Below are 70,852 nucleotides of genomic sequence, written 5' to 3'. Positions count from 1 at the left end.
AACAGGCAAACTAGTCAATGGGAAAAACAAGAACAGCAAAAACACCAGAAAAGTCAGTGCCTGGCTGGGGATGGGATCGGGTGGGATGATAACGGGGAACTGGGAAGAGACATGAGCAAACTATCTGGGGTGATGAAAATGTTCTAGATCTTACTAGTGATGCAAGTTACATGGGTGATACGTTTGTCAAAACTCCTCAGCCTAAAACACTAAGACCTGTGTGTTTTGCTGTATGTGAATGGTATCTCCATTAAAAAAATGTTAGGCAAATAAATCACAAGTTTCCAATTTCAAGGAGGCAGTGTGAAGATGTTTCTGTTCCCTTCCTCTCTGAAGAAACCACTAGGAGAATGAGAAACAGCAAAATAAACTTCAGCTCTGTGAAACTAGATAACGTCTGTAACCCACAAAAATGATGATACATGGGGATAGCAGATGGAGAAATGACAAATAGCTTACTAGAGAAGATAGAGGCCAAACCTGAACCCAAACTGGGTAGGGGTGAAGGGATGGGGTTGTTGATTGACAAGATGCAAGTTCATATGCCTGCAGAATCCCAGAATGGCTCAGGTATTAGAGGAATCAGGAGGGAGGAGAATCAGGATTGTTTGAGAACCTGGCAAGAAGGGTACACTACACCCTCCCACTGCTTCCCTAATACACCATCATTATGAACCCACAACCCCTTCTCCTTTAACTTTTCTACAAACCTATATGCCCTTCTCAAGGCTTAGGGTCTGGGAAATCTAAAGCCAGGAAGCTCTGTGGGCTATTCTGTTTTCCCACTCGGTATAACACTTCCCTGACAAAAGAAGGTACAGTCAGTTATTTGCTTGAACAGAGGAAGGGAAAGAGGAAATTTTAGGCAGTGAAAAAAAAACACCCTGAGATTAACGTTGTCAAATATCTTCTAGCTACTTACACATGCAGTACATAATAGGTCTTCTAGGATTATACCTTATGCAGTATTTCTACCATAAACGAATCTGTGAGGTAGTGTAGACACCATTATTTCCCATCCTACTGATAAGGAAAACCTAGGCACAGAAGGATTACATGGCCTGTCCAAGGTCACACAACCTGTTATTATCTACTCAGAACAAGAGCCCTCGGGCATTTTCTTCAGGTTCAGTGTTCCTTCACTATTTAATGATGACTGCTACTGCTCTTCAAAACTATGAGTAGACAGACAAAAAGAATATGCTGTGATTCCCTTTATATGGGCAGAAATGAATCAGTTGCCGGTAGACCCTATAATGATCATTCCCACTTTTTAAACCTCTATAAAACATCAAAAAATATGCTAGACATACAAAATAAGACAGACTCTGCATTCATAGGGATATGTTTAAAAAGGAGGATGTCAAAAAGAGAACTTTTACTGAGCATCTGTTATAGACTGCTTGTTTTTGTCCCCTCCCCCAAATTCATATATTGAACTCTACCCCCCACTGGGATGGTATTAGGAGGTGGGGACTTTGGGAGAGGATTAGGTAAAGATGAAGTCATGAGGTTGGAGCTCCCAGGATGGGATTAGCATCCTTATGAGAAGAGGAAGAAACCAGAAGTATTCACTAGGCCATGTGAGGACACAGTGAGAAGGCGGCCATCTACAAGCCAGGACGTCAGCTCTCACCAGACTAGATCTGCCCATGCCTTGACCTTGGACTTCCCAGCCTCCAGAATTGTGAGAAATAAATTGTTGTTTAAGCGACCTGGTCTATAATATTTTTGTGAATAGCAGCCTAAACTGAGAAACATCTAACATATTACCTTTTGGGGTTTTCACTAAACCCTATAGGATATCTATTACCATCTTACCCATCTTAGATAAGAAATTCTCAAGCCAGAAGAGTTAAGAGTTGGGATTTCAGGGAGTCGATAACTCACACTCCTTTTCCCCACTCATTTCCTGAGTTCTGAACTCTGTCTGACTCGGGAGTCAGGTATACAATGATGAAAATGTCAACTTTATTACTGATAAAAGCTGGTTTGGAAGGCTTGGCCGAGAGGGCTGCCAAATGGGTCTGCTAATAGGCTTTCCTGAACTGAGCTGAACTCTGAAATTATAAGCTTCCCCCGAGGCCCCACTAAACTTAGCATAGAGTGGGGGTTGCAGGCTTCCTGAGGACCGGCCACGTTGGGCATGCCCAGTTCCTTTTTCCAGACTCAGACCAGTGAGTTGCTACTTCCATGAGTAGCACTGAGTAAAGTTGGGGAACAAGCTGAGGACACAAATTATAACTTTAGGGCAGTCTCTTCACATGGAAACAAGGAATCAGAAAAAAGTATACCCGAAAAAGTCAAGTGGGATTCAGACACAGGTCTGCAGGCCGAGCCATTTACTATGTCAGTGTAAATGGTTGTGTGCAAAAATAATTTCTGCGTACTAGGTCCTAAATTAAATGGACAAATTTCTGTGTATCTGTTCTGCACAGGCCTTGAGCCCATGATGAGGCAGGCTGGGACAAATGTCATGGTCCTTGTCCTCAGGGAGTTCAAGAACTGATCAGCCATCCTAAATTACAGCTTTGGCCTCAACTTGTTTTTCAATGTGGCTTCCACTGATCTATTTTGTGCCTCATATTACCACACACAGGACTGCTACATGTGGTCCCAATAAACATGGCCCAAACCCTTGCCTTTATTGTGCTATTCCTTTCGCTCGGAATCCAATTCAATTAAGTGGATAGTTTTTGAGCATCTGCTCTGTTAGGATTCCAGGAGATGGAACTACAAAGAGGAATACTATCTGGCTACTGGATATTGCAGAGATTGGTCTTAAAATGTCTAAATTCTATCCATCTTTCCAGGTCTACTTCCTCTTAAGTAGAGGTTTCCCAACCTCTGATCTTTGGCTCTTTGGAGTATTTGAAGTGTAGCTTTGAGTGGTGCTTCTAACTGCTGATCAGCAATTCCTTAGCCACACCCACCAAGAGGAACACAATGGAAACATCCCGTAATTCTGGGACTCAACTCCACAGCAGAGTCCTCGAAAAGCCGATTTTTCATTCCTTTGCCCCCAAATTTTGCTGCCTAGCATACAACGGGCAGAAGAGGACATAGTTAAGAGGTGGAAGTTACCACTCGTTGGCCTGCACCTGAATCTTGCTTTGTCACTCCCTCTCTAGTTCACCTTTGCCTTTAGTAACAGCTGACACCCCTTTTTTACCTCCTGTTGCTGTGGTTATTGGTTCTCAGTCCTCCCACCTCAGCCTCTGTACATCAAGCTTGAATGAGTCTCAGCCAGATAGCCTCGACTTCTCCCACAGCCCAGAGTCTCTGTCCACTCTTTCATCCCATTCCACAGTCCAGATCCCTCCCAGGAAGCAGAGCTGCTCTGGCCTGGGCTCAGAGCCAGATTACATCTCAATGCAACCCTAGGGACTCCTTTGGGTTTTTCCAGGTTTATACTTACCAGATGTCTCACCAGACCAGGAAATATGGTCATATCTTTTTTTCTGGTGCCTGTACAGGAGCAAGGATTGGGGGGACCTCAATAGCTAAAGACATTTTGGTCTGCAACATAGATTCAACTCTAACCAGCATTAATAAAAGGGGCATTTGGCCAAGGTACTTGGGCTCCCCATGGAATCTACAAAGGGATATAGCCTGTTTGGCATCAGAAACAGTGAGCAGGACCTCAGGAACCCAGAAGCCCTGTCTCTCTTCCTGCCTTGGTGTTTGTCTGTGTGTCTGCTGCACCCTTTTCTCTGTTTGAAGACTGTTTTCCTGTTTCCCAGTTCCCAGTTCCCATGGCAAAAAATGACCAATAGCTTTCATGTTTACATGTGAGTCCTAACACAAAGAAATCAAGAGGGAAAGCATTCTGTCTCTCAGTTTTGTGTCCAAAATTCCCAGGTTAAGAGGCTGACTGGCCCAGCTTGATTTGGATGTGTTTCCTTGGGCCAAGGAAGCTGCTACTGTGTGGAGATGGGAGGGGAAGGAGAAATTCCTAGAGAAAGGGAGACTGATGCTACCATCCAGAAAGTGTCTCCCACACCCTCCCATGGAGCGCATAGTGACAATCACTGTCTTTAGGAAACTACCCCCCTCACCCCCCACCCCCACTTTCTGCATCCGGCTACTAGTCATTATTACTGGTAGTATGCCTGCTTATAGGTGTTTCTTTACCCCCAATCCTTACCCTCTCCTTAAGCTCCTAGAGGACAGGGACAGGCTTAGAGCTCTTTGTAATCCACACCCCCTCCCTAACACACACACACACAAACACACACACACACACACACACTGCCTATCCAGTGTTTGCACTCAGGAGATTCACCTGGTGGCTGCTGAGAGAATAGTTATATATCAGTCATTGTTCTGAGCCCTTTCCGCAATAACTCATTGAGCCCTTGAAATAATCCTATGAGGTAGAAACACTTGAGATGGAGGAGGGTAAGTAACTTGTCCAAAATGACACAACCGGTAAGTTGTGAGGCCAGGATTCAAACCCACGCCGTGTGAGGCTCAGGTTTGGAGTCCTAACTTGCAGACCCTGCCGGGGTGTTTGGTACGCTTCTACCTTGTTCTCAGGTATTTACAAGCGAGCCACACCTGTATATGCACCTGTGTGCAGTGTCCCTGGATAAGACGAAAGTAGAAGTCAGGAATTTCTTGGCCATCCTTCCGTAAGTGGAACTGACTACTCTCTCTTTCGTGTCCACACCTTACCTGCGTGTAAGTAGCATCTGTAGTTCTTTTCTCTACTGACCCATTTATGAGTCAGAGCTGTTTATCTGTTTTACATACATCACCAGTGGGGTTGATTTTTAATATTTACTTAATATATTTTTATTTTTAAATAAAAGTATTCCTGGGTAATTAGTTTTAAGTTGTATTTGTAGGGGAAAAAACATAATAAAGATGAACTATTCTTATTCGTCTCCCTTCGGCCCCATCTCCTTTTCCAAAGAGAAAACCAATTTCAACTTTAAGTTATTCATCTGGTATTTCCCCTAGATTTCCAACTCACAGAGTGTGCTGCTTACTTATCAATTTTAGATGTTGGTTCCAGACTTCCTATTATGGTAATGAAGATTTTAAACTCATGTACATTCCCTCCTTCTCTTCTTCTAGCCCTCCCCTGTTTCTGGTTAACAGTGCTTTTGTTATCATAATTGTGTATAAATATTGTTTACTATTAAACCAATTAAAAAAATTTTTTAATGTTTTATTTATTTCTGAAAGAGAGAGAGACAGCGTGAGCAGGGGAGGGTCAGAGAGAGAGGGAGACACAGAATCTGAAACCGGCTCCAGGCTCTGAGCTAGCCGTCAGCACAGAGCCCGACGAAGGGCTCAAACCGATGAACCGTGAGATCATGACCCGATCCCAAGTCGGACCCTTAACTGACTGAGCCACCCAGGTGCCCCTATTAATGTGTTTTAATTACACATCAATTCTTGCACATTTTTAAAAATTTTCCTGGGGTTAATAATAGCCTTTAATTTTCATTCATTTAGTTTTATATCAACACTTGACTAAATTCTCCACACACTCTCATAGCTCTGTTGAGCACTGCTCAATAGCATTTCCACATTTTTGAGCCTGTCAGATACCCCCTCAACCCCTCCCAAATGGCTCTCTTGGAGTCCCCTGACCCTCCTCTAGAGATGGGTTGCTCGCTCTGTCGTCTAGCTGTTATAACCCTTTTCTTTGCCAACTTTCTGAAAATTCCTTTCACCGCTCTCGTCTCTTAATTCTTGTCTCCCACCCCATCTTCTGTTTTTATTTTCTTGTTTTTATTTTATTTTATTTTATTTTATTTTAAATTTTTATTTATTTCTAGGAGAGAGAGAGAGAGAGACAGCCTGAGCAGGGGAGGGTCAGAGAGAGAGGGAGACACAGACTCCGAAACAGGCTCCAGGCTCTGAGCTGGCAGTCAGCACAGAGCCCGACGCGGGGCTCGAACCCACGAACCGCGAGATCATGACCTAAGCGAAAGTCGGACGCTTAGCCGACTAAGCCACCCAGGCGCCCCTCTTGTTTTTATTTTAACAGAGCATATTTTCCAGGCACTAGTAGCTTTCTAAGGAAGAGTATGTGGGAGATAACATTTTTTTGAGACTTTTCTGACTGAAAATCTCATTCTCTGCATACTCTTGATTTGGGTGGGATAGCATTCCAGGTGTAACCTTATTTTCACTTAGAATTTTGGAGTCATTACCATTGTCTTCCATTTTCAATGTTGTTATTGAGGAGGCTGATATCATTCTAATTCCTGCTCATCATTTTTGGTCTGTTTCGGGGTCCCCCTCACTCTATTGTCTCAACTTCTATAATCTCCTTTATGTTCCAGGGTTCTGAATTTACATTGAGGTGGGGCTTGATGTGGGGCTTTTTACATTCAATATGAGCACTTGGGTAGGTCATGTCAATTTGGAGATTTATGCTTCACTTTGGGGAAAATTTGTTTGTATTTCTTTCCCATTGTTTTCTCTGTTTGCCTTTTTCCCCTAGAATTCTTATTAGTTAGAAATAAGACTCCTGGGCTTTATCCTCTAGATCTTTTTTTTTCCTACCATATTTCTAATTTCCAAAAGCTTGGACTTTTTCTCTGATTATTTCTTATGAAACAAAACTCTTTTCTTATTTCATAAATGCAATATTTTCTCCTATTCTAAGGATATTAATGATGGGTTTTGTTTTAGTTTGTCTAGTTTTTATTCTGTTCCCTCAATCTTTTCTATTGTTTTAGTCTCTTTCATGTTTGAGATTTTGTTCTAAGGTCTGGCGATCCTCGGTTGTTCACTTGTACTTAAGAGCAAAGTACTAAGAGCGTCATTGGAAGCTTTGTGTGCATGAGCGGGGCTTTTAGAAAACCTGTTTTGTTTTGTTTTGTTTTGTTTTGTTTTCCCATGGGTAGCCCCAAATGTCAGCATCTGTAAGTCCTTTCTGAAGCAGTTTGGTCTTACCACTCAAAAGAGATTCCCATAGGGCTGGGTCAGGAAGGAGTAAATAGCTTTGGTTATCAAAGCAGAGGGGGCCTATGATCAGTTTGCTAGGGTTACCTCCAGGGAGCAGCAAGATGCTAGAAAGGAAGGCCTGGGAGAGCAAGGGGTCCATAAGGCAATACTGTAAAAGATTCCTGTTCAGCAGGAGAAATAACACAGCAGCAGGGAGCTGCTGGACTTGATCACAGATAGGGATTGTAGCTTTCTGAGCAGAAACCTGAGTGAACAGAGGATCAAAGACCAGAGGGCCACTCATTCCCACTACTTGATGCCTTGGTGCTATAGGAAAGCCTCATAACCCTGGTACCATTTTGCAGAAAATACTTTGGGTAGATCTGATCTTTGTTTTTTTGTTTTTTGTTGTTTTTTTTTGTTTCTCTAGCAGTTTGTGGGATGGGTGCTTAAACTGAAAAAATTAGGTTAGGCTACAGGAATAAAGAAAACAGTTTATGGACTGGGATTCATAGCTGGTATGCGTATATTTACATATCAAACAATGCCGGGATACCAAGTGATAATGACATAAAATAAATTCCTGGGCCCCAAGTGCAAGAGTTCAGGATAGGCTTCTATTGGCTCCCTGGCTGCCCCCAGCTTCTACATTGCTAAGCCTCCCTACATCCACCATTGGAGGAGGATGCAGAATGTGTCTTCCTGCTTGCACATCATCAGGGGATCACCAACGCTCCAACAGGAAAGACAAAGGAATGCAGCTGTAACTACTGACATTTCTGCAGAGAATTCTTGTCCTTTAGCTTGGGAATCACACATGTGTGTGCACACAGGTAAACATGTATGCACACATGGATTAGGCTCCTAGCCAAAGTAATCAGGGGGAATGAAGCTCATTTCTAGCCTGATTCCTGCCCAGGATCTCCAGACAGAGTCCTGGTGCCCCTAGAGGTATGATCACAGTCCCAGGTGTCTGGGACAGCTAGGGGTCTGCTCTGTGTTATAGTCTGACAGTTCTGGAAACTCAGGATGGAGAAGAGAGATGGTGTCAAGGCATGGAGGCATAGGGGAGGATGGCAACAGGGACCAGAGTTGCTCCTGAGCACCAGTGAGGAGTAACCTTCCCTCCTCTCCTCCATCTCCCCGAGAGCCCTTGTGCGAAGGCAATGTGTCACCATATTTTCAACAATTCTGCTAAGTTGTGTCTCAGAGAAGTGAAAGACAAGTCTCCAGAGGTTTACATGTTTGATTCACACCTAACACAGCAGCTGTCTGCTGCCAGGGGAAATACTGGTGTGCACGTTTCCAGCAGCAGCCAGAGACTAAGTCTTCTACCTTACAGCCATTTTGCTTGTCTTGTTGTTCAGGCCTTGGGGAAAAGTGTGAATGATGCAATGCCAAACCTCCTTGCTAGGAATGAGGCAGGCACCAGCACTTTGGGAAAACAGAAACCTGGCCAGGAGTAGGCGGCACTTAGCAAGCAGTGCAGTAACCTCTTCATCATCCCTGTAGGTGAGATGCTGCTCTCTTAATAGATGCATACTGATTGCATTCTAATAATACTTTGTGCTTATCTCAAAGGACATTAACCAGAGAGCCTCATTAAAATCTCATGACAGCCTCATGAAATATACAAAAGATCTATGTTCTGCATGTCAAAGAGAGAAACTGAGTCCTGAATGACTGGCCTGTGATTAACCCATAACATAAAGGCCCAGAAATCTGTATTCATTCTCATTACCTCTCTCTTTCTTTCTTCATTCTCTTTGAGCAAATTACCCATTTTATAGTACTGGTTTATTACTAGACCACTAGGTATATACATGGGATATGATGCATTAAAACCAAGAAAAAAACCCATCCAATTCATAATATGAATGTCTTAGGGGATGATTTTCCTTTTCAAGGAGCAATTTTTTCACTTTAAGATGATTCCCCTGGGAAATGCATTAATGGTAAGCTTCCCTGGTACACTTAAATGTTGGCTTATGGATCTTTTCACAGAAAAGTAGGGAAGGCAGAGGGGGATGATTTTTTTTTTTTAAGTAGCCACCACTGAATGTGGGGCTCAAACTCATGACCCTGAGATCAAGACCTGAGCTGAGATCAAGAGTTGGATGCTTAACCAACAGAGCCACTGGAGCACCCTGAGCGGGGATGACCTATTAGGCTGAAGTACCTGGTTGTCAATGAGCAGTGAAGAGCAGTTGGAGATTACCAATGATTTCTGAAGTGATAGTTTAAGCCAATAAGTATACAGAACTGATTCACAAAAATGAACTCACATGTAGTTGTAGGGGCCATATGCATCTTATGAAAGTGAGCCTTGCCTATAGCAGTATAAACCGAGAAGTGTAGAACCCCAGAGGGGCTTTATGGAGGCTTGGTAAGGGAGGGCTCAGTGGAGTGGAAGGGTCCTCCTTGACAAAGAAGGCACCAGAGACTCCTGCCAAATTGCCTTACAGAGCTTGGCCACCTGAAAGGCTGGGACAGCTGCAGTCCTGGGGTATCAGGAAGACCATAGGTGATTGGCAGGTAAAGGGCTGCAGAACCTTTGGTCCTAAATCCAGATGGAGTTTACTGTTCCCAACCCCCATGCATGATGTCCTGGTTTCAGAAACAGGGGATCACATCAGTGCCGGAAATTTGCCTGAATTTTAATCCCCTTGGGAGGTAGCCTGTGCTCCTGAGAGCATAACAGACCTGTATTCACATATGGGCTCAGCAACTTCCTCAATGAGATTTTTAACCTCTCCAAGTCTTAGACTCTGCATCTGAAAATGGAGAGGGTAATTAACTACCTTGCAAAGAGGTAGTAAGCCTTAGAGATGATGTCTGTGAAGGATTTGCATTTAATAGGCACTCAAAATTAGTAGCTATTATTTTTATTGGAAGGGAGGCTGAAATCCCATTGCCAGTGGGTAGTGGGGTGCAGGGGTGGGGTGGTGGGGAAGAGAAAGGCTGCATCAGCCAAACTGGGTTGGGAGTGGATTTCAATAAAGAGTGGGTAGATAGGGGTACCTGGGTGGCTCAATTCGTTGAGCAGCCAACTTCTGCTTGGGTCATGATCTCGGGGTTGGTGAGTTTGAGCCCCACATGGGCTTGCTGCTGTCAGTGGGGAGCCTGCTTTGGATGGATCCCCCTCTCTCCCTCTGCCCCTCCCCTGCTCGTGCACTCTCTCTCTCTCAAAAATAAATAAAATATTAAGAACAAAAAAGAGCGGATGGATAGTCAACATCCCCTCTTGCCCTGCCCCCAACATTGCCTTAAGCGCAGGCCTGTATATACAGGCAGCACAGAGTGGGGCCAGTAACAGGAGCTGCCAATGGCTGCCCAGCACAGCTTGGGGCTTTTGTAGCCGAAGCAGCAGGACACCAGTTAAGTGCACCCATCTGGGACTTTGAGTCAGGAGCTGGTGGTGCAAAGAAATGGGGTGGTGGAGAATCCACTTTGGGGTTAGTGGTGGTAGCAGCATCCGGTTTCCAGGGCAGCAGAGCTAGCAGCGGTCTCTGGGGAGTTCCAGCCGTGGTTGTGGAGAGGGCTGAGGTGTCTAGCCTTCAGCCCTGGTACCTGTTGAGTCTTCATCAGAGTGGTTTTGTGGAGGGATTTTTTGGCTGCTGAGCCTTCCTTTGTTCTTATCTTTGTTCTGAGACTGCCTGAAAATTCTGTGGGTTACCCCAAGCTCCCTTCCAAAAATTATTCTCTCTTTAAGTCAGAGAAAGTTCATTTCTGTCCTTAGCAACAGGAGCTTGACTAGTGCACCTTCCCAAACCACCTTACTTACGCTAGTTCCTCCCACCACCACCTTGACTTTCGGTTTTCTTTGCTGTGTTAATCACTGTTGGCAATTATTTTAACCAATTTGATATTCATTCATTATCTGTTTTCCTTTCCTGAAAGTAAGCTGCCTGATGGACCTCCTCCCCATCCTCACCAGGGCCCCTCCATCGCCAGGTTCCCAGCAGATGCTTGGTGTAGTGTAGTGGTTATACCCACAGACACTGGGGCCAGACTGCTTGGGTCTGAATCACGGTGCTGCCCTTGTGAGATTTTGGATCTCTGTGTGTCTCAGCTTCCCCATCAGTAAAGCAGGGGGAATGACGGTTCCTGTAGACAGTGAGAATTAAATTAGTGCATATATGGGATGAGCGGCCTGGCACCGACTGTTTATGAATGAATGAACGCAGGAGAATTTCAAATGAGAATAACAGTTGCTTTTCAGGATTATGATCTTTGTCTCATCACCTCCACCTTCACACTCTGAAAGGACCCCTTCCCTAGGATCAGGCTGAAAGTTTGGCCGGATTAGAATTTTGGGTCTGTGGGGTCACTCAATGAAGGGTCCAGTCTTGGAGGTGACTCTCCACTTCAGAGCACTTTATGGTGCCCGTGTTTTGTTACATAAGCATCCCCAACTGAAGCGCTCACAGCCTGGGAAGCCGAGCTTTTCTGAAACTAGTGAGTCATCGAGCCTCCCCCAGAGGCCTCTCCTTGTCTTTCCCCAGCTTGCTGGGGCCAGTGCGGCTGCCATTACTTCCAGGAAGAGCTGGTCCTTGGGGGAGCCCCAGGCCTTGGAGGATATAGGAGCATCAGGGAAGGCGTCTCATCCCGACGGAGCTGGGGCTGGGCAGCCAAGCACAACACTGCATTCCTGGGTGACTGCTTTTCTCTGGAATCAATGTCTTACTTTTTCCACAGCCTCGGTCTTCCGGCTCAGAGGGGTGGAAGCCACATGACCCAATCGTTTGTGTGTGTGTATGTAGTGCGAGTTGACTGATGGTGCAACCAAGGCCTGGGGCAGAGATTCCAGACATTTGCTGCTCTATTTTAAGATCCCTGGTTCTGTCTGTTTCCCAGCAATTGTCACTTGGTCAGAGGAAAGGGAAAGCGGGGTGGGGAAAATGAGACCTAAGCCACAGCCACTCATTACTTCCAGCTGGGTGGAAATTCCCATTCTTCACGGAAGCAAAGCACTTCCCCCCGCCCCAAAACCCAATGACTCAGAATTCTTCACCGGTCATGGTCAGGACAAGGTCTTGCTCATTTTAATCACAAAAATCAGGATGGTACCGCATTCTTTGTACATCTCTTAGACTTCTCAGAGCTCATTCACACAGTTTCCTCCCATTTGATGGGTAAGACAGACATTTTTACTCTCTGTTTTCAAGTGAGAAAACTGAGACACAGAGAGGTTGGTGGTTGTCCATGGTCACACAGCTAGTCATAGAACCAGTCAGAGAGGCTAGATCTCTTGAGTTTTAAATGATGTTCTATCATCCAGTAAATAGCCATTTTAGTATCTTCCTCCCAAGGTGCCTTTCCTATGCTAATGAGCATCCATGTGATGGAGAATGAAGCATCAGGGAGCTGGAGTCTGGTAACTTCCTATTCTGTGGCTTATTACTCCCTCCAGTTCAGCTTTAGAGGAGGGGACATAAATAAGAAGTAAACAGTTATTGAGTGCCTACTGTGTGCAGCTACTGTGGTTTTGCAGGTTCACAGTTTATGGAAGAAAAAGTTGCCAAATACAAAATTGCAGTAAAATTGCAGCAAAGTGCTATATTGCTGCAAATGCAGAGTGTTATGGGAATATAGAGAAAGAGGTCATTCATTTTGTCAGAGGCAATGAGGAAACTATCAGAGATGAGGACATTTTTTCCCTCCACATTTTAACTGTGAAATTTTCAAGCATATGGAAGAATTGAAAGATGATGACAACCACCACCTAGACTCAACCATGGTTTGCCAGATTATCTTACCCTCTCAAGGAACAGCTATAGCTGAACCATTTGACGCAAAGTGAGAGGTATCATGACATCCATTCTGAAACGTTTCAGCATGCATCTTCTAAGAATAAGGATGTTTGAAGAGGTGGATTTGGAGCTGGGTCTTCGGTGGATTTTGAGCTGGGTCTTTCCAGAGAAGTAGAAGTTTATCAGACAAAATAGGAATGTCATTCCAGGCTGCAATGACAATGCAAGGAAAAGCAAATGGGTGAGCAACGTGGAGTATTTGGCAGAAAGGTTGTGGAGGGCGACCAGAGCCAAAGGGGTAGGGGAGCAGGTAGAGGAGGACTTTGGAGCAACTGATTGTAACCAGACTGTGGAGGAACTGGAATGTCCTGATATGGAGTTTCTGCATGACGCTGGGGAAAGTGGGAGAAACTGAAGGCTCTGGAAGAGAGAGATGACATGCTCTGATTTATCTTTTTTTAAAAAAATGTTTATTTATTTTTGAGAGAGAGAGAGAGAGTAGAGCAGAGAGAGAGGGAGACACAGAATCTGAAGCAGGCTCCAGGCTCTCAGCTGTCAGCACAGGAGCACAGAGGCTGATGTGGGGCTTGAACTCACAAACCATGAGATCATGACCTGAGCTGAAGTCTGATGCTTAACCTGACTGAGCCACCCAGGTGCCCCACTCTGATTTGTCTTTATCTGGCACCAGAGTGGGTGGGATGATAGGGTAGGGAAGACCGGCTAGCTTGTGAGACGGTGGGGACAAAGGTTGTAGAGATGGAGGGAGAAAATTCCAGAGGTCAGATCAGAGTAGATAGGATTTGGAGGCTGACTGGAGTTAGGAAGGATGGAAGAAAGGGATCACCGGTGGTGAGTTAGATTTCTTTCAGAGGCAACTGAATAGATGCTTTACTGCCATTAAATAATGTCACTAGTCAAATGCGGCAGTGTGTACATAATACTGAATTCATTTTGGACAAGTTAAATATGAAGGCACCTAACGTGCCGGTGGAAATAGGGTCTTGAACTCTAGCAGGGGACAGGGAGATAGGTTCAAGAGTCATTAGCATACAGATGTGGCAGAAGCAGTAACAGCTTATTCTGGAAGAGGCTATCATACTGGAAGATACTGGGTCAAGGCCACAGCCCTGGGCAGCACCCATATCAGATGAACAGAAGGAAAACTAGAGAAGCAGCCAGAGTGCAGCCAGCCCACCTGGCAGGTTCACAGTGAAAATTAAATGAGCTCATATGCATGAAATTCCAAACTCCAGGAGAAGACTTGGTAGTTGCTGGATAAGTGAAATACCATTTCTAGAGTGGAGGGATGTTCTCGATGAATGGCACAGCCCTGGGGTCAAAAGCTGCTGGGGGGGTCCCAGGGCTGGCCTGCTATAAACTGTGTCTTTGAAACAGAAAGTTCTTTTCCTGTGTTCCCTCTGCCCCTTCCCAAGAAGTGAAGTCCAGACTGAACTATCAGAGAAGAAAAACTCTCGTGTTTCACATCTTCTTGGAGTTGGAGAAACGAGAATTTTGAAATCCAGGTCAGGAAAGCGCTTTCTGCAGCTCTGGATGAGGTGGGGGCAGTGTGTGGAGTGAGTGGCTAACAGCGCAGGCGCAGGAGTCAGATGACCAGGTACCAGGCTTTGCCTTCTGTCCCTTCCTCTCTTAACCTCTCTCTGCCTCAGTTTCCCCATCTGTAGAACAACAGTAAGAGCACCTCCTCCAGAGGTTAGTGTAAGAATTAAATGAGATGAAGACTAGAAGCACCGTAAGTATAGTGAACAGAAAATGCTCACTAAATGTTAGTCATTATCATGGTTATTACTGCAGCCCCGGGTAGGGGTGGGGGTTTGGGAAGCCTGGGGATTTGGATCCAGCAGGTTCCTCTGGGGCCACACTTGGAGCAGCACAGCCAGCGGGCTGGTGGAAAGGGAGGGGCTCAGCCGGGCTCAGTCACACAGCTCGCCGCGTGTCTCCCTGTGCTCAGATGTGTGGGGCCCATTAGGGAGGGCTCATTTCTTTCTCTGCAAAAAATAATGCACCCCCCCCTCCCCCCCGCCGTGCTCTTCCCTCTGTCCACCTGGGCCTGTTTCTAGGACAGCTGCTATGTCAGGGGCTGACAGCCTGGGAGCTTGTGAAAGGACCACCTGTTCCTATCGCTCTGCCTTCCCCTTCCCTCCCGCCTCAGCGCCGCCAGCCCCAGCCTCCAACCGCTCACGTATCAAGCCACGTTTCTCCCTCTGCTCCATGTTGCGGGCACATTGTGAGAGGCACGTTTCCTTACAGCTTGTCCGGCCCTCACGGCTAGTGTTGCTGCTTCTCGAGCCTCCCCTGCTTCCCATAAATCTGCTTTCCCCCTGTGCCCCTGCATCGGCCCTCCCCGCCCTCACCCTCACTCTCCCTATTGACGTGGGGGTTCATGGAAGGTGACTCAAAGGAGGGGGAGAGGGCTGCATGGAGGGCAGGTCCCTAACCCCCAGGCGATGGCAGAGGCCCACCTGCAGCTCCGACCTAACAGCCCTGCATGTGCATGTGATGCTCACGTGCTGGGGTCGCTGTTCCGGCAATCCTGACGTCTCATCGGTGGCCTACGTCAGCACCTAGAAATCCCTGACTAGGCCAGTGTGGAGACATGGCCTGAAGCAGCAGCCAGGGGCCTGTGGGAGGGCTGCTCAGAAGCCAGAGGACAGGCATTGAGTAGCCCTGGGTTGGGACCTGCCACACAGAACTGGGTTCCAGTCCTGGCACCTCCATTTACTGGGTATGTCACCTTGGCTGGCCTGTTTACCCGTGGCCGTCCAGGTCTCTAGAAGGCACTGAGCTCAGTGCTAGATCATGGCGGGGCCTACAGGGGGCAGTTTCCCTTCCTCCTAGACAGGGTTTAGAGCAGGGCCAGGTGTTGGCCAAGCAGCTGAAGTCTGTCCTTACTCCCAAACACGGGGCTTGGTCTGGCCCACAGCTTCTTCGCAGCACGTGCCTCTCTGAAATACTTAGAGGAGAGGGAGGAGAGGGGACAAGGTGTGCTGGGGGCTTCCTCACTCAAGACCTTCAGAGCAGCACGGCGAGGTGGTACAGATTCCGTGTGTTTGGTGCCCTGTTTCCACCTTGAGCTGTGCTCTGGAGCCACTCGGCTCTGCCAGACCCTTCCCTGACTTAGTGCCAGTTTGCTGCATTGGGGGACGCCACAAGCCACAGTGGGAAGCACGTTTGGGAGATGCATGGTCATGTTTCACTGTGTAATCCAGCCTGTCTGTGACCCACTTCCGGATGGCTGTCTGGTTGTGAAGTTCAGCCAAGAATGTCTGCGATCCCAAAGATGAAGCTGGAATGACAATCACTGTGAAGTCATTCACCTCATCTAGAGTGGGATGTGCTTCCGTCACTCCTCACTGATGATTTAATGAGTTCCCATGCTGGGCCAGACACTGTGCTGGACGCCAAGGTTCAGGAGGCCAGGCCTCTCCGAGGCCATTTTAGCTCTGCCTATGTGAGCACCCGCTTCTCAAAGGCAACTTCTCAACATCGCGTGTCTCTGGGATCAGGGTTAGGCTGGTGTGCTGAGTCTTCCCGAGGGTGGTGGTCTGGGGCTTAATTGGCTACAGTGGAGGTTTCCCTGCCCTACACACTCACACACATACACACACACACACACACACACACTCATACAAATACACACAGTTTGGGAATAAAACAATGCTTCCTCGTCACCTATTCTGTATTCCTGTCCTCACTTAGAGCAACAATTAGGCTGTTTCCAGTCTTCCCAGAGAGCAGTGTGCCTTCTCCTTGCCCAGGTCAAGCGCTGATGGTTGCCCTGGTTGAGGAATATGGCAGAGAGAGCGAGTTGGCCAGAATCTCCCTNAGATTCCCTCCCCCCACCCCCACACCCCCATCCCTGTCCTGGAGCACAATCCAGCATGTAGCACCTGTCCGACTTTCCAGTTCTGGAATCCAAAAGTGCTCCTCCTCGGCCTGGGAAGAAGCAGGGAGTTGGAATTGTAAACCTCATCTTTCAGTCGTATGCGAATCCCAGACCTCCCATTTCCCCCTCTCATCTTTCATCCTAAGTGGTTCCTCAGAGCCTTGGAAAATTATTAAAGGAGGAAAATCCGCATTTTGAGGAACTCGTTTCTATGTCTCAGGGAGTGGAAGTGAAATGCTCCCAGAAATATGACATTGTGGCAAAAGTGAACAAAGGGATGAGGAGGGGGGTGAGAAAGAGGAAGACATTTAGAAACGCAGGGTTCTTGAGTAATTTCTCCTATTTTGGAATTGGCCGTCTTAGGTGAGATGGGGGTCATTTACAGCCATTAATTTAGTTGGTACTTTAGCGAACGCATCAATATGGTGGCAGGAGCACTTGTAGGTGAGAGTGGAGGTGACAAGGGGCAAGTATGGGGACAGGCTGAGGACAGGCACGCTGTGGGGAGGACGCTGGACACCAGCAGTCAGCGAGAACTCAGGAGTCTGAGGCAGGTGGATGGCTGGTGAGGGTGTGGAGTGGGGCAGACAAACACAGCCAGGAAGAGAAGCCCGTGCGTGTGGGTCAGACCTCAAAACACCGAGCGAGAAGCCTGTGAAGGGCCACAGCCAACCTTTCGGAAAAAAGCATAAACACCGGAAGTGACATCAGCAGCCATGGTTCCCAGGAGGCTGAGGACAAGCAAAGGTCCCCAGGGTCCCACACATCCCAAAGACTTCCGGAGCTGAAGATCTGCCTCCCTCGGAAGCTGCCCTGGGGCTCCTTCGAAATGGAGAACCAAGTCCTGCAGGAGCAAAAAGGGATGGAGAAACACAGCTGGAAAGGGTGGCGGCGCAGAGCAGCTGAACTCTGAGTTTTCCTGCAAAGAAAAGTCAAAGCCCAGATATTAATGGAAGGACTTCAGCAGAAAAGGCTCTGCAGCCGTTCTTGGGAGCTGCACACACTCAAGGGATGGAGGAAGCAGAAAATGCTACAGCCAGTGATGACATATACTAAAGACAAAGATACAGAGCAGGAAATGTGCATGATGAGAGAAGGATGGAGTGACCGAAGAAGAGATGTAAGGAAAGGAAATGAGAAGAGGAAATGATGAAAGAAAGAGGAGTTGTAGCATCCTGCCATGATTTCCCAAGCTCAGCCTTTATTTTCTCATAGTGAACAAACGCTGCCTTCTAGAGAGTGCCATACCTCCAGCCAGCATAGAGTACACTTAGGAGCACAGGTTCCGAACTTGGACTGCCCGAGATCAAAACCCAGCTCCACCACTAAGTAGCTGTGGCCCATGGCCAGTTACTTAACCAGTCTCTGCCACAGTGTCCTCAAATGTAAAATGAGAACAAGAAAGTATCCATCTTGTGGGGGCACTTCTGAGAACTGAAAGACAATTCAGAAGAAAACACACAGAACGGAGCCTGGCACATAGTAAGTATTCAATAAACGCTAGCTGTTAGGATTTGTGTTGAAACAGAAGCCATTCATCTACCCCACATTTACTTAGATACATACACTGGACAGGGCGTGGTGCTAGGGGCTGAAGGTAAAAGGGTGACCAAGGCAATGGTCCTTACCCTCCAGAAGCTCATGAACAAACAGACCGGAAATCAAAATTAGGTCTCCAAATTCAGTTATAAAGTCAAGAAGAGTTAACACTGGTCCTATGGCTCTAGGACTAACAATAGTGGTTGTCTCTGATTGGGGGTGGTGGGTAGGTACGTTGGCTGGAAAGAACATGAAGGAAATTTCTTTTAAAGTGATTAGTACAGACAGGAGAGAGACCTTTAGGTCAAGAGAATCGCATGCTCAGGGCTTTGTACGTACAAGGCAGCACAGAGACATGGGAACCTGCCAATTGCTGAGTTTGGGTGTGAGGTGAAGGATGTGAGATCAGGGGGTCAGAGCCTTAAATGCCATACGGAGGAGTCTAGACATCGTCTTATAAGTCATGGGTACCACCGGAGAGTTTCAGCCTCCTTTTCAAGTGGCTGAGGCTGCCCTGCCTTGGAAGCCTGGGGTCCACTAGCCTGGTGGGGAGGAGAAAATCAGGTCTCCCAAACCCCCATAGCCTCAGAGCCCGTCCCAGACAAGAGGGGGAGAAAACAGGAGGAGAAGTGGGAGAAGAGCAAAACAGCCATCAACGTGAGCTGTACCCAGTGCTCTGAAGGGTAACCAGGAAAAACAGTCATTTCCTGCATCCAGGCTGAACTCCTTCAACTCCCCCTGCCCACTAGGGAGGGCGCCCATAGTTGTCCTCATGACCTCACAGGAAGATGGCCCCAGTGGCTGTCTATTTCATGTGTTCAGGAAGGAATCTCTCTCTCCTCACCAAGGTGCCTCACGGTATGTGCTGCTCCTGCTATTTTTATGCCTCTATCAAACCGTGATATGCAGTTGTGCGTCCTGAGAGTCTCTGCTGTATATGAGGGATTCCTAAATCTTCCCACACTCCCAAACTACAACTGGCTTGTACAACTCTCCCCCTTGGAGCACACTCCTTCCTGCATAGCTAGCATGTCTGGCTGTACTCCACTGCGCTCAAACCCCACTCACTCTTTTCTAAAATATCGCAGATGCTCCCTGATCCCTCCCTTTCCTGGACTTCTGCTGCAACTCCTGCCAATAACTTTCTTTCACCTCTTTTTCCCTGCTGTGTTAGCTCTGTTTCCTCAGCGAGGAGAAGACAGAAGGTCATTAAACTCAGCAAGAGTCTAAAAGCTGTGATTTCGCCCACCAGCCAGGGAACATAATAAATTCTTAATAAATATTTATTGGTAGAGCGATGGCAGGTTTGGGACCATCCAGACCCTGGTGAGGATCACCTGTGCCAAATCAGAAGCTGAGAAAGTGTTTCCATTTCCTGTGACCATTTTCAGCAAACAAAGGTCCTGTGTAGACTTCAGCTCGGTGGAAAGGACGGTGCTGGGTGGGGGTGCAGAGGGGCAGAGGAGGGTGGAGGGCAGTGTGGCTGGGATGTTGTGGGATGTTTAATCCTGATTCCAAATGACCCAGGCTTCAGAGCTGTGTCCCCACACCCTCCATTAAAGACAGCACAGCTGTGCTGCGAGCGCTGGGCAAAAACGAGGTCAGGTTCATGCCAAAGCCAGTGCGGTTCACAGGTGGGCTCAACTTGCTGCATTTACAGCAACTGTGGAGTCGTTACTGAAATTGCAGACGTGAACCAGCGTACCTGCTGGGAAGAGAATTTGGGATACATTGTGAACTTCAAAAAGTTTCTGCCTGGAAACCGAAGAGGTAACCATGGCAACCGGGAGGCAGGTTGAACTCAGAGAGGCCTCTTCATCTTGAGCCCTGAGCTCTGTGCTTGGATTTGCCAGGCTGCGAGCACTGCTTTGTCTCTCTGGCCTCTTTTGCCGGCTTTGTCAAATGCGAGAAAGCACTAGCTCAGGACTCTGGAGAGCGGGCCGGCTTTCAGCTGTTTTCAGTTCCAAGGCCCTTAAGTAAGGGCACCTCAGGCACTGGTGGTTTTGTTGTCTGCAGAATAGAAACCAAGAGGCCCTTCTGGCCTATTCACAGGGATGCAGACAGAACAGGAAGGTTTAGGGAGGTTCTGTGCACAATCACTATTATTGTCCTTATGTGGCTATGTCTGGGCTGATTCCAACATGGTGGAATTCAATCCGTCCCTAAACTTGTTTTTGTCGCTTGGAGAGCAGCTGTCCCGGACACCACCCACATCCCCACCTGGCAGCAGCATAGTACAATCCCGGGCTGGAGGCTGAGCGGCACCGCATGCGGCCTCGGGCCTCACCTCAGCTGACCACCTGCTCCAGCAGAATGTGCTGCTGGTGGGGCGGGCGGGCCACTTCCTTGTGTGGACGGACGATTGCGCTGCGCTGCACAGACGTTTAAGAGGCATCCTTCGATTGCCCGGGAGCACACCACTGCCGCCCTCCAAACCCCTGCCCCAACCAACCCAGCCCTGCACTTGCGAGAAAGGAAGACCCAGAGATGGGGGTGAAGGTGGACTGCTGGCATCTGAGATGCTGCTGCCAGCATGTGAGCTGCTCTGACTTGACTCTGTCCACCGACCCCCTGGGAGGCTGGGGAACGATTTGACTACTCTTCAGAGCGCACTCTGTTTGGACTAACCAGGTCATCTTCTGCAGGCCCTGGCTTAACAGGAGAATCTGCTGTGACAAATGGCCCCACGTGTTGCTCTGATTTGGGCCTCCTTTGCTCAAGCAATGCCTCAACTATCTCCAGGCCTTTCCGTCTCCTCCCTTTCTGTGGTTTTAACCATTTCTTCCCTGACCAGCTTTTCTGGGCTGTGTCACCCAGCTCTCTCGGGTGAGGACATCTTCTCCTCTTGTCTCTCTCTTCTGACCCTTTACTCCCAGGGTTTGCTAAAGAACAGCAACTCCTAGGTGCCTCTCATGAAATAAAAACCTAAATTCCGAGAGGCACAAAACACGTACTGCTTTTCTTTATTGTCTGGCAATTCCTGTATTCCTAGTAAGTAAACCTGAGAGCTAACGTTTATTGAGTGCCGAGTATGTGTTCAGTGCTGATCTAAGCACCTTGGTGGGGGCTCTTGTTTGGAACCTAGACCCTCATTCCCTAGCCTGTTGTCTGCTGCAGGCTCACAAGCACAGTCTCTCTGAGAGTTGCCCTTGATAGAGGGGGTTGCCTTGAGATTAAGAATATTCTTGGAGCCACCACATCCATTGAATGATCCATGTAAGGTACAAAGGCCTGCCCCCTTGCTTTAATGGGGGCATCCCCTGGGCCAGTGGTGGTCTCTATTACAGCAGCATGGCATTTAACTCTTCCCTCTGCTCAACTCTGCTTCCCTCACTTCCTCTCTGATCTGAGAACTTTCCCCAGCAAGGCACTGCCTCAGGGGAACTGCGTTTTCTGTCTCCTGGGAACTCTAAGAACTCCTGTAATCCTCACAGCTTTTTGAAATAGGTGTGTCCTATTTTCATCTTAGGGATAAGGACACTGAGCCATGGAAAGGTTAAGAATCTTGCCCAAGGTCTCCTATCAGTAAGTGGTGGGGCCATGATTTGAAACCTGGAAATCCAGCTCTGGATTCCACACTCTAAACCCCACATGCAGCCTCTTCAGTAGCAATTCCAAGGGGACTGAGGGGCAACCAGGGTGGGGTGGGGTTGGGTGTCGGGGGTGAGGGTGGCCCTAAGGCCTTCACGGGAAGATGAGGAGAGAGGGAGGGCACTTACTACCTTCATCTCAGAGATAAGGACACTAACTAGCTACTGCTTAAACCCAGGATCATTCATCAGTTTACAGAGGTGTTGGGATTCTAATTTGGGGTGGAAGGGCGATGGAAAAAGCATGGGAAATTCATATTTGAATTCTGACATAACATTGTGTAAGGCTGAGCAAATTATTTAACCTGACTCAGGAAAAACGCCTGGCATACAGATGCTCAATAAAGAGCCCCTCACTCCCCCCCACCCCGGGCCATCTGTCTGCTAATTCCAACCCTCTGATCTTGTGTTAGGTGTCTTTAACTTTCTGACTCAGTTTCTTCATCTCTGAAATGGAGGTGATGGGATGGCTCTTCGCGTAGGAGCACAGAAAACGGTAGTTATCACTATAACCCCGACGCTGTCTCGCCCGGCTGGCGCCCCTTGCTCCCGTCCTTCGGGACCGCGCAGGCTCAGGCTCAGGCTGTGATTGGCACTGTGTGTGCCTCCCCAACGTGCCACCCCCCACGCAAATCCGCCCGCCACCGCTGAGTTGGTTTTCTGCTTTGACTAGAGGCCGATGGGTTTTTTTCCTACTAAACTGAGTGGGCGCTTCTCGGCCCGTGTAACTTCCCTGCCGCTTCTCCCTACGCGTGTCCGCGTCCGCCCGGGGGTGGGGGCCGCCGCGTGCGCCCAGCCGCGCACAGCTGTGTGTGCAAGTTGCAGGCGCCCCGCCCCGTCGAGCTCCCGGGGGGGCCCGCCTCCGCCCTCCCCGCGCTGCCATTGGTCGGCGGCGCGCAGCTCGGGCCCACTCTCTCCGAGGAAATAAAAGCCGCTGTAGCTGCGCCTCCTTGCTTGCCACCGGGTAAAGCCTCAGCTTGCTTAACGGTGCGGTCGCGCCCCTTGCCCCTCTGCCTCCTCGCGCTCGCGGCGACCGCTGGAGCCCGTCACCATCCTCCCCGCGACGTGCTGCCCTGAGCCCACAGCTATGTGCCGGACCCTGGCCGCCTTCCCCACCACCTGCCTGGAGAGGTAAGAGGAGCTTGTCCCGTGCAGCTTGGCAGTCGCCTGGAGGCGTTAAGTCCAAGTCCCACCAATCCTTGAGGAGTAGGGTGGCAAGCTTGAGGACCGAGCTGGCGGGAGAATGGGACTCGAGTGACTTCAGTGGAGAGGCGCTCCACGTTCTCAGATGCTTGTCTTAGAGAAGGGACGGGCCAAGGGAAGGAAGGAGGAAAACCAAGGGGAAGTCGAGGGACCACTACTTACTGTCACAGCCCAGCCTCTGACAAATGGCAGTCCTCAGGTGACCTGCGGAAGACCGGCTGCGCCAAGGGCGCGTTGGCATCAGCAGGCAGAACTGCCTTTCTAGTTTCTTAAGCACTTGGTTTGCATTCTCCGGCCCAGATCCAGGAACCTGAGTCCCCTGGCCCTGAGAAGTCAAGGAGGTGTTTTTTCTGGGTCTGCCAGTGAGGCGTGTGCCCACTTCCCAGGGAGCTGCTCAGCCACCTCTAGTCCTTGCTGGAGCTGGTGGCTGTGAAGGTGACAGCGGGAATCAGTTTCCACACAGTTCCAGAAATATTCTTGACAAGGCTAGAGGGTGCTGAGCTGCATTCTGCTAATCAACAGACACAAAGATAGGTCAGTGTGACTGAAGTGGGAAAAAGGCCATGTATGCTGTGCTCTAAACCGGGAAAGTGTAAGTCCTACTGAGGAACAGCTGAAACATTACTTTCATGGTTTCTGGGTTGGTGCCATTAAGGAGAGAAGCAAAGTTTAGGCCCTGGGAACAGCCGGAGGTCCCCAGGAGCTCTTGAGGCTGGAATGTGGGTGGCACCAGCCCGCGCTCTTTCTGGGACACCATAAACCTCTTCGCCCTGGCTGAGCAAATGGAGAATTCTCCCATGTTCCTTGCTTTTGTCTTCCAGAGCCAAAGAGTTCAAGACACGGCTGGGCATCTTTCTTCACAAATCAGAGCTGGGCTCTGATACCGGCAGTGTTGGCAAGTTCGAGTGGAGCAGCAAACACAGCAAAGAGGGGTGAGTCCCGCTGGCCGGCCCAGGGCCGAAGGGGGAAGGATCCAGATGGAGGAAAGGAGGCACAAGGAGGAAAACACAAGAAGTTGGGACATGCGAGGGTGGACGTTGGTGACTCCTTCCTAGAGATGTTCGTGAAGGTTCCTGCTGGTCTGCTACGGGTGACTGGCTCGGTGGCGCCTGGGTTCTCAGCCTACGAACAGAGATGTGTACCCTGCATCGGAATATCTAGCTACCAGACTCCTCCACCTGGGGGTGTCATTGCCTGTGCAACCAGGGCTAGGACAAGGTCTGAGAACACCTGAGGCCTTTTAGTCAATGACTTTACTCCCATTCATGTGCACTTTGCCTATAAACCCTTTCATATTGGAAATCAACGCTGCCAGGTGCTGCCCTAAGCTCTGGGGTTCTGGGTAGACCTTAATCTCTATTCCTGAGGCCCTTATTTCCATGAGGGGAAATGTAGAAAACAAAGCTGAGGATCAAAGGAATAGAAACAATTTTGGACAGTGGAGAGACCGACTTCGAGTTATCTGCCGCGGGCTAGAATGTCCCTGATTGTGGTTTCTCATTATTGAATGAATTGTCCCCTAGAAAAATACCTGTAGCCTCAACCAAGAGTTGGAGGAGACAGCTCCAATAATCACTTTGTGTGGATTATTCCACTTCCATCAGAGTTCTGGCTAGGATTTATGCTATGCATTAATTTGTTGATTTTTTAAAAAATTAAAATCTTGTATTTTGTTTTTTTAGCAGAAACTTCTCAGAAGATGTGCTGGGGTGGAAAGAGTCATTTGATTTGCTCCTGAGCAGTAAAAGTGAGTAGGACCCTGTTGTATCTGTCTGGGGATAGCACATGTGTACCCATGTGCTTTGGAGCCAGCCTGAGGGATGCTGAAAGCGTGGGCAAAATAATAGTTGTAGTAATAATAATAATGATCCCCTAGCGTGCCAGCCTCTATTCAGAATACAAAGGCAGGTCCTTGTTCAAGAAAATTACATCCTAAAAATAGAGCCATTAACTACAATTGCTGTCTTTCTTCTTTTATTCCCGGCTGTCCCGCTGTCTGACCTGTCTCTCCCTCTCTCCCTTCAACCCCAGATGGAGTGGCTGCCTTCCATGCTTTTCTGAAGACGGAGTTCAGCGAGGAGAACCTGGAGTTCTGGCTGGCCTGTGAGGAGTTCAAGAAGCTCCGGTCGGCTACCAAGCTGGCCTCCCGGGCTCACAAGATCTTTGATGAATTCATCCGCAGCGAAGCCCCGAAAGAGGTCAGAGCCTCCACATGTCCCGTGGGTCCTCACGCCCTGCCTGCTCCTTCCCCACTGAGATCTGGGGTTGGGGAGTGTCCAGCAGGGCAAGTGTTGAGTGTAGACAGTGATCGTGTCTGGCACAGGTGTGAGTGGGCCTCTGTGGCTGGAGACTAGGAAAACCAGGCTCTGTGCCGCTCGCGGGTGCTGTTCCCCTCGGACTCGCTGGGCTTAGGGAGGTTGGCAGGTGTTTTGGCTTCTGTCCATACCCGCTTTTATAAACTAAGCCCTTTTTAGAAGGCTAAAATATTCCGGTGGGGAGACAGGTCACCCTAGGGACCTGGTGTGACCTGCTTCGGTCCCCTGGCTGACGGTGCCTCAGGCTGGCTGGTTTTGTGGTTGCTGAATTTCTCCCCCCCTCCCTCAGGTCTCCACTGCCTGGCACCAGCGTTTGGTAAACTGCACGGGGCCACCTTGTGGAGAGAAAATAGTAATGCCTTGCTTTTGTACCCTATCGTGTATTGTATTTTCTGAGCACTTTAATTTTTACATTATTCCATAAAGATTTATTGCACACCAGTGACCTGCAAGGCACTGTTAGAGTCATTAGGGACATAGCCGAGACAGAAGTCTCTACCCTAATGGGAGAAAATGACAATAACTGTTGAAATAAATAAATATATGTCAGGTGATGGTGTGTTTTGATACAAACAAAGCAGGATTTGAAAGGGAGCACAGGAGTACCGGACAGGTGGACGGGTGAGGGTTTTTTGTTTTTTACAAAGGGAAGTGAGAGGTGGGCTGTTCCATAGTGACACGTGAACAGATAAAAGAAGGGAGGGAAGAACATTCTAACATAGGAAATGGCAAGTGCAAAAGCCAGAGAACACGTGTCCTAGTTAGTACGAAAAAGGCAGTGAGCCCGCATGGAGCACGGAGAGTGAGGGAGGGAGAGGAGGCGATGAGGTCAGACAGGCGGCACGTGGCCAGATGTGGGTCTAGGTGGCCGTGTGGGCCCAGCACGCACGTTGGCTTTTCCTCTGAGTGACCAGGGAGGGCCACGCTGCCGCTGCTGGATGGCCTTGAGTTTTAAAAGGCTCCCTGTAGCTGCTGGCTGGAGAATAGACCACAGGGGTGAGGGGGGAGGGGGGAGAGACCAGTTAGGCTCTGACACTCACCTAGGAGAGAGGTGATGGCGAATTGAACTGAGACTGTACAGAGGCAGAGGTGAAATGGGATTGGATTTGCATGCATGCATGCATGCCTGCATTCATTCATTCATCCATCCATTCATTCATTCGAGTGAGTTTGTGAGAGGGCAGAGAAAGGGAGAGAGAATCCCAAGCAAGCTCCCTACTCCTGACCATGAGATCAGGAGACCCCAGGTTCCTGGTTCAGAGTCGGGTCCTCCTTCCACCACTGCACCTGCCCATCAGGCCCTCCTTGGCCCCGTGGGCCCCTCACCTTGCCCAAGCCCCACTCACCCACGTGCTTGCCCTCTTTCCCACAGGTGAACATAGACCACGAGACCAGGGAGCTGACCAGGACGAACGTGCAGGCCGCCACGGCCACGTGCTTTGATGTGGCCCAGGGGAAGACCCGCACCCTGATGGAGAAGGACTCGTATCCGCGCTTCCTGAAGTCCCCTGCTTACCGGGACCTGGCTGCCCAGGCCTCGGCCGCCTTGGCCTCTCCATCCAGCTGCGGCCCGGCAGAGCCCTCGCACACCTGAGCCTCCGGCCGGCCGTGAGGAAGCCAGCCAGGAAGAGAGGTGGAGTCGCCCATCCCTGAGGCAGGTTCTGCAAAGCAGGCCAGAGAGGACAGGGAAGGACTCTGGCCGCCTGTTTTGGAAGCAGCACCCTCTCCTCCAGCTACTGTGGGACTGAATTCCGTGCATGAGCGGTTCCCCCACCCCCTCTTCCAGTACCAGCAGATAAGGGCTCAAGAGGAGGGTTGTGTGGGGCTCTCTGGGGAAAAGAAAGGTGGTGTAGGAATGATCGTCGGCTCTTGTTCTCCATGGAACAAGAAATATTCCAGGGTGGGTTGGGAACGACGTGAAAACGAGAGAGGGGAAGACCACCAGCTCCCCTCTCCTGCCTGCTGAATGGCCAGCCGCGATTGCATCCTGTTTTCCTAGTTCCCAGGCCATCGGGGGCACAGAAGGGGGCCAGGGGTGTGGTGTCTTCCCATTCTGTCCCCCTCACCTGCCTCTGGGCTGCCCAAAGGTCACTTAGCTTGCACTTCTTAACATTCCTGTGTCCAGCCTCCCAGTCTTACTGAGGCCGGAGAACCAGTTTGATGCTTGCCCCAGACGAGAGATTTATACCTCAGAAACTGGCTTTTTGAGCCCCTTTGCAAGTCAGTGGAGAGCCTGGAAAAGGGACCATCTTGCTCCTGTGAAATTAATCTTGGTGCTCTTGGTGACCTTTGTGGGTGGTCCCTGACCCTGTGCCTGCGGCAAGGTCTGCCTGTGAGCTGGGCTCTGCCCTCTCGTGGCTCTGTGCTGCCCTTGACCATGGGGCCCATGAGGAGGAAGGTGTGGGGCCCCTCAGTGAGGGGCTGGCCCAGCTCTTAGGCCCAGCTGGGTGGAGCTAGGGGGTAAAGGGTCATGAGAACTCTCTTGGCAGTTCCCAAAAGTTCCATTGAAATCAAGCCAGGGTTTTTTGTTTTGTTTTGTTTTGTTTTTTTTGGTGGGTGGGAGAATAGGGAAACAGAGCTGCCCGGAATGGAAGGGGAGCCTTGCATTTCTTTCCTGTGGATGTGAGGTGCCCTTACCGAAGTGTGGGGGGAAGTCAGCCCAGGGACCACGATGGCCCTCAGAAGACCTTAGACCCTGGCACTGCAGCTGGGGGGAGAGGCTGCTTGGAAGAGGCTGACTGGGGGAAATCAGAACCTGCTTGTCACCTCAGGGCAACACCCAACACCTGTTTTGTGGTGAGACTTCTGCACGAGCCCAGGCCAGGGAGGCGAGTGAACCAGGCAGCCCCCTCATTTCCCAGGAAAAGCAACACTGTTCTCTCTGCGCTCTGAGCTCCTCCAGGAGAAAATTATTTAAGTATAATGTATTTTGTGACAGTTGTCATAGCATATTATTTTTATTATTGTTGTGTTGTTGCTGTTATTTATTATTATTGTAATTTCAGTTTGCCTCTGCTGGGGAATCTCAGCAGGAGCTGGCAGCCTGACCATCTCCCTCTCCACCAGACTCTACCTCTACGTGCTGGGAACCTCTTAGCGCCTGTCAGGGACTCCTCGCCGTTTAAATATTTATTTATTGTTGACAATGGAGCTGGTTTCCTAGATAGGAATGGTGTAATCAACCCTTGTTTCCCTGTTTTAAGCATGTTATATTCTTGTAAAATAAACATAAAACCCAGAAATGAGATTCTGTCTTCAGGGGCTGTGTGGTCAGGAAGAGGTGAGGAGAAGCGCTGTGGAAAGCCTTGTGGAGACGCTGGCTTCCGAAACTCCCTTGGGGCATGTGGGAGAGTTTTGTGTCCCAGGCGGAGGCACAAAGGAAAGACCCTGTCTTTGTCTGGAGACTGGCAGAATTGACGAGAAGGGGCGAGGTGCTAAGGGTGGCCACCAAGATTGGTACCTGGTGTCGAGGTGTTGTGTTGATTGGATCTGGGCAGCCTGCTGCCATTTCTGAGCTGGTGGCCTTTGCCTGGCTGACGCAACGCCAACCATTCCCAACACTGCCTCTAACAGACCCACGCAAGGGGCACGTCTCCTGGGTCAAATAGCCACATGTTTTCACTGATGTGGTAGCTTTTGGGGCATCTTCACTTTTGCCCATTCTTAATTTGCACTAGAATTTCATATACAAAGAGTTCATATTTTTAAAATAATTTCATAGAATTATGAGATGAGCTACGGGAAGCCGCTCTGTGTGTGAGGTTGCTCCATTCTAGGGGCTGAGGGAGGAAGGAGGCTGAGCTGGGCTTGCAAGGATCTGGGGGGTAGTTTTGCAGGGATCATATCTGCTCTTCCTTTGCCAACAGCCTGTTCTCTTGGTTTACCATACTCATCCTCTCCCCTACCCCGTTACCACTATTTAAAAATTTCTTCTCTGTTGAATTATGTTTGTGCTATGCGGTTTATTGACTTGGATGTGGATGATCCCTAGTTGAAAATGTGGGGCAGGGTGAGCTCAGGGGTCCTCTGGTGCTGTCGGCCTAAGCACTTTTCTTGAATTATCTGTTTGTACACAGATCTGGACCTGCTGTTGGCTTTTATCATTAGTCTGAGTAGGTGACCAGACTCCAGCTGTGTCAGGTAGAAAACCCCATAGATTCACATTCTAAATCCAGACCTAAGGGGAAATTCTGTAGGCAATGCCAGGAGAGTTTCAGAATTTAGGGCCAGAGAAGAGTAGGCCCGATGCTGGGGCAGACCCTGATCTCATTTGGGCTTTACACCAGGTGTGTGAGGGAGGTATATTAGCCTGTAATACCAATGAGGAAACTTAGGCTCGTGGGGCAAGGAACATGCCCAGGGCAGCTGGCTCCAGAGCGCAGCAGAGATGAGATGGGAGCCCAGTTACACCATTGAGGGATGTCCAGTGTGTGAGAGACAGGAGGAGGGACGTGATGGATGTCCAGAAAGATGGGAACCCATGGAGGCGGGAAGCTATGCACATTGTCCTTTCTTTCTTTCTACCTTTTCACCTTTTCACATATCTAAGTGCGGCCTGGGTGCCTGGCAGAAAACCAGAAGCAGTAACTGTTCTTTCTAGGTTCATTTATTTCATAGCGGGTGGGAATTCTGAATGTGGTTAGACAAGGGCACATGGTTTTGAAGCCATATGGGTGGCCGGTAGGAAAAGGCAGGTGTAGTCAGTGGGTGAGAGAGAAATTAATGGAGCTGAGACAGCCAATGGCTGCAGCGTGTGCTGGCAGGCCCCACAGTCCAGGGGGACCCTCCTCACGGCTTGTCCCCACCCCCCTAAACCTCCCTCTCCCATAAAAAATGTTCTTGGCTTCCGTGGTGTGGCTGAAGGTGGTAGGTACACAATAGAGATATGAGCAGCTCTTTGCTGGGGCGCCTGGGTGATTCAGTTAGTTGGGCGTGTGACTCTCGGTTTGGCTCAGGTCATGATCTCATGGTTCCTGAGTTTAAGCCCTGCATTGGTTTCCATGCTGACAGTGAGGAGCTTGCTTGAGATTCTGTCCCCTTCTCTCTCTTCCCTCGTGCATGCTGTCTCTCTCAAAATAAATAAACTAAAAACAAAACCAAAAAAACCCACAGCTCTTTGCTAACCCAAGTGTCGGGCTCAAAACAGTCCCACGCTGTAATGGTTCTCTGAGAGTTTAAGTGGTTTCTTGAAGGACACATTGCTAAGCAAGTGTCTCCAGTATCTTTAGCCCCTTCCCCAGAGCACTCTAGGCTTTGGCTGAGCAGGCAAAGCATCTCCTAAGTAGGAAACGCTGGCCTCTCAGGCCACTCTTGCTACTCTCCACCCTCCCTTGAAAACAAATCTGTCACAGTTCCCAGATTCGCTGTTACTGTCTCGGGTTTCCTTGCTTCCCCATCGTGGACCATCTCCCTGCTGTGTCGCCTCGTCGTCTCATCATTGCTTTCCACCACCTTTTTAATCAGCTAGGGAGGCATCTTTCAAAGACCAACTCAAGGATCTTTCTGGGAAGCCTTCCCTGAACCTTTGGGACTGATTATGGGGGCCTCTCTTTCAATGTACCACTGCTGCTGATAACCAGATTAGAGCACGTAGATCCCTGCTTTCTGCTTCTCTTTACCTGAGGGCAAGCTCCTGGGATTAGGTGGTTCTTTTTTTCCCCAAGGCCTTGTATATAAGCATTCAGGAAATGGCTCTTGAGTTAATGATTAATTTTAAATCCAACAGGAGAAAAGTTTAGATTACACTTTCCAACTTCCTTCCAGATCTGTCCCTGGGCGTCCCACAGGCTCTTCGTATATAACACATTCAAAACCAAGGTCATCATCGTCCTCTGATATGCACTGCCTTCTGTTTCTCTAACCCTGATATACACAGGGGTTGGCCACCCATTTTTCAGGGTTCTCCATCCCTTCCCTATGTCATCTCATTCAGTCTTGGAAATGGGTTGAGACCAACTTCTCCTTCCCAGGCTCATGGAGACTTCCTTAGAGGAGCCTTTTGTCCAGTCTGAGCTACAAAGACAACTTTCTACCTGGTTTCCCTCCCTGGCCTCTTGCATTCATACCCCACACTGCCAATCTTCATCCATAATGCGCAGATATGAGCATGTCATGGCTGCATTACCATGGCTCACCTTTAACTACAAGAGAAAGTCCATGACACCTGAGGCTCATTCTGACCTGTCCCCTGCCCAGATGGCCTTTACACACATGCTGTTCTCTGTTCCGGGAATGCCCTCTTCCTTTTTTTCTTTTTTTAAATGGGGGTTTTGGGGTAAGGAGAGAAATGCCTTCCTCTAAATCCAACAAAAACATCACCTCCTCAGTGAAGCCTTCCCAGGTGACTACTGCACAGAATTAATCTCTCCTACTTCCGTGATTCTAGGCCACACTCTTTTTACTTTGTTGTACACACTGCATGGTGCACTTCATGCTGTTTTCCTTCCCCTAAATTGGTCTCTTCCAGGTCAAAAGCCATATTCTTTACCTTGATAAAATGGGACAGAACAGAGTGCAGCAAAGTGGTTCACAGCTCTGGCTGTGGAGTCAAAATATTTGGGTTGAAATCCTGGCTCATTTGCTTTATGACCTTGGGAAGTTATTAGGGTAGTTCCCTCATCAGTAAAATGAAGATAATAAAAGCACACCTCTCTTAGGGAACATTGAATGAAATAAACATTTGGCACTTATTTTCCCACGCATATTAGTTACTATTATGATTACCTGATTCCTGGTACTTAGCACAGTGCCTTGTACACAGTAGGCGTCAGCCAGTTATTATTTACTGACTTTTTGAACAGAATGGAAGACCCCGGATTCTAAGCCTACTTTCTTCCAAGAATAGTCCAGCTGTTCCAGTACTGTATATCATCTGATGTGCAGAGCATTACAGAATTTCGTGAGGAAATCAAGGGCTTGGTAGCGAGTGCCACTTCCAAATTGCTGTTGCTTTCACATATGGAAGGACCCTAGGCCCAACCTTCACCCTCTGCTGCCTCCCTGTGGTCATATCAGGCAATGCAAGCTTTTTCCTTGGTCTTGCTTGACTTCTGCCATATTTTGTTTGGCTCTTTCCTTTGGAATGATATCCAAGAGGTACAATTTATAGTTTTGTTAATTAATGCTTTTTAATAAGCATGTGAAATTTTAATATGAACGAGAATTATTAGCATAACTGTTAAGACAACCTGGTGGGTACAGGGTCTAGAACAAGATTCCTTTAGCCAACTTTAGTCAGTAGGGCTAAATTAACATTAAAAACCGAAGCTCTTAGGTGGAGAGAGAGAGGTGTTCAGGGCATATTAAGGGCTGATCTCAAGGTAATTTCCTTTCACTGAAACTTTTAAATTGGTCCAGCTATTCAAATTGCTTTAGGGAAGAAATGAAATTTGAAATTTAAATAACAGAGGAAAGATCCCGAGGGTAAAGGGATGTAATGCAGTTAGCTGCTAGGTAATGGAGTTTGAGTCTCCATCATTAAGAAAAGCTCTCTCTTGACTTACAGTGTTGGTGATTTCCAAGTTTTGGTCACCAACCTAGACAAGGATTTGCTTTAAACTTTGAGAAAAGCAGTAATGTGTGGGTTACTCTTTTATTTGTAAGGGGCCCCCACTTAAGAGAGAGTTCTGTGCTGAAAACTGCAAGTGCCTTAACTTATCCCATCTTGCCAGTTCCAAGTGGTAGTTTCACAGACAATGTAGGGTCCTGCGTTAGAGAGCAGGCTCTGAATTCAGTCCCACGCCTGCTCCCTATCAGTGGAGTAAACTTCAGCCTATTACTGGATTTCTCAGAGCCTCACTTTTTCCTATAACCTGTGAATAACAACAGTACTGGCTTCATGGGGCTTTTGTGATGACAGAATGAGAAAATTTATGACAAATACTCATCACAGTGCCCCACAGGTAGTAAATGCTCAACAAATCGTAGCTACTTATAGGCCACAGGCACTATTCTAAGTGCTTCACATATATTCGTTTCTGTAATCCTCACAAGCTTCCTTTCAGGTCACTACTGTTATTATCACCATATTACAGATGTACAAACCAAGGCCAGAAGGTTTACGGAAACTGCCCAAATTCAAAGAGTTAGCCAGTTATATATTAGTTAGCTAAATTAGTTAGCTGTTGCTGCATAACAAACCATTCCAAAACTCTGTGACTTAAAACAAGAAGCATGTATTATTGCTCATGAGTCGGTGGGTCAGCTGGGCACTTTTGCTTATCTGGACCAGGCTCGCTAACATCAGCTAGGCTTGTTCTTGCATCTGTGATCCAGATCTTGGTGGTGTGGCAAGAGTTGGCTGGTATAGAATGGCCTTAGTCATATATTTAAGGATTGGCTGGTTGTTTCCTTGCACGATGGTGGTGTCTGGGCCGTGTGTCTTTCTTACCACCCAGCAGGCTAGTCCAGGCTTCGTCATATAGTGACAGGATCCGGAGGGAGCGAAAACATACTTAGGTTTGGAACTGGTGCACTGTTATTTTTGGCACATTCTACTGGGCCAACCAAGTCACTGGGCCAGCCCAGATTCAAAGAGGGGAGTAATGAGAGCACTTAATGAGAATTCAAGTATGAAGTTAAACTGTAAAGGGCATGGGTAAAGGGAGGATTGAAAAAAAAACGTGGCTCTTTTTTGCAATCATTCTATTGTAGTGGTAGAGTCTGGCTTTGAAGCTAGGCAGTCTGGTTTCAGAGTCCTTGCTCTGAAGCATTTTGGTGACTTTATGCCTTAACATCTGGTAGCAAGACTCTTGCCATTTCCTCCTCCTAAGCACAGAATACCCTGATAAGTCTCTATTCAATTGCAAGTGCTAGGGAGTTTCTAGTTGTGCTAGCTGTTTCTTGCTACTCCTTTGTTCATTCCTTCGGAACTCTGCTTTATTATCACTTGGGCCATGAGCATTCCTGTTTTTGTTTGTTTTGTTTGCAAATTTTAATTCCTGATTTTAGCCACACCTCTACTTTCTCGTCTTTTTATTTTGTTCTTAACAGGTACACAGCATAGGTGAGGTGCATGATTACTACAGTCAAAGGAAAGTAGGGAAACCTCGATTTCATTAGCAAAATTATAAGGAAGCTGTGAGAACATCAGTCATGTATTTGATGCAACCTGACCCCATTGTCTTCTTCCCAAGATCCAAGAAGAAGAGCTTCTGGTAAGTAACATGCGGTTTATTGACACTTTAGGGAGAATCCTTACAGCCTTAGGGCTCTGTCTGGTCAAAAGAAGGAAAGGGGGAGGACCCTGTGTCCCAATCCTACATGTTGTGTGTGGAAAGGGATGAAGGGGGACATCCTGATATGTAGCCTTGGCCTATGTTTCTCTGCATGTCACCAACCTAGTGGCTGGGGTCTCTGTGAGCAGACTGAAGCCTTCTCCTACCAGGACCACTGTCACACTCTGCATGTCTCTTAGGCCACCCCCTCTTTGATTCTCCTGGTTCAGGATGGTCAGGAGTTTGTCTCCCCAGCAAGACCAGACATTCCTTGCGGACAGGAATATTTCCCACTGCAGCATTCAGGACACAGTGCGCATCTCAGTGCCAGGAGAGTGGCAAGAACCGAACTTCTGGAGCAGAAAGAAATCTTAAAAACCATGTTCCATGAGGGAACTGAGACTTGACGTGGTTAAACCATCCACCCGCCTGAGGTCACTCCCCTAAGTGACCACAGCACTGGCTGCAGGACCGAGTCTCCAGATGGCCAGCCTGGTGCCCTTCGGAGGAGGCCTTCATGCCCCAGGCAGTGAGTGAGCTGAGGGTGCCCACATGGGTGCAGGAGCTTGGGCTTTGGGTTTATCTAGCTTCTTCGAGCCTCAGGCTCATCATCAACAGGTTTGTTAGGGGTTAACTAAGGTCATGTCACTTGTGAAGCAATGGGCAGGGCACCTGGCACACAGTCAGTGCTCAATGAATATCCATTTACCACTCATTTCCCTCAAAAAGGTAGAGATTTAGAATAACATGGTAAAGATGGGGCTGGAAGCAGTGGCCTGAAAGCCTAAAAGGCTGAAAGATGAACAGCTCTGTTTTGGAGTCCCATCAGTTAGAGCTGAGGCCCCACTGTCCTCTAGAGGGCTGTCTGCTCAGGCCCCGACAGTTTATTCTCTGGCTCCTTTCTTGCTGACTCTCTCAGCCCCGCCCTGTGGCTCAGTGACGTCCTGCAAGAAGTGATTTCCTGCAGCCTTTCAGAGTTATCTGCTCTTATCTGCTCTCAAAGGAAAGTTAGAAGGTAAGACCTCACAAAGACGAGAGCTGGGAAAGCTTGAGAAGCTGTTCCCTTTGAGGGATTCCTTGGGCTCCGGGATCTAGAGGTGGAAGGGGGTGTGAAACTCCGGGAGTGTGGACATTGAGCTCAGAGCCTGCTGGCAGGGGACACTTTGGTCCCGAGTCCTCCAGGGGGCTCCAAGGTTTGGCCACAGTTCACACTTACTTATGCGAGCCCTCTCTCTTTGTCCGGCACCTCTGGTGAATCAGAGAAAATGAAACTGAAAGCAGGCTGTTGTCTATGACGGCACGCTTGCTGCGGTGCCTCTTTACTCTGATATTTTATTTGGGGTTTCCTTGACTGCCTTCCCTCCTCTGCTCCTTTATTTCTACCATTTCACACCTGTTGTAACAGGAACCCTGTGCATGCACATTTGTCTCAAAGTTTTCATGGCCAGGGGGTTGTGCTTTCAGAGCACGATCGATTAGATCTCTTGAGGGAGGGGGCTTTGAGACCATCAGGGTGGCCAGATTGCTGAAAAGTGGTTGCTATGTGGGTTATGCTATGAAGCAGGTACAGTTTTACAAATATGCAAGTAACAGTTTGGTGCTGATGCCTGAATTGCAGTCCTGTGGCTCACACCTGGTAGAAGGCAGTCAGACTAAATCAACACCATCAGGTCTCCTGTTTATGTGCTGTGTGTGTGTGTGTGTGTGTGTGTGCGCGCGCACATAGGTGGGGAGACCAGTCACATTATTTTTTTTTCATAACGGGACATTATTCTCTCATTTATTGAATACCTAATATTTGCCATACTCAACATGCATGACTGTATTTACTGTTTCCCCCTTTGGAGGAAACAGGAAATTGAGAATAATCTAATGTTACACCATTAGGAAGTAACAGTCTGAAGTTATACAACCAGCAGTTCAAACTTCAATTTTGTGAGGCTGGAGCCTCAACTTTTTCCACTTTTCTATATTACTTTGAAACACAAAGAAGACACGCCCAGAGCCAGCGAACATGCTGAGAGGGATCAGCCTTCCCGTGGTGTAGGAGATGCAAATTGACACAACACAGATTTTTTCCCCCTATAAATGAGATTTCTTTTTTTTTTTAAAGAGTCCATCTATTTCTAGTAAGAGTATATTTATAAGACATTCCAATGTCTCAATGGGAAGACATTTATTAACATAGCTTGAGAGTCATTAAAACAATCAAATCCTTTTGTTGTGGGACAGAGAATTGGTTCCAAACTCAGGTTGCACTTCTAGCTGCTCAAAAATCAATAGTAGAGACAAGTGCTGGTGGGAAAGGAAAGGTTGCTTTATTCAGGAAGCTGATAACCCGGGAAGATGGCAGTCTTCTCAAACGTCTCAAAGACCATCTTCCCCATCCAGGGAAAGCCAGGGAAGGCATGGGGAAAGGGAGGAGGGTGGCTGCATGCAAGAGAAGCAGGTGCCCAAGCAGTTAGTCATTCATCAGTATGACCCTGAACAGACGTGGCATCATCAGCAGCAGTTTCTTACTTTCTTTTTTTAAAATTTTTTAATGTTTTATTTATTTTTGAGGGGGGGGGAGGGTCAGAGAGAGAGGGAGACACAGAATCCGAAGACAGTCTCCAGGCTCTGAGCTGTCAGCACAGAGCCCGATGTGGAGCTCAAACTCACAGACCGTGGGATCCTGACCTGAGCCGAAGTCGGTTGCTTACTGACTGAGCCACCCAGGTGCCCTGCAGCTGTTTCTTAATGTAGTTAGGCCTTATCTTCCAGGAAAGTTTGGTCTTTCACTCTTCAAGGCCAGTGGTCTACACATCTCAAGGAGAATAGATTAGTTCTGCTACAGACTGAGGGACTTAGGTCAGCAAACAGTAAGTGCATAGGCTTGAAGCAAATTGACACTTAAGACCTGTCAGTGTGCTGTTACTCTTTGGCCAGGCATTCGGTTCTTGGAAATCTATCATAAGAAATATATTATAAGATTTCTCATAAGAAAACAAGCTTTAGGGGCACCTGGGTGGCTTAGTCAGTTAAGTGTCCAACTTCGGCTCAGGTCATGATCTCGCAGTTTGTGGGTTCGAGCCCTGCATCGGGTTCTGTGCTGACAGCTTAGAGCCTGGAGCTGGTTCAGAGTCGGTGTCTCCCTCTCTCTCTGCCCCTAATTCACTTGCACCCCCCCCTTGCAAAGAAACATTAAAAAAAGAAGGAAAACAAGGATTAAAAAGCTCAATTAGCTGCACCATTATTTAGAATTGCTAAAAATTTCTAATTTTAAAAGTCTTATTTAAAAATTGTTTTTAAAAACTGCTCAGTAGTGGTGCCTGGGTGGCTCAGTCAGTTGAGCATCTGGCTTCAGCTCAGGTCGTGATCTCATGGTTGGTGAGTTTGAGCCCTGCATTGAGTTCACTGTTGTCAGCGCAGAGTCCACTTGCAATCCTCTGTCCCCTTCTCTCTCTGCTCCTCCCCTGCTTGTACTCTCTCTCAAAAATAAATAATCATTTAAAAATAAATAAATACTACTAAGCAATAGGGAAATGAAGCAACTGTTTGGTGGCATATTGCATAACCATTAAGGTTTTTTTAGGTTTATTTATTTGTTTGAGAGAGAGAGAGAGGGAGAGAGAGAGAACCCTAAGCAGGCTTGATGCTATCAGTTCACAGTCTGAGGCAGGGGCTTGATCTCTCCAACTGTGAGATCAGCATCTGGGCTGAATTCAAGAGTTGGATGCTCAACCAACTGAGCCATCCATGTGTCCCAACCATTAAAAAAATATTTTAAAAGACTTTGCAGTAACATAGGAAATTATTTATACTATGGCATTAAATGAAAGAAAGCAGGATACTTACATAACATCCTTACATAGCATGATCTCAACTATTTTTAAAAAATTTATAGAAATATTCTAAAATATTAAAAATGGCTATTACTGGGTGGTGGAACTATAGCATAATAATTTTCTTTTTTTTTATTTTTTATTTTTTTTTNGTATGGGCACAAGTGCAAGTACGGAGCTCCTTACTTCTCCGCCATCTTGCCCCCTCCCAGCATAATAATTTTCTATAGTAAATAGTTCTATATAAATAAATAGATGCATTTTGGAAAAGTTGCTAGTAAAATTAATTTTTCCAATTCAAATGGTTTCTCACTATTCTAAAATTACAAGTAGCTCTCTCATCTCCAGGTGGAATGTCAGAAGACTGCAAGAGTATTGTTTTTTCTCATACTGCTGGCCCGTAGCCAGATAATCCCTATTTACCCTGAAAGGAGTTCTAAGAGCTCCATGTCTCTTTGATCAAGTCCCAAGAAGAGAAATTTTCATTTTCTCAAGGAAAAGGCACAGAGTTGTAACCATTGGTAATTACCATCATGGAGACCCAGAGCCATAACAACATTCAGGAGAGACCCACACCCTCCATCAAGGGGAGGGCATCAGTGGAGGACAATCAGTTGATGAAAGCTGTTATAAAAGAAGACATAAAGCTGGTTCAGCAATTGCTGGAAGGAGGGGCTGATGTCAATTTCCAGGAAAAAGAATGGGGCTGGTCACCTCTGCATACTGCGGTGCAAAATGGCCAGGAGGACATCGTGGATCTTCTGCTTCGTTATGGTGCTAATCCTTGTCTGAGGAAGAAGAATGGGGCCACTCCCTTCATCATCGCTGGGATCGGAGGAAATGTGAAGCTGCTGGAGCTTTTACTTTCTAAAGGTGCAGAGGTCAATGAGTGTGATGCTAATGGCTTCACAGCATTCATGGAAGCTGCCGTGAAGGGGATGGTTGAAGCCTTAAGATTCCTGTATAAGTGTGGGGCAAATGTGAATTTGAGTCGAAGGACAAAGGAGGTTCAAAAGAGGCTTAGAAAAGGAGGGGCCACAGCTCTAATGGATGCTGCTGAAAATGGACATGTAGATGCCTTGAAGATCCTCCTTGAGGAGATGGGGGCAGATGTCAAAGCCCGTGACAATATGGGCAGAAATGCTTTGATCTATGCCCTTAGGAACTCTGATCATACAAACGTGGAGGTCATCACTCGCCTCCTGCTGGACCATGGGGCTGACGTCAATGTGAGGGGAGAGAAAGGGAAGACACCCCTCATCATGGCAGTGGAAAAGAAGCACTTGGGTTTGGTGCAGATGCTTCTGGAACAAGAACATATAGAGATTAATGACACAGACAGTGAGGGCAGTACAGCACTTCTGTTGGCTGTCCAACTCAACCTGATAGGAATTGCTCAACTGTTATGTGAGAAGGGGGCCAGCACAGACTGTGGAGATCTGGTTATGATAGCGAGGCGCAACTATAACAGTTCCCTTGCCAAGTTTCTTCTCCTTCATGGGGCCAGAGAAGATTTTCACCCTCCTGCTGAAGACTGGAAGCCTCAAAGTTCACGTTGGGGGGAGGCCTTGGAACACCTCCACAGAATATACCGCCCTATGAGAGGCAAACTCAAGATCTTTATTGATGAGGAATATAAAATTGCTGACACTTCTGAAGGGGGTATCTACCTGGGGTTCTATGAAGGCCAAGAAGTAGCTGTGAAATGCTTCTGTGAAGGCAGCACACATGGACAAAGGGAGGTGTCCTGTCTGCAGAGCAGCCGAGCAAACAGTGACTTGGTGACGTTCTATGGGAGTGAGAGTCACAAGGACTGTCTGTATGTGTGCCTTGCCCTCTGTGAGCAGACGCTGGAGGAGCACTTGGATAAGCACAGAGGGGAGGTGGTGGAAAATGAGGAAGATGAGTTTGCCCGGAATGTCCTTTCCTCTGTGTTTAAGGCTGTGGAAGAGCTACATCTACTGTGTGGATACACTCATCAGGATCTGCACCCTGGAAACATCTTAATAAGTGAGTCCTTAGTCTTCTCTTAAAAATTGTGGGGTCTTTACTTATAAAAGGAAAGCATTTTCATTACAGGTAGGAAAAGAATAGTAAATGTGCACTATTCTGTTCGAAGGTTAATGAACCTGATTCATAATTATAGTGTGGACTCTCCTGCTATGAGGTATAACCCTTAGCCCACATCCCAGATGCCAATGGAATACCAGGCTAACCTTATATTTCCTTTGGTAAATGCAAGTATGAAGGTGTGTCTTGGATGGAGTCAGCTTCAGAAATTTCAATTCCTACAGTAGCCTGCAAGTCAGAGAGTCCTGGGGGCCCCTGGGTGGCTTAGTTCGTTGAGTGTCCGACTTTCGCTTAGGTCATGATCTCGCGGTTCGTGGGTTCGAGCCCCGCGTCGGGCTCTGTGCTGACTGCCAGCTCAGAGCCTGGAGCCTGTTTCAGTCTGTGACTCCCTCTCTCTCTGACCCTCCCCTGCTCACGCTGTCTCTCTCTCTCTCTCTCTCCTAGAAATAAATATAAACATTAAAAAAAAAATTAAAAAAAAAAAAAGTCAGAAAGTCCTGAAGTTATGTTCCTTCAGACAAGATGGTACTGTAAAACTGAATGGCAAAACTGAGGTCAAAATTAGGCATGCCAGGATGAGATGCAACACAGTGAAATAAACTCCAAGTAGGAAGAACAATCCGCCACCCACTGGCTCATGCCAAATAAAATAATAAAATAAAATAAAATAAAATAAAATAAAATAAAATAAAATAAAATAAAATAAAATAAAATAAGCAGAGCTGAGTATAAAGTTCCTGGAGGCAATGTGGTGCAATAGGAAAAAGTCTTGGCTTTAGACATGTTTAGGGAGGCTTGCAGCCCAGCCCTGCCACTTAGTTTTGCAACCTCAAAGTCACTTGATTCTGTGAGCCTTAGTTCCTTCATTTAAGACTAATAATACCACTTTCATAAGATTGTTATGAGGTCTAAGTGCAGTATGTTAGACAAGTTACTTGTGTTATAGCTGCTCAACCAAGGCCAAGTACTTGTCTAGAGGGCTAAGCAGAAACAGATGCCTGATCTACAGACATGCACTTAGATATAAACTAGGTGTCGCAGAAACGAGACAAAAAGAGGGTCCAGGTATTAAAAGGCAGAGAACAATATTTAAGATCCTGGACAAGACCTGGAAAGAAGTAAGTATACCTAAGAACACAACTGAAATCTGGCATTTAGTTTGAGGCCACTAGCGGCACTCCTTCCTGGTGTTAAGCTTTGCTGGGGAGACTGACAAAGGCCAGAAATATGTGCAGCTCTACCAAGTGAAGCAGAGTCATCAAGATTCAGCCAAGGGCAGGGTCCTTCCTAGTTCCAAATGTCCATCTTGATGCAAAAGGGTCATATATGATGTTCTAAAGAAAAATTACCTGTCACTACCTATTCTTCGGAATTTCTTGCACCCCCTCTTCTATTCTTAAGCTTGAACAATAAAGAATGGACTGTACTTCTGCCTCAAGGTGGTGAACCTTAACATATACTAGAGACTATTCTTTGTATTAAATCTCTAAAATGATAGGAAAAGACTGTTAAATGAATTCATAGCTGAGATTACAACAACGAAAGAAGTTTTACATAAGAAAATTTTTGAAGAATCATTAAGAGACTGAACATGATAGGATGGAATTAAAGAAGGAGACTGGAGCGAGGAAAAATACAGGAAGCCACAACTTGATATTACTCATAAAAGTGGGAACAGTGCAAAGAAGCACCACTCAACAGTAATGGAAGCCAGGGGCAGGAGAGGATAAAGGACCAGGTAACAGGCAGATTTCTGCATCGGTAGAAACTAGGAAGATCAAACCCTGTGCATCCCCTCTTCCCCAGAAACCAAGCATCTATGACTGGCCTGTCTGTCAGCAGACAGAGCTACTACTTGAGACACTGGGCAGTTTATGATCTCAAGAGAAATGAAGAGCAATTAAACCCACAAGATTTCTGCCAAAGCACCCTACTAAGTGGCAAGTAGTTTTTACCCCTAAGTTTCATGGAATAAAATGTAAAGCAGTTCTGACAACTGCCTCCATCTCTCCTATGCTGGATGGCATTAACAGAAACTACTCACAGGGCATCAGGGATTCTCAACTGCAAAGTGAGGCTTATTATAGTCAAAAATCACTTAAGGCATTTATGAAGTACTGATCATAAAAGAGATGCATGAAATAGAAGAATTTACACCCAAAGAAAGAAAGCTAATTGAATGCATTAGTTTACAATGGCTGCTGAAACAAATGATCACAAACTTGGTCTTAATAGAAACTTATGAAGTGCCTAGGTAGCCCAGCCAGTTAAGCATATGACTTTGACTCACATCGTGATCTCATGGCTCGTGAGTTCGAGCCCTTGCATTGGGCTCTGTGCTTACAGCTCAGAGCCTGGAGTTTGCTTCAGAGTTGGTCTCTATCTCTCTCTGCCCCTCCCCTGCTTGTGCTCTCTCTCTCTTTCTCTGAAAAGTAAATAAACATTAAATTTTTTTTAAACAATACAAACCTATTCTCCCACAGTTCTGGAGGCCAAATATCAGTCCCACTGTCTCCAAATCAGGTGTCAGCAAGGCCAAATTCCCTCTGTAGGCTGTGGGGGGAAGATCTCCTCCTTGCCTCTGCCTCTGGGCTGCTGATATTCCTTGGCTTGTGGCATCCCTCCAATCTCTGCCTCTGCAGTCATATTGCTTTCTCTTCTGTTGTCAGATCTCCCTTTGCCTCCATAGAGAATAGATGTTAAAAATTCTCACCACATAAGTATATATGTGACTGTACTTGGGACTCACTCTGCTAACCCAGGATAATTTCTCCTATTTCAAGATTCTTAATCACATCTGCAAAGTCCTTTTTTTATTTTTTACTATATAAAGAACATTCATAGACTCTATCCATGGATTAGGGCATAGGTATTTACTTAGCTTACCATTTTGAATAACCATAGTACAACTTTAAAGTAAGCATAGTTAATAAACCCAGAGAACAAAGATAGGTTATTTCATCCAAGAAGCAAGAATAAGCATTGTGAAAAGAACCAAATAGAGAATTTGGAATTTAAAAATATAATTGTTTAATATTTTAAAGCTTGGGACACCTGGGTGGCTCAGTCAGTTGAGCGTCTGACTTCGGCTTAGGTCATGATTTCACCATTCAAGAGTTCAAGCCCTGCATCGGGCTCTGTGCTGACAGCTCAGAGCCTGGAACCTGCTTCAGATTCTGTGTCTCCCTCTCTCTCTGCCCCTTTCCCACTCATGCTCTCTCTCTCTCTCTCTCTCTCTCAAAAATAAAAACATAATAAAATAAAATTTTAAAACTCAAGACTATATTGAAGGTTAAACGAGTGAACTAGAAGATTTGCCCAAGAAATTTTCCTAGGAAATAATTATATGCATAAAGGGATGGAAAGGGGAAAAGTTTAGAAGTCAGGAATTAGACCCAGAAGTTCTAAGAGGCATTCCAGAGGGAAGAAGAGAGTGAGATTGAAACGATTTTTGAAAAAAAAAAAATAGATGAGAATGTCCCAGTACTAAAATAGATGTAGTTCTCTTATTGAAAAGACTCACTGAGAGCTGAGGATAAGTAAGGGGAAAAAAACCCCCCAAACATTGAGCCACATATCAAAGGAATTTCAAAGCATCAAGGAAAAAGAGAAAACCTCAAAACCTCTGAAGAGAAATAAAAATACCTACTTAGAAACCAAAATCAGATTGGTACGGGACTTCTCTCATCAGCAACCTGAATGCCAAAGGAAGGCATGATGAGCAAGAGCCTATCTAACAGCTGAATGTTAGTGTTGTCTCAGAACTCATATGTTGAAACATTAATCTCCATGTTTGGAGGTGAGACTTTCAGGAGGAGATTGGATCATGAGGGTGAAGCCTTCATGAATGACATTAGTGTCTTTTTTCCCTACAATTAGAAGTTTTAAATTTTTATCCAGCTTTATTGAGATAAAATTGACATGTAACATTGTGTGAGTTTAAGGTATACAATGTGATGATATAATATACATATATATTGCAAGATGATTACCACAGTACGTTAGTTAACACATCACCTCACATAGTTACCATTGTATGTATGTATGGTAAGAACTTTTAACATTTACTCTCTTAGCAACTTCAAGTACATAATACAGTATTGTTAACTATAGTCACCGTGCTGTACATGACATCCGCAGAATTTATTCATCTTGTAACTGGAAGTTTGTATATAATTCCCTGACCTCCACCACTGGCAACCACCAATCTACTTTCTACTTCTATAATTTCCGTATTTTTTATGATCTAAATTTTTTTTAATGTTTATTTATTTATTTTTTTAAATGTTTTATTTATTTCTAGCAGAGAGAGAGAGAGAGAGACAGCGTGAGCAGGGGAGGGTCAGAGAGAGAGGGAGTCACAGACTGAAACAGGCTCCAGGCTCCGAGCTGGCAGTCAGCACAGAGCCCGACGCGGGGCTCGAACCCACGAACCGCGAGATCATGACCTAAGTGAAAGTCGGACGCTTAACCGACTAAGCCACCCAGGCGCCCCTAATGTTTATTTATTTTTAAGAGAGAGAGACAGAACATGAGTGGGGAAAGGGCATAGAGAGAGGGAGACACAGAATCTGAAGTAGGCTCCAACCTCTGAGCTGTCATCACAGAGCCCAATGTGGGCCCTGAACTCACAAACCATGAAATTATGACCTGAGCCAAAGTCGAATGCTTAACCAACTGAGCCACCCAGGTGTCCCTCAGGTTTTTTTAGATTCCACATATAAGTGAGATCATATAGCATTTGTGTTTCTTTGTCTGACTTCTTAAACTTAGCATAATGCCTTCAGAGTTTATCCATGTTGTCATAACTGGCAGGATTTCTGTCTCTTTTATGACTGCATAATGTTCTGCTGTGTGTGTGTGTGTGTGTGTGTGTGTGTGTGTGTGTGTGTGTGTGTGTACTATTTATTTATTTATTTATCCCTTCTTCTGTCAATGGACACAGCCTGTTTTCATGTTGGCTAATATAAATAATGGTGCAATGAACCTGGAGATGCTGATATCTCTTCAAGATACTTCCTTCAAATATACTTTTCTATTTTATCCATTTTTAATTTTTTGAGAAACATTAATGGTATTTTCCATTAAGGCTGCTCCAATTTACATTTCCACCAACAACATACAAGTATTCCTTTTCCTCCACATCCTCACCAATCCTTGTTATCTTTTTGATAATTTTTCTAACAGATGTGTGGGATGATATTACATTAAAGTTTTGATTTGCATTTCACTGATAATTACTGATATTGAACAATTTTTCATGTATCTGTTAGCTCTTTTAATGTCTTCTTGGACAAAATGTCTATTCATGTCCTTTGCCCATTTTTTAATCAATTTGAGTTTTGCTATTGAGTGAATTTCATATATATTCACTCCAAATCAGATATATGATTTGCACGTATTTTTTTATTCTATTCATTCCCTTTTCATTTTGTTGATGGTTTCTTTTACTATGCAGAGGCTTCTAGTTTGATGTAGTCCTCATGTTCATTTTTGCTTTTGTTGCCTGTGGTTTTGGTTTCATATCTAAAATATCAATATCAATATCAAGGAGCTTTTTCTCTGTTTTTTTCTAGGAGTTATATGGTTTCAGGTCTTATATTTAAGTCTTAATCCATTTCAAATGAGATTTGTAAGTGGTTTAAGGTAGGGGTCCACTTTCATTTTTTGCATGTAACTACCTGGTTTTTCCATCATTAATTTTAAAGAGATTATCTTTTTCCTGTTGAGTATTTGTGGCTCCCTTGTCAAATATTAGTTGACTGCATCTGTGTAGATTTATTTTGGGGTTCTTGATTCTGTTTCACTGATGTGTCTGGCTTTTTTTTACCAGTGCTACATTGTTTTGATTATCAGAGCTTTGTAATATAGTTTAAAACCAGGAAGTGTGATCCTCTAGATGTGATCTTTCTCAAAATTGCTTTAGATGGATTCATGCCCTTATAAGAGGAGATCATAGAGGGCCACCTGGATGGCTCAGTTGGTTGAGCCTCTGACTCTTGATATTCACTCAGGTCATGAGCTCATGATTTGTGGGATCAAGCCCTGTGTCGGGCTCTGCGCTGACAACATGGAGCCTGTTTGAGATTCTCTTTCTCCCTCTTTCTCTGCCCCTCCCCCACATGTACTTTCTCTCAAAACAAACAAACAAACAAACAAATAAATAAACATTAAGAAAAAGAAGAGGTCATAGAGCTAGTTAGCTGTCTTCCCACCGTATGGGGATACAGCAAGAAGATGGCTGTCTATAAACCAGTGAGAGGGTTCTCACCATGAACCCAATCCTGCTGACACCCTGATCTCATACTTCTAATATTCAGAACTGTGAGAAATAAATTTCTGTTGTTTAGGCCACCCAGTCTATTGTGATTTGTCATAGCATCCAGGACTGGCTGAGACATCAGTCACATTATTATTGTTCACACATGATTCAAAATAAATACATATTTTTGATTGAAGTATTATTAACACACAGTGTTTTATTAGTTTCAGATGTATAAAATAATGATTCAACAATTCTATACATTACCCACTGCTCATCACAATAGGCATACTTTAATCCCCTTTTATTTATTTCACCCAGCCCCCTCCACTTCCTCTCTGGAAACCACCAGTTTGTTCTCTGTATCTGAGCCTGTTTTTTTGTTCATCCTTTTTTTTTCTTTGTTCATTTGTTTTGTTTCTTAAATTCCATATATGAGTGAAATCCCTATGGTGTTTAGATTTCTCTGACTTATTTCACTTAGCATTGTAGCCTCTCAGACCATCCATATTGTCACAAATGGCAAGATTTCATTATTTTTGATTGCTGGGTAATGTCCCATGACCCATTATATATAATATATATATTATATACCACATCTTCTTTATCTACTCATCTGTTGATAGACACTTGGGCTGTTTCCATATCTTGGAAATAATGCTGCTGTAAATGTAGGGGTGCATATAACTTTTCAAATTATGTTTTCTTTGTGTAAATCCTCAGTAGAGGAATTACTGGATTATATCATATCTATTTTTAATTTTTTGAGTAACCTCCATATTGCTTTCCACAGCGGCTATACTAATTTACATTCCTACCAACAGTGCACACTTTTCTCCACATTTTTACCACCTATTTTTTGTCTTTTTGATTGTAGCCATTTTGACAAGTGTAAGGTGATATCTCATTGTGGTTTTGATTTGCATTTCGCTGATGAAGAGTGATGTTGAGAATTTTTTCGTGTGTCTTCTGGCTGTTTGTATGTCTTCTGGAAAAAGTTTCTTTTTGGGTCCTCTGCCCATTTTCAATTGAAATTTTTTTGGTGTTAAGTTGCATACAGTCTTTATACATTTTTGGCATTAACTCTTTATTGGATACCTCATCTGCAAATATTTTCTCCCATTGAGTAGGTTGCCTTGTTGTTTGGCTGATGGTTTCCTTCACTGTACAGAAGTTTTTTATTTTGGTGTAGTCCCAATAGTTTGTTTTACTTTTGTTTTCCTTTCCTGAGGAGACATATCTAGAAAAATACTTCTATGGTCAATGTCAAAGAAATTACTGCTTATGTTTTTTTTTTCTCCAGAATTTAATGTTTTCAGCTCTCACATTTAAGTCTTTAATCCATTTTGAGTTTATTTTTGTGTATGGTGTAAGAAAGTGGTCCATTTTCATTCTTTTGTATGTAGCTGTCCAGTTTTCCTAACACCATTTGTTAAAATACACTTTTTACACATTCAAGGGTCCAGGATAACTTTCTACCCACAGACCCTACAGGAAAGATCTGCTAGAGGATATGCAGAAGGAAGGAGAGAGAGTCTGGGAGAAAACAGTAACTTATAAGTAGAAAAGAATAAACAAAGAAAGAATTCATTGTTTATGTAAATTATATGCATTGTCTTTTTAAGAATTAAAAATATATTAATCTTACATAATATCACTGTGGTGGGAGTGAGGATGAAGAGGTTCTTGATTCATTCATTGACAGCAGAGCAGAGTGGGCAGATTTTGTCCTGACTCTGCCCATCAACTGTTAACAGTCTATAATGATATAAGTATAGAAACTGTCAGAGCTTAAAATTTTGATAGCACTTTAACAATGTCTATTGAATCCAAAAAAAAAAAAAAAAAAAACCAAAAACAAACCTGGGCTTGTTAAAAAAAAAGAATCAAGTGTTAGGCAGAGATGTTAAGTGTTCCATCAGGCACTTGCCAATTTAAGTAGCAGAACTCGTCTCCAAGCATCTTAAACAGTGAAGGGAATTTATTAGTTCGAATAGCTGAAAACAGTCCCTGGTTATAATCTGCACCTCATCTGCCCCTTCAGCCTAGTTTCCAACTGCATCCTTCCTCTCCAGGCACTTGGCCTGCTTTCTGTCAGAGTGGAATTCTTCAGGCTCCTTTCTGCCTTGGGAATTCTTATATGGAATTCTCTCTTCCCTGCTCTACTCACTCACTCAGATTCTCCAGATGTTCTTCTTTTTTTATACAACATTTTTTTTTNCTCAGCATTCAAGAGTCTCTCATGGTTTGCCTCCCTCCCTATCCCCCACTATTTCCCCCACCTTCTTCTCCCCCATGCTACTGATGTTCTCTGTCAAAGTGTCCTTCCTTTTTTTTTTTTTTAAGTTTATTTTATTTATTTTGAGAGAGAGAGGGAGAATGTGTGTAAGCAGGGGAGGGGCAGAGAGAGGGGGAAAGAGAGAATCCCACTGTAGCAGGCTCCATGCTGACAGCATGAGCCTGATGCAGGGCCCAAACTCACAAACCGTGAGATCATGACCTGAGCTGAAATCAAGAGTTGGATGCTCAACCAGCTGAGCCACCCAGGTGCCATAAGTGTCCTTCATTAAGGAAGACTTCTTTCCCACATACAGCCATGTGGCTCTTGTTATACATTTTCAGAGAATCCTGCACTTTTGGATAGCACTTTTAAAGTTGCAATTAACTGTATGTTTACCTGTGTAATTATTCACTATCTAGCTCCTTTTTCGGAGACTCTGAACTCTGTAGGGCCTGTGCTGTGTTCTGTTCCACTGTCATGTTTCCCGTCACTAGGCCCTTGTTGAATAATTTAATGGATTCATTATCATTAGACTGTGGGTTTCCATGCAACTGTGATATTTAAGTTCAGAATGAAAGGGGTTCAGGAATCACACAATTCTGCTGACCATCATCCTATCTGGAGTTACCCAGTTTTCTTTCTTTGACTCCTTCAAGCCAGAAGCAGGAGCCACTTCTTCAAGGACAGATCACTGACTTGCTCTCCTCTCATATTGTCCTGGACCTCTCCCATCCATGCATCCCTCTTTCTGAGGACTCAGTGGCTTCTTTCCAGGGAGAAGGATTCTGAAGAGGGGAAGGAAGCAGTGACTCATAACAAGCACATGGTTAATCCATGATAACTGAGTGCAGTATCATAGAGGGATGTGGTTGGTGGGCTTGATTCAGTGGAGTGCTGTGCTAATCTAGTCTTGGATTTGGAATCTTGTTGGTTAGCTGTTAGGTAGCCTTAGGAAGTCAACATATCTCCCGCCAGTAGTTCCTTTATAAATCTGTGCTCTTTGCCCCCAGGAATTGCCTGAATGGGGAGCCAGTTAAATTTATCCTGATCCTTCCTCACCTCAGGACTGGAAAAAATAAAATAGAATTTAAATCCTGTCTTTGGCAGATACCTAAAAAGTCAAATGATATGGTGCACATGGCTCTTTTGAGGAGTAAGTAGCCATGCAGATATAAGCTTTGTTACTGCTTTCTTCGGCAATGGTAGTGCATTGCGGTACATACTTATTTAAGTTAATTACAACAGGAAGAGAGAGGATTTTCATTGCATCTCTACAAACTATCCCCTAGATTCCAAGAATGCTATCTGCCTGGCAGATTTTGATAAAAGCATCAAGTGGACTGGAGAGCCGAAGGAAATCAAGACAGATCTAGAGGTAATTTCTAGAACTGGGTTTCTTTTCCATTTTTCACCTTCCTTATTTGTTTCATTCATTCCCTTATTTCCTGTAACCAATTAGACGTCATCGTTTCTATTTTAACTACCTTTCACGGCATTTTCCCAGGGCTCACTGCCGTCAGTCCCTTGCAGACAGTGGCATTTCTCTGGGTTGGCGTGGAATTGGTTGTTGCCTTGACTCCTTTCTGTATCACTTTGGATCTCTCTCTTCCTTCACCAGCAAGATAGTAAATAAATCAAGCATGCCATATCTCTTCTAAAATTACTTCCAGGAAGAATCTCCAAATTACCTCCAGAATCCCTACAGGAGGTATTTTCTGCCTAAAGACAAAACACATGAAGTTTCTTTTCCCATTCCATTCAAACTTGGGTACCAAACTCCTGGGACGGCCAGATACTACAGCCCTCTGAAACACAAGAGAGGGATGGGATTGATCTTCAGCTTGAAAGAGACTCATCTTGGCCAAAAGGGTTAAGACCCTGAAATAGCTGTTTATTCTGGGAGGACACAAGGCAGAAACAGAGCCTGACCTCTGTAGACCAAAGCTCCAGCTCCCAGATTGATTCTGACTCTGTCAGGGCAACTTTGTCCTGGGCGATTCTTCAGGGTGCTGAACTTTGAACCCCAGGAGCAAGAGCTCTCCATCCATGTCTGGCCTTTGTTGTTAAAAGGCTCTAAATTTTAAATCCTTCCCTGACTAGTGTCTTGCCTGCTGCAGGAAGTTCCTACGCTGACCTCCTTCTTGGCCTTTCCTCCCTGCCATGGCCTAACTCCTGGGGCTCTCACCGTGTCCCACTGGACCTGGACTGGCTCCTTTTTCTGCTGCCTGACATAGTCCCAACCCAGAGTCCCAGTTCCCAGCCAGATTCCTCCCATTTCCCTTTTTTAAAATATTTTTCCTCTTCCCTATTTATCTATATGCTATTCAAACTTTAAGATCCAGCTCAAATTCCTCGTTTAAGCAGTTTGCCCTGACAACTCTGACTCAAGATTATCTTTCGTTCTTTATAAACCTCAGTTGTGGGGACCATATACTGCCTTGAAGGGTTCTCCATGCACTACCTGTGTCTTCTCTGCCTAACAAGTCTGTAGACTCCTTGAGATTTCTCCCACTTTCTATTTGGTCATAACCTATATCACATCTGCATACAGACTGATAATTCATAAACATTAACTTGATTTATGCATTTCATACAGGCCCTTGGATTGCTGGTCTTATATGTGGTAAAGAAGGGAGATCTCCCTTTTGAGACCCTGAAGACTAAAAGTAATGAAGAGGTAATTCAACTTTCTCCAGATGAGGAAACTCGGAACCTCATTCATCACCTGTTTAACCCTGGAGAAAATGTGAAGGAGCATCTGAGTGGCCTGCTGGGTCATCCCTTCTTTTGGAGTTGGGAGAGGTAAGTAAAGCTTGATTGCATATTACAGGCCTCCAGAAGGGAGACAGTGAGTGTATTAGGAGATTTTACATATCAAATGATAACTATAAGCATATATTTATTTTTCATAACGAAATGGCTCATTCAGTACTGAGGCTGAGAATTCTCATGATCTGCCTCTGCAAGCTGAAGATCCAGGAAAGCCAATAGTGTAATTTAGTCCAAATCCAGGGCCTGAGAGCCAGGAGCACTGATGATGGCGATTCCAGTAAGGATCCAAAGGTCAGAGAGCTAGTAGGGGTGAGGGCAAGAGAAGGTTGATGTCCCAGATGAAGCTATCAGACAAGAAGGGGTAAATTCCAGCTTTTGTTCTCTTCAAGGCCCTCAGTGGATTAGATGAGGCTCATTCACGAGGGGAAGGTGATATGCTTTACTGAGTTCACCAATTCACATGCTAATCTCATCTGGAAACACCTCAGATACACCTAGAATAATATTTAATCTGGAGGTCCCTCATGTTACACATAAAATTAACCATTATGGTAAGGTGCTGTGGGAAGGAGTCAGGCTGGGACTCAGTAGACCCCAGCTCTCCTCTCAGCTTGGCATTTCCTGACTGAGTATCTTTGGAGTAGTGACTTAACCTCTCTGGATTCTGGTTTTGTTTTCTGAAGAACAGAAAGAGAGAGAGCGAGAAAGTGAGAGAAAGAGAGAGAAAGAGAGAAAGAGAGAGAGAGAGATGCCTTCCTCTTCCATCACACAGAATTTTTAGAAACACGGTTTGACTACTTTTATCAAAAACCAAAGTGTAACATTGTTTTCTTTCTGAAAAGAGAGGGCAGAGTGGAATGACCATGGTAATTCTGTCATCCTCAGCCGCTATAGGATGCTTAGGGATGTGGGAAATGAATCGGACATTAAAATACGAAAACGTGATAGCAATATTGTCCAGCTACTGCAACCTGGAACATCTGAACATTCCAGAAGTTTTGCTCAGTGGACTTCTAAGGTATGAACAATTCCTATGGTCTGGAAATTATTCTAGGAGTAAGAATCTGTGAAATGTGTTATGTTAGTTTTTGTTTTAACTTTTATTATACCGTTGGCCTGGCCCAGCCAAGAGGTGGAAGACATGACTTCCCTGACTTCCTCCCCATCCCAGCCCCCTCTGCCCTGTTGGGTCTCTGCCCCATCTTTCAGAGGCCAGGCCCTCTCATCTAGACTTCTCTTCAGGATGGCCTTTCCAAGCCCAGGAGCCTTTTCCTTTCTTGTGGCTCTTTCCTTCTAGCTCTGGTTCTAAGAGAGGCCTGGCTAATAATCCTATTACTATTGTGACAAGAGCAGCTGATTAAATAGCATTTAACCCCAAGGAGGTCCTGCACCCTGAGGCTTCTCAGTCCAGTGAGAGATTGGCTGCCTCTGCTGACTGTCCAGCCCAGCTCTGAGGACTGCCCCTCCCCCCATCTAAATTCTGCCTGAGGAAACACACCGTGAAGAAAAGATGATCTTTCAAATTCCTCCTCTTCAAGATAAGGTCCACCTAACTTGAGCTAAATATAGTAAAACATAAAAAATCAATCATCACCTCGATCTAGTCAGTGCTACCAAAACTTTCATTATTATTACTTAGCAGGCCCCTATCGAGTGCCAGTTACATGCTAGACCCATATGAAACTGTGGGCATGTACAGCAAGTACAGCTTGGTCCACAGGGGGCCGAGAGACTGAAAGAAACACTGGCTGTATGATACATGCTGGGCACCCTGGAGACAGTGCAAAGCACTATGGGAGAATCCATAACCCTCAGGTCTTTGATGGAAACCAACAGCTTCCCAATCATAGGCCTGATTTAGAACTGCTTCTCCCATACCTCTTTGTTTCTGGGTTTCATTTTGGTTTCCTTCCCTTACTTGCTTCTAGATAACACGTCACACTCATAATTGCTGCCTTAGTGTCCATTTTTTCCTGCTGCCCTGCAAATTCCAGGGGGGCAGACACTGTCCGTTGTCCATTATTGCATTCCTGGCATGGAGTAGGTGTGCCATGACTCTTTGCTAAGTGAATGTCTATGAAATTTCAGCTAAAACATACACTTATAGAAACAGAGAGACAGACAGACAGAATCCATAACAGGCTCCAGGCTCCAAGGTGCCAGTACAGAGCCTGATGTGGGGCTTGCAGCCATGAACAAGATCATGACCTGAGTCAGAGTCGGACACTTAACCGACTGAGCCAACCCTGCACCCCTCAAGTCTTATCTTTTTTTTTTTTTATTAACCTAGATCTTTATTTTTTTAATAATATAGTTTATTGTCAAATTGGTTTCCATCCAACACCCAGTACTCATCCTAACAAGTGCCCTCCTCAGTGACCACCACCCACTTTTCCAGTCTTATCTTTTAATTTTCCCATTTGAGACTTTGACTTCCTATTGATTTTCATGACTTGCCCATTTTCATGGTCCTCTACATTCATCTTTGCAACAGTCCCAAGGAGCCAAGTTTTCCAGTCTGTGCTCCTGCCTCCTCTCCCCGGGGTGCCCCACCCTGGCATGCAGTTGCTCAGCCCTTCTCCCAGGTGCTCTGCACGTGGTACATGCAGACTGTCTCAGCAGATCTTCACTGGGGTGGTCTAGTCACCTGTGACTCTTCTTAAGGGACCGTCTGGCCTCACAACTGTTGGGTGCTATTCTCTTACCCCTAACACTTTGTAAAACAGAGGGCCACCTACAAGGGTGCAAACACACAGAGAAAGGCACGGACGTGGGAGATGCTGTCCTGGGACATTTAGAGGCAAGGAGGAACATGGAAGCTTTGGAAATAGAATTCAAAACAAAACAAAACAAAACCCAGCACTCTCACTTTGGCAATGGCTACCGGGTCCGATTTTAGTCTGAACAACCCTATTCGAGGGGGAAATGTAATCAATTACCAACTTGGACAGGTGGCCACCAGAATAAAAATATTGCATAGTCTAATGAGCAGATTTCCTAGGATAGTAGTCAAAGAATTTCTAAACCATGTTTTGATATATTTAACTTCTTATGAAAACAATTCACTTAGAGAATAGATACCAGAATGTAAAGTTACTCATAATCCCACATCCAGACACAACTACTGTTAGCATTTTGGTGTATGGTATTTACTTCCATTCTGTTTCTTTCTATTAATTTGCTTTATTAATTAGTGGTCATTGGGCATATATTCAAATTCACATTTTGCCTTTTTGTATTAATAGCACATCAGGATTTATTTTGTGTTGCTGCCACATTTTTGCATAATATTTTGTTTTTTAGATTGACAACTATGTTATGGAAGAAATGAATAAGTATTATGAAAAACACAAACGCTATAAGAACACTGTGAATGATCTGCTAAAGTTCATCCGGAATTTGGGAGAACATATTAATGAAGAAAGAAACAAAAAGTAAGTACTATTTCTGTTCCTGTAAGTCATCTATGAAATGAGGATGATTTAAAAATCCAATTGTAGGGGCACCTGGGTGGTTCAGTGTTGAGCCTGACTTTAGCTCAGGTCATGATCTTGCCATTCAGGAATTTGAGCCCCACATTGGGCTCTGTGCTGACAGCTCAGAGCCTGGAGCCTGCTTCTGATTCTGTGTCTCTCTCTGCTCCTACAGCTCACGCTCTCTCTCATTCTCTCTCAAAAATAAATAAACATTAAACATTTTTTAAAATTTAATTCTAAATTTATATCTGCTATTTGTTAGAAGGAAGGAAATTTATTTTGATGAAAGAAAAGTGATTTCTCCCCTCTGGGGAGAGGCCCTCTGGAAAAGGCCAACACAGGGGTCTTCCAGTGAATGACAGATGTGCCCAGCAGGCTCTTATCCTCCTTTTTAGCAATTGCTGAGCTCTTTTGAACAGAAGGGTAGTGACTCCCTTTTGGGAAGAAATGGAGCGGCCTGGGCAGCTGGCTAAAGTGAATGTAGTGCTGTAAAAGTCTCAAAAGTAGCCCGTGTTAGTGAAATCAGCTTTTGCTGCCTAAAATGTTAGCTGCAAACTCACAGAAAGCTTGCAGTTTTCAGGGCTCTTTTGGATTTTGGAATTGTAGATAAGGGATTGTGGAACTGCATCATCTCCATGTTATGGAGGATAAAACAGGTTCGCAAAAATTAAGTTGCCAATTAGTTGAAGAGTTGGGAGACAAATCTTATTCTGTCAGATTTTAAAGTCCTTATTCTGCTCTAGAAATCAAGGGAGCAAAGAGATCTTTGGGCGCAGATGCTACAATGGGGGAAGATGATTTGGGGGCAACCGTGCAATATATTTATGTTTCATTTCAGGATGAGGTCGAGTATTGGAGAACCTTTCCAATATCTGCAAAAGGAATTTCCCGATCTGGTCATCTATGTCTACACGAAACTACGGAACACAGAATACAGAAAGCATTTTCCCAAAACCCACAATTTAAACAAACCTTAGTGTGATGGAGGTCATCCCTGAGTGGTGGCTGAGTTTTTAGAGTTCAGAGAGGTACTTATTTAGCTGTGTGATCCTGGGCAAGTCACAACTCTCTGAGTCTCTTAACTAACCTGGCTGTTTGTGAGGATGAGTTAGATAGTGGATGTGTCAGGCTCTGATACACTGCCTGGTCTTCCCCACATGTTTATAACAACAACAACAAAAAAATGTATACGCTCAAACTACCTTCCTTGTCTTTTTTACAGGTAAAGCTTAGTGGCAGGAGCTAGGAGGGCAACCTTCTAAAATATCTCTTGTCAGTTGCACCCCAGGAGTACGTGCCTACACATTTAATGCTTGTATATTTTATGTTGACTGTCTCATTTAATTCTGCCAATGACCTTGCAAGACAGGATTTATTATCCCCATTTAAGAACTGGCAGACCTGAGACTCAGAGAGTTTGAATTACTTGCCCAAGATCATACAACTTGCATGGAGCATGGTATAAATGCATGCCGTGTTATTGTTATCATTTACTTGGGTATTTAAAACTTAATCACTAGCCCCGGGGATCTTCTGAATGGATCCCCCAAAGGAATATGTAAAAGAGACTCCAGGAAGTTTATTCACTCATTTACTCCACTTATTCATTCATTCATTCACTCAATATTTGTTGAACACCTAGTATAAGCCTAGGCACTAACTGTATGAATTCCATTCCTTCTAGAACCACCTACACTGGTTTTCCATGACCTCATGGCAGTAGCTCTCAACTGGGGGCAGTTTTGCCCCTCAGGGGCCTTTTGGAATTGTCTGGGGATGTTTTTGGTTTTAAATCTGGGAGATAAGGCGTGTTATTGACTCTGATAGATGGAGGTCAGGGATGATGCCAAACATTCAATGATGCACAGGATAGCCCCCCACAACATAGAATTATCCAGCCTAAAAGATCAGTGGTACTAAGACTGAGAAACTCTGCCTTAAGAGATTGGGACACTTTTGAACTGGACTTGGATTTGTAGTGAAACAATTCCAGTGTCACCTCCTCAGGAAGTCCCCCGAACACCCCACCCTCCACACCCCAGTCTGAATGCTCTCTGGCCCCCTAGCACCTAGAGCATGCTTCTCTCCACCTTGAGCTTACTTCTTGCCCACTGGAATGTAAGCTTCCAAGGGCCAATGATATATATAATGTTTATTTATTTATTTTGAGAGAGAAAGTGTGAATGAGTGAGGGGCAGGGAGAGAGGGAGAGAGAATCCCAAGCAAGCTTCATGCTCAGTGTGGAGCCTGATGTGGGGCTCGATCCCACAACCATGAGATCATGACCAGAGCTGAAATCAAGGGTTGGACACTTAGCTGAGTGAACCACCTAGGCACCCCAATATTTATTTTTTTATTTGTATCATTGATGCCTAGCAAAATGTCTGCCACATGGTAATGTTCAATAGTCACTGAAAAGTGAATGAACCATTTTCATAAATGAGTAATAATGTTACCTTACATTTTAATGGTGCTTTATAATTTATAAATTACACCCACATATTTTCCCTTTTAGTTTTCAAAATAATCCTGTAAGGTAGGTCTTGTTATCCTCATTTTGCAATTGAGGATAGGGTCATGTTGATTTACTCTATACATAGGTGGAAAGTGTCATTGTCTTGATTTGAACATATTTTCTGGCATTAAGTTTGATGTATTTTCCATTTATCCTCATTCTGGTGGTCAAGGTGGAGCCTTATAATGGAGAAGTTGAGAAAAAAAACAACAACAGTACCTTAGGTTCTTTCTGAAGAGACGATGACGCTAAGGGAAGTTAAGAAGAGTTGGAAGTCAAACTAAACATAATTGACACAGATGTCTTCCCTTCTCCTCTAGGATTGCATGGATCATTCTCTCCTTGCTAAAAAAAAAAAGAAGTACTGGAAGGTAGATACTTGCTGTTCTGTAAGGTTTTAGGAGCAGCAAGATTGCCATAGGTTTTAAAATTAAGTTTTAGTTTTCTGATTTGTAGTATCTGGTTATGTCAATCAAAATGCCCATTTGTAAAACATATTCAATAAAACTTGGAATCATCGTATTAAGTTTGATTTTCTCTAAGTGATATTTCTACTATAGAGAGTAGTAATAAGTACAATAGAAAATGCTCAGTGAGTAACTCCTGGGTAAGTTTTAAGAAAGGACATCCTCCTCTTTAATAATGGGAAAAGGAGCCTATTTTCAGCCCTTCAGTAATTCTGGAACAATTTGAAGCCTGGGTGTCTGTAGAGAAAGAAGGAAGGAACTGATTGTTTACCCCGCTGCTTTCATTCTCTGAGGGTTTCTGTGGATGCTCTACAAATATTTCTCATTCGGTCGTCATTCTCACAAACATTTCACTGAGTTTGTAGCTCATATGTTAAGTGCTGTGTTAGGCAAGGTGATCTTGTGCCTGGGCTTGTCAAGCAGAAGTGCCAGTTACATAGAGATGAGGAAAGGTTGTGCACCTGGAATGTACTGGATGAGCAATATAGGAGAGACAATTACAGTAAGTGTAACAATGACCACTTCTCGATTACCTACCGGTTTCCAGTGCCTAATGCTTTTATACATGACATCCATCAACACCCAGGACAATGCTATGAGATGCAATATTCCCATTTTGCAGAAGAGTCAACTAATGTGCGGAAAGGATTCATAAATTGCCCAAGTTCACAAAGGTGGTAAGTGGAAGATCTGGGATGCAAACCCAGGTCTGCAAGTCCATCAGGTGCAGCCTCCACAGAGAGCCAAAGATGGTGAGTTTGGGCAGGTTGGGTGATCATTGTGAGTGGGGCATATGGGGGCTTTCATCTGTTCCTCCCAGTAGGAAGCCTAGGCAGACAAGGTTACCCATGACCTTCATATCACCAAATCCAATGACGCTCCTCTGTTTTCATCAGTCTAATGGCTGACTACTCTTTTGCTTTTTCACCTGTCCCCGTTAGCATCCTCAGCACCACACTCACTTTTTACCCTCCCATTTGTTGCTCCTCCACAATGTCCTTTGCCAGCTCCTTCTCTGCTCATCCTCTAAACACTGAGTGTCCCTGACTTAAGCTTCAAGCGATTCACTTTTTTCCCCCTTTCTCCTTAGATGATCTCTTCAAATACCATGACTAATATCATCATAAATAGGCAGAGGATATCCATGTTTTGAAATTCAGGTTCTACTTACCATCTTTCACCTAATTGCCCCCAAATTATTAGTCTTGTGGGATTCTTTTTTCCACCCTCCCCCTCCCCCAACATCCAACCTATTTAAAGCTCTCCTTCCAACCTATTTGGTTCTCCTTCCAAAATAAATCCCAAATCTTCTCACAACCTTTTGTTTCCATTGCATGGGTCAAACCACCATGATTTTCCATTGAATCTTATAACTGTCTACCATACCTGTCTCCTAACAATCCTTCCTCCACAAAATGATCTTGGAAAAACAAAAAACAAAAAAACTGGACACCAGATCAGGTCACATCCCTGCTTAAAGTCCTCCAATGACTTTTCATTGTAGTTAAGATAAAACCCAAATTGTCACTATCACATACAGAGCCCTAGAACACTGTGCTAATTGCTTTCACTCTCCTATCTTGCACTGGCTTTATCTCTGTTCCTCAAGAATGCTGAGACCATCACTTCCTCAAAGGCCATGGATTTTGTGGTCCCTTTTGCCTGGGGTTTTACCCTGCTGATCTTAGCATGGTGGTTCCTTTTCATCTGCTAGGCCTCAGCTGCTGTCCTTTGATGGGATTTTCTTGTCCAAAGTTGTTCACAACCATCATTATTTTTTAAAGACTTCATAGGACTAATCACTATCTGAAATTATCAAACGTATTTGTTTACATTAAGAAAAAAACGTCTTCCACATCATGAAGGAAATCAGGAAAATCACATCAGGAAATATCTTGCATCTGCCTAATTTCAAGCCTTAATCCACACAAATGTGCGAATTTCCTCCTGAAAGGTAGAGCTGGAGGAGTCTGGACTTCCTGGCCAAAGCAGGTCAGGTTGGGTTGCTGGGCACCCACCAGTAAGAAAGACCTGGAAGCCCTGATTGCTGGAGAAGCCTGCTGACCCATTGAGTGAGCAGCCCAATTGGGAGGGGGCGGGTGTTAACTCACCAGCTAAAAGTTGACAGCTTAGATTTTCCTGGGAAGGGCTTTCTCTACCCTGAGGCCAATCAAGAGATCAGGGTCAGTCTGGAGCTTCACAGGCCTGGAGTGCCCTCTGGAGGCCAAAACTGACTGACAGACGGTGAACTGCATCTGCGTGAGCCATGCAGGATAGGAAATAACCAGGCACCTAGACAAGGGCAATATTGGAGAGGCAAGGTCACAGGAGGGGCCTCTTGGGAGTACCTGGCATCTGCCTAATTCTAAGCCTTACCCTACCCAAACAAAGGTAGTCCCCTGAAGGAGAAACTGCCTTACCCGGACTAGATCTGGCAGGCTGGCTGGGGTATCCTCCAATAAGAGACACCTGGGAGAATTCATTGACGGCCGCAGAAGCTGGGACCCTATCAGGTAGCCGGTCTACACAGGGCTTGATCCGTTGCCTATTTCAGCAGCTACTTCAGAGCAATTTCGGGGGAGGGGTAGGCTTCCTCCTCCCTGAAGACAATACAAATGGTTGGGGATGAGCCGTAGTTTGGGAAGCCTGGAGGGTCCCAGCTGCCCGTAGGCAGCTGATGAAATATGTACTGTACCTGCATGGGAGGTATAGGTCAGGCTTGCCAGGGACCTGGGAAGGGGCAAGTGTCAGGAGAGGCTAGGTCACAGCAGAGAGCTGTTGGGGGTTGAACACGTGGGCCAAATCTCAAGCTTCATCCAGCAATGTGAAATATTCACTTTGATGGCAAAACTGGTGATTTTTCAACTGCCTTGTGAGGGAGCAGGTGAGCAGGGAAGGACATCCTCGATTGGGAGACATCTGGCAGTCCCGGTTCCTAGGGAAGACCTGGACCTCGTCAGACAGCAAGTCCACATGGGGTCTGTCCTCCATTTGGAGCTGCCACCTCAGAGCAATTTTCAGAATGTTGGGTCCCTCCATGCCGGAGGCTATGCCGAGTTTCAAAGGCCTGGAGGGCCGGGCTGGCCTGAGCTGGCTTATGGGTGTTTACTGCGCATGTGTGGGTGGGGCAGGTCAGGGTAGTTAAGGAGCGGAAAGCACAAGTCTCTGGAGGTGCCGGTCGCTGGAGCGGGCCCTTGGGGTTACAAGGCCTGATTACAGGCCTTAACCTACCCAAGTGCGCATATTCCCGCTAAAGGCCATGCCGGAGTCATCTGGACCGCCTTGCCAGGGCTGGATCCTCGCGGGCTGGCCTGGTATCCTAATTAAGAGATGCCTGGGGGCCTTAACTGCTGGAGAAGCCTGGGACCCCAGCACGCAGTAAGTCTGCATGGGCGCCGACTGGTGCCCATTTCAGCAGTTACCGCAGGGCACTGGGCGTGAGCTCCCTCCATCCCTGATAACCTGTAGGTGGTTGGGGATGGGCCCGGCTCCGTGGGCCCGGAGGGCCTCGGCTTCCTGAGGACCGCTAGTGGGGTCCAAAATACACATGCGTGAGACCTGGCAAGTGTTGGGAGAGCCTGAGTGACAAGGGCGGTACAAGGAAATACCCAGCGTTGGCCTGATTCTAAGCTTTCACCTGCACAGATGTGTGTATTCTCACTGAAGGCAGAGCTGGAAGACCTGGGCTACTTTGCCATGGCGGGCGGGTGCTAGCCGGTGTATGCTTCAGTAAGAGACACCTGGGGGGCTTGATTGCTGGAGAAGCCGGCACCCCTTCAGGCCTTGGGTCCAAATGAGGCCTGACTGTTGCCAGTTTCAACCTGCTGCCTCAGAAAGATTTTGGGTGGTGGGCTCCCTCCTTCCTGAGAGAGCTATTCAGGTGGTTGAGTTCTGGCTGCCGTCGCACAGGCCCAGAGTGTCTCTGAGGCCCAGGTCCTGCCGACAGTGTGCGGACTGTGCAGGTTAGGGTGGCCAGGCACCTGGGGCGGGGGCAAAGTTGGATGAGGCTCTTGCGGGTACAAGACATTAGTCCAATACATAAGGCCTACCCACCCGTTGTTTAATCCTCCCCCTTAAAGCAGGGTGAGGGTTTGTTCGACTGCCTTGACAGCGAGGGGCCAGGCAGGCAGGGAAAGGATATCTTCCTTTTGGAGACACGTGGGAGTCCCGGTTCCTAGGGAAGCCCAGGACCCCACTGGCTGCAAGTGCACCTGGGGACTGACTGTCCCCCATTTCCTTTGCTGCCTCAGAGTGATTTTTGGAGTGTGGGCTGCCTCCAGCCTTGAGGCAACTGAGGTGACTGGGGATGGGCTCTAGCTCCGCAGCGCAGAAGGGCTCCGGCAGCCCAAAGTGGCTGAAGGTGTGCCTAGCGCACACCCGCGGTCAGTAAAGTCAGGTTAGTCAGGGACCTGGAACAGGGCGTGTCAGGACAGGCCGTGTCCCTGGGGCAGGCTGTAAGGCCTACCTACCCATTATGCAGTATTGTCCGTAAAGGCAGAGCTGAAGGTTCTTCAACTGCTCTGCCCAGGAGAGGCGTGGGCAGGGCAGGGTACCCTCCACGAGGAGACACCTGGGAGTCCTGGTGCCTTCCTTGTTCAGGCAGCACCCGTCATGCAGCAAATCCACAAGATGGCTGACTATTGCACACTCGCAGCTGCGGCCTCAACTTTTTTTGGTAGGTGGGCTCCCTCCACCCCGGAGGCTATGCAGGTGGTCAGGGCCTGGCTGGAATTCCACAAGCTGGGAGGGCTGGGTCTGCCCGAGGCTGGCTTACGGGGGCGCACTGCGCATGCGCAGTCCATGCAGCTCAGGGTAACCAGGGACTCTGACAGGAAAAATGTGGGCAAAAGCTGTTCGTAAGAATGGGCCCTTGGATTTACAAGGCCTGATTCCCTGAGTGGCCAGGGTAACCTCCTGTAAGAGACACTGGGGAGGCTTGATTGCTGGAGAGGCCCAGGACCTCAGTTGACAGCCAGTGTGGGTGTGGTCTGACCCCCGTCTATGGAAAGCTGCCACCTCAGGAAAGGGAAGGGATCCCTCCACCCGTGAGGCTATGCAGGTGGTTAGGTCCCATTTGAGCTGGGGGGCCCTGGCTGCCCATGGCCAGATGATGGGGTACAACAGTGCTTGTGTGAGCCATGCAGGTCAGTGCAGCCAGGGAACAGGGCAAGTGTCAGGAGAGGCCACGTCCTTGGTTAGGGCTTTTGTGGGTCAAAAGCATCAGCCTAATTTTGAGCCCGAACCTTTATGAATGCACACATTTCTCCCAAAGGCAGGGCTGGAGGAAACTGGGTGCCTCGCTAGGGGAGAGCTGGGCAGGTGGGCAGGGGTATCTTTCAATAGGAGACACCTGGGAGTCTTGATGGGTGAAGTCTGGGACCCCATCAGGAAGTCCGTCAAGTGGGAACTGATAGTTTCAAGCTGATGCCTCAGAAAGATTTTGTGGTGAACTCCTTCCACCCTGGAAACTATGTCAATAGTTGCAAACTGGCTCAAGCTACATTGGCCTGGAGGGCCCTAGCTGCCAAAGTCTGGCTTTCTTGGTGTGGGCTGCACAGGTCAGGGAAATCAGGGACCTGTAGCTGGGCAGTGCCTGAAGAATCCAGGTCTCAAGAGTAGTCTGTTGGGGGGTCATGGCATCTGCCTTAATCTAAGCCCTAACCTATAAAGATGGCATCTGTTCAAGTGGCCTATCCTTGGCTCCAACATGTGCCACTTTGGTATATTATTTTGCATTAACATTACTTAAGAAACAGCCAGTGCAAGAAGGTCACCCAGACCCCTCTTTGTCTCCAGAAGGCAGGAAAGAAATCTCACATTGAAAAGTCCCCTCCCGGGACCAAGATCTAAGAGACATCCGCATCACCAGAGGCAGGGCATTGGGAGTTGAGAAGGCTGTGTAAACAAGCCTTGTTACTTTTACTCAGGACTAGCTCGGCCCAAATTCTGTTCAGAATTTCTTGCTAATGGAAGCTCCCAAGTAAGTGTTCTCCGTTCTGTCAATTTCTGACAGCTTTATTGCTTGTCTAAAAAAGTAGCAAAGCTGCCAGCCTGGGTCTTCTCTTTGGTTCTCAATTTGGTTACGTGCAGTGAGTTAGACTTTGTTTTCTTCTCCTGTGATTCTGCCTCCTGTCAGTTTAATTCTTAGGCCAGCTGGAGGAACTTGGAGTTTGAGGGAAATACTTCCTCCTCCAGAGCTGGCACAGTCAGCAAGATAAACTTCCCCGCCTGGACACGGTTTGTGGCCATGGAGAGTTCCTGGAACATCTGAGCAGCAGCTGGCAGAAGACAGGAATCCTTACGAGTCAGCCCCTGGCTCTCTGCCTGCAGGGTCTCCCATAGAGCGAGAGGGGAAGAGTCTGTTTTCTCTCACTTCCTAAGTTTAGATTACTTAGATAAAACATTTGTAGAACTAGTGTCTTGGGCTTAGTGACTCTGGCAAATTTGGTAAAACACTCTTGGTGTGACTGATCCCTTTCCTCCCAGAGGTCATTACTGTTCTCGTTGTCTTTTGTGTCATTTGTCAACGAGAGGATTTTACTTAACACAGCGAAGCAATGCAGGTCCAAGCCCTCATGAGCCTGCCGTTCAAGGCAGCCTCAGAGAGCGGGGAGCTCCTGGTTCTCAAAAGAACGGTGTCTGTTTAGACAAACTTAGCTGTGGGTCCTCTCTGTAAAAACAAGATGAAGTTTTTCCTTTCATCTTGTTCTGTGTCCTACGAACTTGGCTTTGTGACCAGTGAGAATCTCTCTGGTGTCCGTGAACTGAAGGATGCACTTACCAGGGTGCACCAGGTGGCCCGTGGGATAGAGAACAGCTCTGAAACCCGAGGCTCCCAGCGGCAGTCTCTTTGTCCAGCCTCTCTCTTTGTCCAGGCTCTCAGTGGCGCTTGTCATGAGACGTCTTAGCCCATACGGGACATTTGTCTCTCAACCTTCACTGTTTGCTAATACTGGAAAGTCCCATTCCAGTGATGCCTGCCTGGTGTCACCGATGAGCAGGTCTGGGACTGGAGGTGTCTGACAGTTCCTTGAAAGAACAGATGCTGTCTTCACTACACCATCCTTAACTGCCTGTGCAATGAACACCTTTGGTTTCTCAAAGTATTTTTTGGCAGCATCAGTGATGCCCTCTCTAAGTAAGCATGCCCCTCGCATCCACGGTCTAAGCCTGGAAAGTTGACTTTGAGTCAACTTTAGTTAAAAGGTGTGTTGGTTTGAGTAGCCATTGAGATTAATAAACTCCTCCTGGTTGGTGGCTAGATGGTGGATCTTTTAAATTTGTTATATTTGGAAAGAAAGAAAATTCTTTACAGAGAGCTCTCAGTTGTCTTATTAGTAAAACAACCAGCTTAAGGACTCCCTTGATAAGATGAAAGAATAGAAATTAGACTTAAGACTAAATTTAACGTCCACATCCAGCTTAAATCCCCCTTCTCACAGTCTGGCCCCATCTACCTGTTTTAACTTCCCTTTCCCTACATGATATACAGGGAGCACTCTGGCCTAATCTCTAGGTTCAAAGTACACAGGTTCCTCCTATAAATACTGAAAGTGAGGAAATGAATTTAACACAAGCTCCTGAGACTGGAGGTGAGGCTGGCTTTGCTCCTACTTTCTAGGACTCTGCTCTGGGCTCTGTCAGCTTTGGGCATTCCTATGCAATGTCCTTTACAGATCCATCGTAGGCCTCCCAACAAAATGAAATTAATGTCCCCTGAAAAAGCCTGTTTTTTCATTCCTAAAGCCCATTTCCCTCAATTTTCAGAGGATCTCCCAAATCCAGGGAGGAGGTAGAAAGATAGTGGTCATTCACAGCACTGCCTCACAGAAACCAGGTGACCAAAATACCTCCTAGGTCTGCTTACAGATGATCAGAAGAAGGGCTGATGTTCAGGAACTGATAGAAGCCAATGCTGAATCGTGTACTCAGAAACAAGGCATTTTGTTAAAATGCTTTATACATACCTTACAAAGGCATAAGTTGTTTGATTCTCATTCTAGTTAAAATCTCCCTGATATAAAGTAGCATGTGTAATTTAAAAAGTGGGTCAGTCCCTTAATACTTAAGCTGTAAGCCAATTCTTTTGCGGGGATTAAAAACAACTGTCTTTGTCTTTCAAATGTCTACAAACCCAGAAATCCAACTCTAGAAATGGCCAAAGTCCACCTATCTTTACTAACCTCCAAAGCTCATCTGTATCTCTCAAAATGCTTGCAGATAAATATCAGAATATTGGAACAAGATTGTCCTGTGCTTTAAAAAGGTCAATTACAGGGGCACCTGGGTGGCTTAGTTGGTTAAGCTTCCAACTTCGGCTCAGGTCATGATCTCACAGTCTGTGGGTTCAAGCCCCACTTCTGGCTCTGTGCTGACAGCTCAGAGCCTTGAGCCTGCTTCAGATTGTGTGTCTCCTTCTCTTTCTGTCCCTCTCCCACTCACACCCTGTCTCTCTCAAAAATAAATAAACATTAAAAAAATTTTAAAGGTCAATTACAATTACCCCAAATATCTTAGAAAAATGTGCATTCTTTGGTTTTTTTTTTTAATGTTTTATTTATTTTTGAGAGAGAGGGAGAGAGAGAGCAGGGAAGGGTCAGAGAGAGAGATACAGAATCCGAAGACAGGTNCCCACTCACACCCTGTCTCTCTCAAAAATAAATAAACATTAAAAAAATTTTAAAGGTCAATTACAATTACCCCAAATATCTTAGAAAAATGTGCATTCTTTGGTTTTTTTTTTTAATGTTTTATTTATTTTTGAGAGAGAGGGAGAGAGAGAGCAGGGAAGGGTCAGAGAGAGAGATACAGAATCCGAAGACAGGTTACAGGCTCTGAGCTAGCTGCCAGCACAGAGCCCGACATGGGGCTTGAACCCACAAACCCCAAAATCATGACCTGAGCTGAAGTCAGATGCTTAACCAACTGAGCCACCAAGGTGCCCCCTTTCTCTGTTTTTTTAAGTTAGAAATCTTATCATGTCTTTGAAACATAAATATAGCCCACAGTAACCTGAGAGTAAAGGAAAAAATGGAAAGAGGGCTTTAAAAAATCAAACAGCTGAATGNGATGGGCATGGAGGAGGGCACTTGTGGGGATGAGCGCTGGGTGTTATATGGAAACCAACTTGACAATAAACTATTAAAAAAAAAAAAATCAAACAGCTAAAATGAATCTTGTACCCAAATTCTAGCACTGCCTCCTTCAGATTGATACAAATCACAAAAGTCTTCCCCACAAATAGTAAGAGACTTTAGTCATCTGAATGAGTAAACCGTTTATTCCAACTGTTATTTATCAACAGGTGAGTTTTACAGTGTTTTAAAACAGAAGCTACAATAGCTCCATGTGTTTGTCTATATGTATGTGTATGTTTCTACATTATAGGTGTCAACCTTAAAAATAAAATGCCAGTTATTTTGTCAGCAAGATGAGTTTATTTGGGGCTAGCGGCAGAACTGTAATGCAGGACAGGCAACCGGGGGACTCAGTTGCTGGTCACATCACCTGGCTGAATCAATCTAACCCGATTGGTAACATCCATAGGTTTAAGATCGATTCAGTTGTGACATTTGGACTACAGAGAAATAGTTACAAGACCAAGGGGTCTCTAACATGGTGGACAAATTGGAGTTTCTGGTGACAGACTTAATACTCAGAGAGGTTTCCCCATTTTGCAACAGACTGAGAAATGCATATGAGTATTATCTCTCCAAGTGAAAGGGGAGGAGGACAAGGTAAGAAGGAGCAGTGAGAAGAGAGTATACAGGCCTGTTTTTTTTTTTTTAATGTTTTATTTATTTCTGAGAGACAGCATGAGCAGGGGAGGGTCGGAGAGAGAGGGAGACACAGAATCTGAAACAGCCTCCAGGCTCTGAGGTGGCAGTCAGCACAGAGCCTGACCTGGGGCTTGAACCCATGAACCAGGAGATCATGACCTGAGCCAAAGTCGGACACTTACTTGACTGAGCCACCCAGGCGCGCCGTGGCCTGTTCTTACCTCTTGGGAAAGCTGTCTTCTTCAGCTATCTGCTTCAGTTCCTGAAAATCTTTACTTTTAGGTCACCTATGAGTGTGTGGGTCTAGTCAGGGGTTGGTACTTTCTTTAGATGTGCACCAATCCAAGAGTTTGGAGTTTGGTGGCACAGAGTTGGTTTAACAGTTCCTGGTAAATGTCTTTCCAATGGGGTTGAAGAGAGTCTTCTGGAGATATCTTTTCCAATAGATAAAGTCCCTAGTTTATAAAGGTGATGTTTTAGTTTCTGTCTTCTGGGAGCATGCTGTGCAATGAATGCTCTACAAAAGCATTATTATTTTTAATAGAAGCAATTAGGCCTTTACGATATTGAATTGGTCTCCTTTTATCAACTGTGGGTCAAAGCCGGGGTAGGAGTACTGGGTATTCTATTCCAAAGAAAACAGATTCTCATTGAACTTGTGTAAATACATTGTCATAAACAATAAAAATACTTAATAAGAGCTTAATATTTGATAATTAAATATTTAATAAGAATTTAATGAGTTTCAGAATTCTGGAGGGATCATGTAGGGAGAAAAGGTTAAATGCTTTAATTTTCATTTAAAGATATATTTTACTGGGGTGCCTGGGTGTATCAGTCGATTGAACATCCAACTTTGGCTCAGGTCATGATCTCATGGTTTGTGAGATCGAGCCTCACATCAAGCTCACTACTGTCAGCCAATCAGTGAAGAACCTGCTTCAGATCCTCTGTCTCCCTTTCGCTGTCCCTCCCCTGCCTACTATGTTCCCCAGAATAAATAAATAAAATAAAATAAAATAAAGATATCCTTTACCAAATTGCTGTGTTATAGATAGATTAGAGAAGAAAAACAGAGGTCCTTTAAATCTGGAAAACAAAACATTAAAGCAACCTATTTTAGAAATTCTTACCCAGTTCAGTGTTATGATCTTGAATTTATTAAAAACTGTCAGATCTTTCTCATAAATATTCTTGAAGATGAAGTACTTAAAATAATAGCTATAAATGACAAAAGACTTAAAAATAGCTATGGTTAGAGGTCTCATGAGAGTTTATTATGAGGTAATTGGCAAGGGAATTTGGTTATTTCTGTGACCTACTTCAAGGTACATCACTCTCAACGTACAAGAACATATAAGGGGCACCTCGGTGGCTCAGTTGGTTAAGCGTCCAACTTCAGTTCAGGTCATGATCTCACAGCTCATGAATTGGAGCCCCACATCTGGCTCTGTGCTGACAGCTCGGAGCCTGGAGCCTGCTTCAGATTCTGTGTCTCCCTTTCTCTCTCTGCCCCTTCCCAATTTGTACTCTGTGTATGTGTGTGTCTCTCTCCCTCAAAAATATTTAAAAAAACCACATCAGATTTCAAGAAGTTTCACACGATTTAAGGAACACTTATTTTAAAATATATACACACAAAAATCAAATTTAGCATCACATATTTGACAATACTTGTCATGTAATTTAACATACAAAATATACCTAATTAGTGCAGTGTAATCTTACCCTTTTTAGAAGGAGAGAGAGCAAATCTTTTGAGAAGTTTCAAGAATCTTGTGGAAATACTCATAGTTACTTTTAGAGAAAAAAACTGTTTAGAATTTAATTTTGAGAAGTTTGTAAAAAAATATCGAAAGGGGTTGGACGGTTGACCAAATAGGATTACAGCTCATTCTGAAGCAGTATTTAATTATCTATTTGACCAAAGTGACCAGGAAAGATTTCAAAGGCTTACAAGGTTGAAGCAAAACTTAGCTCTCTTAATATCCAGAAGACTTGGTTTTCTTGAGTACTCAGAGACCTGATGAAGACACAACAGGGGCACCTGAGTGGCTCAGTCAGTTAAGCATCCGACTTCAGTTCAGGTCATAATCTCACGGTTTATAAGTTCGAGCCCCACATTGGGCTCTGTGCTGACAACTCAGCCTGGAGCCTGCTTCGGAATCTGTGATTCCCCTCTCTCTGCCCCTCCCCTGCTCATACTCTGTCTCTCAAAAAATAAGTGTTAAAAATTTAAAAAAGACGTAGAACCTTTGTTTTCTATGCAGATTACATTAAAGGTAGGAAAAACATTTGTTTGTAACTTCTTAGTGAAAACAGACTGATAAGAAAACTTAGTTCTTTTAACTGAAGAAAAAGTTTGATTATGCATTTTAAAAATATTTTCCATATTAAAACTCCTAAATCCATTCAAATTTTAGGTTGACTAAACATAAAACTCCTTCCTCAATGTTTCTTTTCCATAAAGCTTCTACAACTTTATAGATATATTTAAAATAATTTTTTTTAATTCTGAAACAATTATTTTATTTTAGAACAAAATTACTTTTTTTACTTTACCAAGAAAAAAACCCCAAAAACCTTCATATTCTTTTTAAAAATTTTTAAAAATATTTGTTCATTTTTGAGAGAGAGAGAGACAGAATATGAGCAGGGGAGGGGCAGAGAGAGACACAAAATCTGAAGCAGGTTCTAGTCTATGAGCTATCAGCACAGAGCCCGACATGTGGCTCGAACTTATGAACCACGAGATCATGAACTGAGCTGAAGTTGGGCACTCAATCAACTGAGCCATTCAGGCACCCCAAAAACCCTCCTATTCTTCATACCTTTCCTTATCTAAAACACACATTCTACTTTTTAAAATCTGTTTTTCATATATTTTCTTTTACTTTTATTATTTCTTTTTTTTTTATATTTTATGTGTTTTGTTTTTGAGAGGGAGACAGAAAGTGAGCAGGGGAGGGGCAGAG

General features: G+C 45.6%; 2 protein-coding genes across 4 annotated transcripts; both read left to right on the top strand.

The window, feature by feature from the left end:
• Positions 1-22,664: 22,664 nt before the first annotated feature.
• RGS16 (regulator of G protein signaling 16) lies at positions 22,665-28,458 on the top strand. The gene is made up of 5 exons (XM_077763117.1): positions 22,665-22,829; positions 23,723-23,833; positions 24,584-24,648; positions 24,933-25,099; positions 26,589-28,458. Exons 1-5 carry the CDS (start codon positions 22,786-22,788, stop codon positions 26,808-26,810), a joined length of 609 nt encoding a protein of 202 aa, XP_077619243.1. The 5' UTR covers positions 22,665-22,785; the 3' UTR covers positions 26,811-28,458.
• Positions 28,459-35,378: 6,920 nt separating this feature from the next.
• On the top strand, positions 35,379-57,992 carry RNASEL (ribonuclease L). 3 transcript variants are annotated; one of them, XR_013334912.1, is made up of 8 exons: positions 35,379-35,446; positions 38,604-40,265; positions 50,158-50,243; positions 51,465-51,670; positions 52,526-52,658; positions 54,944-55,074; positions 55,955-56,144; positions 57,804-57,992. XR_013334912.1 is itself a non-coding variant. In XM_077763235.1 (7 exons), exons 2-7 carry the CDS (start codon positions 38,789-38,791, stop codon positions 57,853-57,855), a joined length of 2,085 nt encoding a protein of 694 aa, XP_077619361.1. In that variant the 5' UTR covers positions 35,379-35,446; positions 38,604-38,788; the 3' UTR covers positions 57,856-57,992. The 3 variants fall into 3 exon arrangements, 2 of the variants coding, with proteins under 2 accessions (XP_077619361.1, XP_077619360.1); XM_077763235.1 differs by lacking the exon at positions 55,955-56,144; XM_077763234.1 differs by having other exon boundaries at positions 55,955-57,992.
• The last annotated feature ends 12,860 nt before the right edge of the window (positions 57,993-70,852 follow it).

This window comes from Crocuta crocuta, unplaced genomic scaffold (assembly GCF_008692635.1).
Source record: "Crocuta crocuta isolate KB4526 unplaced genomic scaffold, BGI_CrCroc_1.0 scaffold3, whole genome shotgun sequence".
In the NCBI taxonomy this organism is placed as follows: Eukaryota; Metazoa; Chordata; class Mammalia; order Carnivora; family Hyaenidae; genus Crocuta; species Crocuta crocuta.
This window is presented reverse-complemented; position numbering and strand designations above follow the sequence as displayed.

Coding starts and splice junctions, on each gene's coding strand:
- RNASEL (XM_077763234.1), top strand. CDS start 38,789: ATGGAGACCCAGAGCCATAACAACATTCAGGAGAGACCCACACCCTCC. Junction 40,266..50,157: donor CCCTGGAAACATCTTAATAA/GTGAGTCCTTAG, acceptor ACTATCCCCTAG/ATTCCAAGAATGCTATCTGC. Junction 52,659..54,943: donor TTGCTCAGTGGACTTCTAAG/GTATGAACAATT, acceptor TTTGTTTTTTAG/ATTGACAACTATGTTATGGA.
- RGS16 (XM_077763117.1), top strand. CDS start 22,786: ATGTGCCGGACCCTGGCCGCCTTCCCCACCACCTGCCTGGAGAG. Junction 22,830..23,722: donor CCCACCACCTGCCTGGAGAG/GTAAGAGGAGCT, acceptor TTTGTCTTCCAG/AGCCAAAGAGTTCAAGACAC. Junction 25,100..26,588: donor GCAGCGAAGCCCCGAAAGAG/GTCAGAGCCTCC, acceptor TCTTTCCCACAG/GTGAACATAGACCACGAGAC.